Here is a 54,864-nt window from a genome sequence, read left to right on the forward strand (position 1 = left end):
TACTTTAAAAAAATAGCTTTTTCAGTCTTTATTTTCCCTTTCACTTCCATATTACTTTTTTTGGTAATTCCTATTTCTACTTTATATTCAACTTCTCTTTTACTACTTTTTATATATGTTTTACATACTTCAAGCCATCCTCATTTCTATTTTAAATCTGGTTGTGAGTTTTCAATTATAATATTCTTTCTTTCTTTACTGGGGAGTTATGTATTTTTGGTGCCTAGTAAAAAATTTTAAACAGCTCTCAGTCATTGTTTATATTTTTTAATTTAAATATGACTTTTGAAAGCATCATGCTTTTCAAAGAACTGCATCACCACTTTGTCCCTTCTTATGCTTTTATATAACAGGGGATCAGGAAACCTGCTACTGGCCTCTCACTTTTGCTATGACTTAACCCATCTGGGTTAACCATAGGTTTTTTTTATCTTGGATTTCAGATTTGCAAAATGAGGAGGCTATTTAGAACATTTAAATGTCATGAAGGCTGTTTTTGAGGCAGCAATATCAGCATGTGTTAAATTAAGCAATAAATTGTTTATTTTTTCTTTGGTGAGGGCTCAAATAACCAGTGTCCCCATATTCCAGTATTGCTCGGTTATCTGTCACAGATTTAAATCATCAATACTGAATATTGTTAACTGGAAAATTATGATTCAAAATCACAAAAAAGCAAGTAGGTAATACTTTTTATTTTTACCCCACATCTGCCCACTCAGTCATTCTTAGAGCTATAGACATTGATTTTAACATTCAATTATACAAACCATCCCAGCATCTTTTCCAATATCTTATAGCTGGGCAGGCAAAACCTTAATGAATATAAAATGGAAAGGCATGCCACAATTGGATACTGCTAAAGACGATGTATTAGAATGGACTTGACTTTTACATTGTGTTTCTGTAAAAAAGGGCATGCTTTTGAAAGGAAGAGTGAGGGCTGCAGCTGAATACACCCAGTGCTGGTCAGCAGAGCTGATACACAGCAGAGGGATTAGAAAACCACAAGACCTGCTGTACCCTGGGCCAAAACAGGGTACCCAACATTAACATTAGAGTTCATGTCCTTGCTTCAGGGAGGGACACAGGCAACTGAAATACTTGCCTGTATTTTGCTGAGGAACTACCTGCTGTTCATTATGATGGTTTATCAATTGGACAAGAATGGTGCCTCATAGTGCAGGATATGTAGAAAGGTAATCCACAGTTGCTATGCCAAGGCAGGTCTTGCCACAGAAGTAGCTGCTGTAAGTTTTGTTGTGTCTGACACAGGCCTGGGGGCCCCCAAAGAGTCTTAAGGGTTTTCTTAAAAGGATCCTAATAATGCTTTAACCTGTATTGGTGTTAAGAACATCATATTCTCTGAGCAGTGAAAAGACTTCAAGGAATTGAAATTCGCTGGAAATGAAGAAAAAAAACCCAAACCAAATCTCTACAAACTGGGAGCCCTTCAAACCTACCACCTGTGTTTTCTTGAAGGTCTGTACATGGATAATCCTTGCCTCCCTCCACCTGGCTGCTTATTAGTTTGAGGACATGTTGTTTCAGGGAATGCTGAAGACATCTGGATGGATGATTTATCTATGGACAGGTTATCTTTATGACCAGGAAAAGAGAACGACTGGCTTAACAGCTTCCAAGTTCAATAGCCTCCTTTTCTTCTTAATAAATTGCTGAGGCATGAGAGGCTTCCGTTCCTTGCTGGCATCTTTTACACCGTGCCCAAAGAAACAATCATATCAGGCTCAGGAAGGCAAATGACTGAAAGGGCAGGGAAACAGGAACCGTCCCCACGGATGTCCTCCCCAGAGAGGCTGGGAACATGTTCTGCTGTGGGAAATGGGAAGCTGAGGTCAGCCAAAGTGCACGGCAGGTACGAGCATCCCTTGGGACTGGCACAACAGATAGTGGCTGCTATGGCATCCCTGTCACTGCCCTCCCTGTCCTGCTTATGAGCTCTCCTGGGCCACCTCCACACCTCATACGAACAGTGCACCTCCACTGCATCATCCCACGGTGTGGAAATGAAGGCAGGGAGATAAAGGGGGAGAGTGAGTGGTGACAATGCTCCTGAGAGCCCTGAGCCTACCACTCAGCAAGGCAAGCCTTGGGGTGGTCAGAAGAGTCCAGAAGAAAGGAGTAAGGAATGAGCCCCCATCAGAAACTGGATGGCAACAGATCTCATGGACAGTGAGGGATATGGGAGGTTTACAACACACCCACTTGTTTAGATCTTTCAGAAGCTTTGTCCTTCCCAGCTCCATGTGCCTGAGGTTGATAAGAGATTGTACAAAAAGTCTTGATAAAACAAATATAAAGAGATGTCCTCAAGAGGCTGGGGGATATTATTAGCCCCTCTTTTACTGGCAGGTCTGGAGCAATTAATTTTTACCAGAAGTATTATCAGGAGCTTGTCATTGCTTTCCCTGGATCCATTTAACATAGTCCAGATTGGGTCTAAGTAACATGTTCCCTAACTGGTCTGATACCTCACAGCTCCCAACAGTAATCAATCAATTTTTCTGAGGATCATCTCAGTTGTGGTGGAAGGGCCATAATCTAGAATATGTAAAGAGACAAAATTGAGTCTATGGACCACCTAAGTATGCATCATGCCTGTATACTCAGATCTTCGAAGTGATGTCCTACAGCTGACATTTTCTACCTCCATATGGGACCAGGCAACAAGTTCTGGGCAGAGGATGGAGAAATGGACAGGTAAGAGAAGGGTATGTGGGGACCTGGGAAAAGCACTTTGCATATGATGGTTCCATAAAGCGTGTACTAGACCTTCCCTGCAAGGTTAGAGCCCTTTCTCAGTGCATCTCTTCAGAAATAGCATCTGCACTGGCATGAGAACTTAGAATTTCTAACCTGGACACTGTTGTAAAGGTTTGTGTTTCTAGAAATAGCCCAGTTGAGTTTTAAGTGAAATCATGCAGACCCATGCAATCATGTAGTGGAACAAAGCAATCAGACGCCTCTGATTACCGAGAAGTGGGTGTGAGCCAGTATCAAATCCACCTGTGCCCAGTTAGGGCAGGCCCCCTATTGAGCATGTGCAAGAGCAGGGGGCCAATAAAAGGTGAGGCTCACACCCACCGAGTAGCTCACTTCTAAGCTAGTCAAGAGAGTGTGCTGGTAGCTCACTGAGTGGCAGACCAATCTTGCTAGTTCCACTTTGTGGGCAATAGACTTAGAGCACAGCCCATGAGTCTATATCACAACACCGAGAAGGACTTGAGGCAACGATCCCTGAAGAAAGATTCGTCTTGCTACACAATCATATGTCTACAAGGGTATTCTTCTCTTCTTAGCCATGTTTATGCTTCTGCAGCAGTACCATATCACCTATTTGACATGTAATAATTCCCCTCCTTTGCTTTACAGATTCTTTGTAACTTCAGTTAAGTTTTTGTTATGAACCCAGCTGTTAATAATGTGAGAATCATGCAGGGTAGCTGCTGTACATGAGAAATTTTTTGCTGGAAAAGGGAAGCGTATTCAAGTGAAAATAGAGATTATACTATCAAAGAGAGTGACTCGGCAAAATTTACACTCTTTCTATAGATAAAATCAATAATGAGGTGCTGGAGCATATCCAAAGAAGTACAAGGAAGCTGGTGAAGGGTCTAGAGCACAAGTCTTACAAGGAGGCTGAAGGGAGACCTTATCACTTTCTACAACTACCTGAATGGAGGTTGCAGTGAGGAGGGTGCTGGTCTCTTCTTCCAAGTAACAAGCCATAGGACCAGGGGAAATGGTTTCAAGTTGTTCTAGGGGAAGTTTAGTTTGGATATTAGAAATATCATCACTGAAAGGGTTGTCAGGCACTGGAACAGGCTCCCCAGGGAAATGGTTGACTCACCATCTCTGGAGGTATTTAAATGATGTGCACATGGGGTGCTTAGGGATATGGTTTAAGTGGTGGACTTGGCACTGTTAGGTTACAGGTTGGGCTTGATGTTGTTAAAGGTCTATTCCAACCAAAATGACTCTTGAAGTGATCTTCACCTCAGTTTAGCTGCATTTATTTAACCATTGTAAAAGCACTATGAAAAATGGTGTTCACAATAGGTATAACTTATATATGTATAACTGCAACTTCCCTGTGTTTGCTTTGCCCTAGGTTTTTATCTGAAAAAAAGGGCTTGAGAAAGGAAGGGTGAGGCAAGGGAAAGGTAGGGCTTAGACACAGCGTGACCGACACGCTGTGCCTTCTCCTTTCTCATTCCTGGCAGCATCTCTCGGGCTCCCTTGCCGCTGTGTGGAGCATGAATGAGAAAACATCGCCCACTGGTGGCTTAGGCTGTAGGAGCCGGAGAGACCGCTCGGCAGAGGCTTGCTCCATGTTCCTGCTCCGCTGATGCTATCCCAGCAATTGAAGTGGGACGAAATAGGTGGCTCTTAGTCCTCCTCCTCTCAGATAAAATCAGCATCTCTGGCAGAGGTCAGCGCTGAGCTGAGCGAGAAAAGGAGTTCTTACTTGGAAGGGCCATGGGTTGTTTGCACCCTGTTTTTCATATTCTAGTATCAATGTCCAGATGAAACACTAATTAAGCCATGGCATTTAATCTTAGTTATTACAGTAACAGAACAAATTGGTTGAAAGGTGGTTATGGTGAGCAAAACCTCTAAATCCACAGCACATTCAGAGCCATCTCTGAAGTCATAGCACAAAGCAGAGACCCTCCTGGATCTCCCCTGAGGACAGGCCTCCTCACAGGGCAGTGGGGAGATGTTTCTGGTAGCCTGAGGTGAGTCAGCACCAGCACGGGAGGCAGCATAACACCACTGTGCTTCCTGCTGCCCCAACTAATTAGCCCCACTCCAGAGGAGATAATTAACTCAAGTGGAACGCTTTGCTGACACAGCCAACCTGCTCCCAGACCCCAGCTGGTATCTCCCCAGCTCAGCATTGCAACTGGGTGGTGTAGACAACCTGGCATGTCCAGACTGAGCTTTCAGGGTTGGTGGGAAGGTACCTTTTTTAGATACTTTTTTTTTTTTTTTAAAAAAAAAAAGCTGAAAGCATTTCTTTGAGATTGCTCTGGGTCTTTAGCTCCTCTGAGATTGCTCTAGGTGTTAAGCTCTACAGTTTTATGTAGGGCCAAAGGCCTCTGAATGCTTCCCTCTCCCCCTGATACTTTCCTGTTCACAAGGTAAGATCGTCCTTAACAGATGTTTGTTTACCTCTTCATAAAAACCTCCTGTGATTCTGCAGCCTCCCCAAGCAGTGTGCTGCAGTGCTTTGCTATTTTTTCCATTGCAAAATGTTTTCCTAATGTTTAGCTATATCATTTTTATTGCAAATTAAGCTGATTATTTCTTCTTCTACTTCTGGTGAATGTAGAGGACAACTGCTTAGTCTCTCCACCCATTATAACAAATGTTTATGTGCTGGAAGGCTGTTATCATGCCTCCCCTCCTGTTCTTTTTTCCTAGAGAAAACAAACTCAGTTATTTTATCCATTCCTTATAAGTCATGTTTTTTTCACATCTCTTATCATTTTGTCGTTCTTTTTTGGACTCTCTCCAATTTGTCTTCATCTCCTGTAAAATGTAGTGCCTGGAACTGGACACACTGCTCCTGCTGAGAGCTCAGCAGTACTGAGTAAATGCACAAAATAATTGCTTCCTCTGCCTTATACACAAAACTCCCCTGAAAGCATCTCAGAACAAGATTGGTCTTTTTCTGTGGGGATGCCACTTAACAGACTCCTATTCTGCCCCATTCCAGCTCTGAGTTTGCTGCACTGCTGCTGAAACTGTTCTGATTAAGTTTGGACCAGTGCATTTGGTGCCTGTGCAGTCACCTTCCCTGAATGCTATCGTGGGCAGCTCAGAGGGCAGAGGGCAGCTCAGCTCTCCAGTGTCTCACTTTCCTCTCAAATTTTGATTGCTCCAGCCCCCCTGCCTTCAGGAGGGACTGCCACCCCCGGCCCCCAGGCCAGCTGTCATCCTTTCGGTTTTGTCCTCTAGTCTGTTGTCCAAAACACACAAGGCAATACTGAGCGGCCCTGAAGGCAGAACTTCAGCAACATGATCTTCCCAGCTGGAAAAGTGAAGCCCTGACAATTACCCTTGATTATGGTACTTCAACTTGTGTAGCCTCTGCATGGTGACCTAACTTGCTGCTTCAGGAGCCTAGTATCTAGGTATTTTCTAGATGCTCGATGCTCACTAAAGTTAATGTTAAAGTTATCTCCACCATTTCCTCCTCATCTACCAGACCTGTTAGTCAAAGAAGAAAATTTTCCTAGTTTGACAGGATTTGTTCTTCAAAATTCCCTTCTGTTTTTTCCTTATCACCTTATTGTCCTTTAACTACTTATAAATTGATTGTTTCATAATTGGTTCCAGTATCTCTCTAGCTATCACTGTTAAGCTGACTCGCCTGTAATTCCCCAGGTCCTCCTATAACAGTTATTTTCAGAGAAGAACTGCATTAAATTTAAATAGATACCAAAAGACATTCCACTTTTGCCCTGCTTATCTTTATTCATTGTGTACTTTTGCTCCATCCTTTAAATTAAAAAAACCCAAACCCAAAACATTTTCCATACATATTTATTCTCCACTTGAGGCTTAGCACAGTCCAACCCTGCCTTCACCTCTTCTCCAATGTTCTTGCCCAAACCTTCCTATTACTTAAATACTTCCTCAGTTTCCATCCTTCTTGATGCTATCTTTCTCACTCTCTTTTCTTTATGGCTTCTTTGCAGTTCCCTGGAAAAATATATTCTCCAGCATTTTATATCTCCCAGTGCCTGGAAGGCTCTGACAGTCCTGGAAAAATCTCAGACCTCTTCCTTTCAAATGTGGATGGACAGTAACATTTACCAGTCATGTGGGGACATACTAATTTCTACCTAAACACTTGCCCAGGGTTAGCTACATCTAAATGGTTTTTGAATCTGGGGGTTGGCAGAGAGAAGATGAAATCTGGGAGATGGATCCTAGCAACCAGACTGGTAGATTGATTTGGCTCTAGGATGGCCAAAGATGTGTTACAAGACAGCAGGTGTCTGCTAAGTCAGGTAGCATCTAGCAGACAAGAGGGTAGAGTAAAGCTTCTAGCTTCTTGGAGGGAGGCTGAATATCTCCAGTATTCAGCTTCAGCCATGAGCAAAGGTTTGTGTGTTCAGCAGAAGAACAGGAAGCATGTGCCACTTTCTAGCTAAGCAGATCAGGAGAAGATAACTTTGTTTGAGGGAGAGGTATCGTTATCCAGGGTTGTGCACTATATAATTGCACAATTTGCTATCATGCATGAACAGAGCCGTTCAATAGCATGCCCCTGCCTTGTCCTGACATCATGTCTGTGTTGGAAATCCGTGTGGAATGAAAAATCCCACATTCCACAAGTGACCTTGTAGTCTCCGAGCAAAAGGCTGGGTTGCAGTGGAGACTTCACAGTCTCAGTGGTGCCAGACACTGGAGCTCAGTCACCAGCCTCAAAGCACTTAAGGGTTGAGAAGTCAGAAATGAAGCAAACTTATTTCCAAAGAAAGTAACATTTTAAAACTGTGGGAGATGGTCGTGGTTCTTTGAAGGCAAGAAAAATTTCAAGGCTAAGAAAAAGTCACTGGTGAGGAACAATGTTATTCTCATTAGCTGTTACTATTTCTAGCTGTGTTTTTTGGAGGTGGAAGTACTCAGCATTTCTGCAGGCTACCTAATGACAGGATAAATACTGGGCCAGGTACACAGGTTGGAAGTTTTGGCCATTATCAATCTGTCACCCTCAGCGCTGCTGTTCTTTTGCTGACTTGGTGGATGTCACACACTGCACGTGAACTCCAGACTCCTAGACCTTTGGTTTTATGGTCTTTTTTTCTTTCACAGCCATTGCTTTCATATTATACAGGCAGCCTTAACTTCCAGCATTACCCTGATGCCTGAGAGAATCTAGTGCCCTTCCTGCTCTTCTGCTGTGCTCTCTCCACTTCATTCCCATCTCAAACAGCTCCAGTAGCCCCAGTCCAAGAGGAATTACCCATTGGCCATCTTCATTTTCTTTTAGGCCATTTTCTGTGGCCATTTTCTGCAGGACGAGGAACTAGAGAGCTGGAGAATCTGGCCCAGAGTTCATTGTCACCTTTCTAGAAGGCATCCAGGACTGTGTGGTTTTCCCCAAACCAGGAATGTCCAGCAAACTCATTGTGCCCCATATTAAAGGCTCTGCACAATAGCGATAGCAAAGAAAATTACCCTGATCATTTAGATGAAGGTAACATATACCAAATGATCAGTGACTTCAATATGATTTCTGCATCAGCTGCATCTTGCAGGCTGTTCTGCAACTTGCCAATGTTTGATATTTGGATAGCGTTCACAAATAGCAGATACAAGGTTAATGGGATATGTCTCTGACAGTAGCTGGATGTAATTTAGAGATGGACCCCAGCCATGTCGTTACATACCAGATTTGTTTTTTTGCTCATTATATTACAGAGATAAGGCTTAGAAAGAGATATGGACATTCTGGCAGAGCTGAGTTTTCCAAAAAGACAATTTCATTCTGTAAAGGGATGGGCAGTTCACCATCTGAACCATCTGGCCTCTGTGATTCACCAGCTTGTAGGCTCTCCTTGCAGGTGTTAGCTGCTGGTGGTATCAGTCCTCCCTCTCTTACTGCTTTCCAGAGAGCAGATAAGGGTGTCAGTGATGACCAGTCACATGTGTATTAATTCTAGTTTATCTCAGTAGCACATAGCAAAATGAAGAAACAAAGATATTCCTTGCCCTTCCTCACTGACTTTATTCCTCTTGTTGATCACAGAATCATAGAAAGTTAGAGGTTGGAAGGGACCTTGAAAGATCATCCAACCCAGCCCCCCCTGGCAGAGCAGGGTGACCTACAGGAGGTCACACAGGAACGTGTTCAGGTGGGATTTGAAAATCTCCAGAGAAGGTGACTCCACAACCTCCCTGGGCACCCTGTGCCAGTGCCCTGTCACCCTCACAGGGAAAAAATTTCTCGTCGTGTTTATATGGAATGGGCTGCCCAGGGAAGTAGTGGATTCTCCGTCCCTGGAGATATTTAAAAAGAGACTGGATGTGGCACTCAGTGCCATGGTCTGGTAACTGCAGCAGTAGTGGATCAAGGGTTGGACTTGATGATCTCTGAGGTCCCTTCCAACCCAGCCAATTCTATGATTCTGTATGGAACCTTCTATGCTCAAGCTTATAACCATTGCCTCTTGTCCCATCATTGGGCATAACTGAGAAGAGCCTGGCACCCTCCTCTTGGCTCTCTCCCTTTATGTATTTATAAACATTGATGAGGTCACCCCTCATTCTCCTCTTCTCCAAGCTGAAGAGACCCAGCTCCCTCAGCCCTTCCTCATAATGGAGATGTTCCACTCCATCATCTTGGTTGCTCTGCGCTGGACTCTTTTAAGCAGTTCCCTGTCCTTCTGGAACTGAGGAGCCCAGAACTGGACACAAAATTCCATATGGAGCCTCACCAGGACAGAGTAGAGGGGGAGGAGAACCTCTTTTGACCTACCAGCCACCCCACTTCTAATGCACCCCAGGATGCCATTGGCCTTCTTGGCCACAAGGGCACATTGCTGGCTCATGGTCATCCTTCCATCCACCAGCACCCCCAGGTCTCTTTCCCCTTCACTGCTCTCCAACAGTCCCCAACCTATACTGGTACCTGGGGTTGTTCCTACACAGATTCAAGACTCTACACTTGGCCTTGTTGTAATACATTAAATTTCTTCCTGCCCAACTCTTCAGCCTGTCCAGGTCCCTCTGAATGGCAGCACAGCCTTCTGGGGTGTCAGCCACTCCTCCCAGCTTTGTGCCATCAGCAAACTTGCTGAGAAGACACTCTGTCCCATCAGCAAGGTCATTGATAAAGATTTTGAACAGGACTGGACCCAGCACTGCTCTTTGGGGGACTCCAGTCACAGGTCTCCAGCTGGACTCCATGCCATTGATCACCACTCTTTGGGCTCTCTTGTGTGGTCAGTTCTTAATCCATCTCACTGCAGATTCTTCTGTTCCACATTTCCTGAGCTTGCTCACGAGGACGTTATGGGAGACTGTGTCAAAAGCCTTGCTAAGGTCAAGGTGAACTGCATCCACTGGTCTCCTTGCATCTACCCATTCAGTCACAAAATCATAGAAGGCTATCAGATTAGTCAAGCATTATTTCCCCTTAGTAAATCCATGCTGACTACTCCTGACAACCTTCTTCTCTTCCATGTGCTTAGAGATGAGATCCAGAACAAGCTGCTTCATCATTTTTCTAGGGATGGAGGTGAGGCTGACTGGTCTGTAATTGCCTGAATCTTCCTTCTTGCCCTTTTTGAAGATTGGAGTGACACTGGTTTTCATGCAGTCCTCGGATACCTCTCCTGTTTGCCATGATCTTTCAAAAATGGAGTGTTAGGGCAATAACATCAGCCAGTTCTCTAAGGACTCTTGGGTGCATCCCATCACGGCCATGGACTTGGGTACATTCAATTTGCATAACTGATCTCTAACCCAGTCCTCACTGACCAGGGGTGAGTCTTCCCTCCTCCACGCTTTCTCTCTTGTATCCAGGGTCTGGAGTTCACAAGGATTGGTCTTTGGAGTAAAGACTGAAGCAAAGAAGGCATTCAGGAACTCTGCCTTCTCTGCATCCTCTGTTATCACAGTTCCTGCCCCATTCAGCAATGGGCCCACATTTTCCCTATTCTTTCTTTTACTACTGATATATTTGGAGAAACTCTTCTTCCCTTCCTCTGCTAGTCTGAGTTCTAAGAGGGCTTTGGACTTTCTTGTTGCCTTCCTACATTCTCTGTTAATATCCCTATAGTTCCCAAGTGACCGGTCCCATCTTCCATGAGCTGTGATTTTCTTTCTTCCACAGCATTTTCTTCAAAAGTTCCTTGTTGATCCACAACAGTCTCTTACCACTTCTACCCAACTTTTTAATCAAGGGAATGCACCTATCTTGGGCTTGAAGGAAGTGGCACTTAAAAACTGACCTACTACCTTCCATTCCAGAGTCTTTGCTCATGGGAATCCTGCAAGTAGATCCTTAAAGGGTACAAAGTTAGCCCCGCAGAAGTTCAGGGTTGTAGTCCTACTTATAGCCCTTCTTCTTCTTTGTAAAATGCTAACCTCCACCATGTCATGGTCATTATCACCAAGGCTATTTAAAACCTTAATCTCCCCAACCAGACCTTCTCTACTCATTATATACAAGGTCCTGCAGTGCACTTCTCCTTGATGGTTCTTCTACTAGCTGCATCAGGAAGTTATCATTTGATGCACTACAAGAGCCTTTTCGACTGAATATGCCTGGCTGTGTGAGCTTTCCAACAAATATCAGGGTGACTGAAGTCACCTGTAAGTACTAAAGAGTGTGATCTAGTGGCTGCAATCAATCTCGTGGCTATCAGTCTGTGCCTTTTCTTATTCAGTTCATGTTCTTGGGACTTGTGTCTTCCCTTTGTGTGTCCACTGTCCAAGAAGACTCTTTCTATGCTTTATGTACCGCAGACTGAAAAATGTCATGTATAGGCCTCTACGACTTCTTTATTAAGAGTGTGATTTATTAAGGCGCTCAGAGTATGACCTCCATTCCAACTTCATGTATAGGGATTGATTTTTTGTTTTGTGTCTCCAAACTAGTTCCCTTGCAAAATAGGATTCTTTTCCATCTCTCACTTATCCTTTAGTTCTTTTGAAATCCAGTTTGAAAAACATAATCTCTGCCCCCAGTTGTGCTTTTCATCTTAAGAGCTGTTTTGGAAGACCACTGATGAAATGATGCTCTGATCTTAAAAGGGCACAAATGCCCTGAAATACTGGTGAGAGGCCTGAAACCATTGGTTAGATGACACAAAATTTTGTAGGCCCTGTATTATAATATCTCATTCTAATGACAGCTTTTCTAGATAGAGCATCTCCCAGTGCCATTCTGGGGAATTAAAGTCCATGTCAAGTCTGCATAAAGAGATTGGAGATCTTCTTGCTGCTTCATCACTTTATGACCCTGATATCTGTATCACTGCTTAGCAGATCTTGCTCCAGGTAATCCTCTTTTTCTTCAGAGCTGAGGACCAAGAGCACATTCTGAGCAATTCATAGAGTAAGGCTACAAAAATAGCACTTAAAAATAAAGTTATATCCTTTGGCTTTTAATTAAAACTCACAAGGAAATCGGTTGTACTTGTGAATGTGTTACCGAGCCTGTGACATTCCTCTCTTCTGCAGGCTCTCTAGCATTTCTGCAGATGGCTGAGGATGGGTGATTGTGCCTGGGGTAACATTCCTATTTGCTGGGCTGCAGGAATTCAGCTACACTCCTTAACAAAACAGTTTGGTTTAGACATTTTTGATGCATGTGTAGAGGCAAAATGTATTTGGAGGAAAAATTAAGCAGAACTAAGGCACTGAAAGGTGAGGTTGTAAAACTGGTGTTTCTCAGTTTTGATTAATATTGACTGATTATCTGGTTTTCCCATATGGCTTCTTTTTTGTGGTAAAAGATCTTAAAGAGCAGTTCAAAGTATATGACTATGCTAAATACAGGTTTAGTACCTCAGAGACTGCCTGTGCTGGAAATAAGCGATGTGACTTGGCTGTCAAAGCTGAGTGTAGGGTAACAAATTAATTCAATTAGTTCTACTACCATCAGAGATGTTGGCACTCCCTTTTCACTTGTCACACCACGACACCTAAAGACTAGCGAGCGGTGACACACACAGAGCTGTGCTGAACCACAGCAGAATTGCAGAGATGCTTTGGTCCTTGCTTAACTGTGCAAACTCCCATTTCTGCATGTATTAGGTTTTCACTGCCTGTTGCCGGTTCCTCTCCCCCCTCTGCTTTTTCATGTTCAGTGGATTCTCCTCTCTGTGTCTCTGCCTCTCTTTCTCTATTTTTTTTCTCCCTATTGTTACTCACGTCATTAACTGTCACTCACTTCATAAAGCCGTCTGGCTCGGAGCTTAAATATTGCAGGGCAACTAAAACCCACCATCAGAGCCAATTCAGTCATATCTGCTCAGTCGTGCGACAAGATTGGGACTTTTAGGGTAGGGAAGAAGAGAGACAAAAGTTCACTCTTCCCTGCAGAGTGCCAAGAGAGGAGGGGGAAACACTTCTTCGGTGGAACCTTTCACAGCGGCAAGTTGCTTGCTCAACATCCTTACCCTCTGGAGTCTTCCTCACTGGTAGCGTGCTCAGGTTGCAGTGTCTGCAAGTGAAGGGTGGGGGTCTGAAATAAGCCCATCTGAGTTAAGGACAGGAGTCCGTAGGCTTAGGTGGTCTCCTGCTCTTTTACCTGGTGACAAGCGATATAAAGGGACAGCCTAAATTAATCGCTTGCACCTTTTTTGAGGTTTGAAGGGCTGACTGCTTGCAGGTGGACTCCTGGATATTTTAGCTGGCTCTGCCAATCATCTTCAGTCCACCAAAATTTGTTCCTTGCAATTGAACTGACTGAGCAACCTTGAATTACCTCACTTGGAGAAAATGGAGAGGGTAGTGATGGCAGGTTTCTGAAAACCTTGAGTAGTTTGGAAGTGACCTCAGGAGGAGCTTAGTCAAATGTAGCAAGCTGCAAGCGAGACATTTGATGGAGTTATGCAGAAAACATTTTGTTTTCTCTTGTACAGTGAGTTTTCTGTATGATAAGGTTTATCACACCTAGAATGTTGCTTTTGTGTGCTGCAGAGCAAACATTCAAATGGTAGCTGTGGACATCAGAATGACCCACAAAGAAAGAAAGGGATGGAGTTAACTGTGGTGCCTGGGGACAATGTAGTTTATGTTGTGTGTAGTCATGTTTTTTACTTAGTTGCACATGATTGGTAACTGTCGGTTGTACTTTGCTCTGAATTTGCAGAAAGAGAATGTTTAAATCAGTTTAGATAATGTATGTAAACAGCATAATCTTCTGCTAGACTTGTTAATTTAAGTGCTGACATTAACACACTCTTTTACCCAACTTTAATGACTGGGAAAGTAGCAATTTTCCTTGGTGATTAAATTAGATGTTTGCCACTTATGTATGCAAGGTGCTTGTGCAAACTGAAGGACTGTGTTCTGTTCTTTGTTTTCTAACTGGGTATCTGGGGTTAAAATTTTACAAGGTTTGAAGGCAAGGAAAATGAGTCCATTTTGTTTTAGAAAAATGGCATCAGAAGAATTTTCTTGGCTGAGAATTTGTGAAATTCCCCAGAGCCATAGAACTCTCAATATTTTATGTGTTTGTCTATGTGTGAATACGTACACACAGTAGCTGAAATAGACTGGTATGTCTTGGTGTGTCATAACATATGGCATTACAAATATATCCCAGTGGTATCTGAAGGAGGAAGGAACTTTAGATACTCAGATTCCCATGCTGTTGACAGTATCTTTTTCCCAACACTTGTGTCTGTGTGTCTGCATTTAGGAAACTATAGATGGAGGTAGTATCTTAGAGATGAACTTCTAGATCCCTGTAAACAGCTATTTTATGAATTATGTTTCATGTTTCACTTGTCATAGTCCATAAGTTGGTCTTTCTTCATTACTATAATATTCTGCATTCCTTGGAGACTTGAGACTGCTGTGATGGGCTAAGCCAGCCCATCCCAAATAAGTTTCATATTTATTTCCCTCATTCATAGATTTTTCCTTGCCTAAAATAATATAGTGGAAAGGTTAGGGATGTTCAGAATGAAGCCCTGGCCTAGGAACAATTTATATCACAAAAATAATGACAAATGTAATGTTTGGCTTGCATTACTTGAAAATGGAATACTTTATTAGCTTTCCAATAGGATATCTGCAGGTGGCTTCCCGCTCTGTGTTAGCCCGAGATAGCAACACTGACATTTTAGAGAGAAAATAGTACTTCAGGTCCCAGTTACAGACCTTTGCATTTCTCTCCAAGTTGGTCAATGTGGCAACTGACTTCAAAAGCTGATGCAAATAATAGCCCAAGTAACTCTGAATAATTATATTGTATATATACTACACAGAAAACTAGTATATAGGGTAGTTATAAAACTTGAGTATTGCTAACATAGTAATGCTGTTGTTATTGCTATTCTTACCTAACAGAGTTGTTTCTAATGCAGAATTAATATATGCAACCTATAGAGAATTCAGGTTTGGTTAGGTGCAAGGTGGGAACCAACTTGAGATCTGTTTGACCTATGTGTGGTTTTGCTGCAGAAAAGCTTCACTTTATTTTCTAACCTCTGTAGCTGCATGCTGATAAATCTCTTCTGTACAGAGGGCAACTGTTTGTACACGTACAACATGAATGCTTTTAAACTTAGCATAATTTGTGGTCATTCTTTCTTTTTTTTCTCTCCTTAGACGGTAAGAAATGGGTGACTGGAGTTTCTTGGGGAACATTTTAGAGCAGGTCAATGAGCAGTCCACTGTCATCGGGAGAGTTTGGCTCACAGTGCTATTCATTTTCCGCATCCTGATCCTGGGAACGGCTGCCGAGCTAGTGTGGGGAGATGAACAGTCAGACTTTGTGTGCAACACCCAGCAACCTGGTTGTGAGAACGTCTGCTACGACGAGGCCTTCCCCATCTCCCACATCCGACTCTGGGTCCTGCAGATCATTTTTGTATCCACACCTTCACTAATGTACTTTGGGCATGCAGTGCACCATGTCCGCATGGAGGAGAAGAGGAGGGAGAGGGAGGAAGCTGAGAGGCGTCAGCAAGCTGAGGTGGATGAAGAGAAGCTGCCCCTGGCTCCAAATCAAAACAAAGGCAACAACCCTGATGGGACGAAGAAGTTTCGCCTGGAAGGTACTCTCCTTAGAACCTACATCTTCCACATAATTTTCAAGACTCTCTTTGAGGTGGGATTCATAGTCGGCCAGTACTTCCTGTATGGCTTCCGAATTCTCCCCCTTTACCGCTGCGGGCGGTGGCCCTGTCCCAATCTTGTGGACTGCTTTGTCTCCAGGCCCACTGAGAAGACCATCTTTATTATGTTTATGCTGGTGGTGGCTTGTGTGTCCCTCTTCCTCAACCTGGTGGAGATCAGTCACTTGATCCTGAAAAGGATCCGGAGGGCTCTGAAAAGACCAACAGAAGAACAGCTGGGGGAGGTCCCGGAGAAGCCCCTGCATGCCATCACAGTCCCCTCCATCCCAAAGGCCAAAGGCTACAAGCTGCTGGAAGAAGAGAAGCCGGTGTCCCACTATTTCCCTCTGACGGAAGTGGGAGTAGAGCCCAGTCCCCTTCCATCCGCCTTCAACGAATTTGAGGAGAAGATTGGGATGGGACCGCTGGAAGATCTCTCCAGGGCATTCGATGAGAGATTACCTTCGTATGCACAAGCAAAGGAACCAGAAGAGGAGAAGGTAAGAGCAGAGGAGGAGGAGGAACAAGAAGAGGAGCAGCTGGGACGTCAGGAAGAGCCAGGGGTGAAGAAAGTAGAGGAGGTGGTGAGCGATGAAGCGGAAGGGCCTTCGACACCTGCTGACCTCACCACTGATATGAGACCCCTCAGCAGGCTAAGTAAAGCCAGCAGCCGGGCCAGGTCAGATGATTTGACTGTATGAAGGTGCAGGATATGGGGAGCACATGAGAAAAAGAAAAGGTTGAAGAGAAAATGAGATAGGGAAAGAATCTAAAAGATATTTTTAAGCAAAGTGCTAAAATGGCCATTTGAATATTATTTCCTCTTGAGATTCTCAACTGGAAAGGTACTATCGTGGTAACTGTGCCTTATTTGCCCTGTATGTCCACTTGAAAAGGAACATTTTCCGTGTTTCCACATGCCAGCTCACTACTTATGGTAATATCTACAGTGTTCACATAACCGATGTCTTTGAAACCATGTGGCAGTGAAACCCTAATGTGAACGTATTTACTGAAAGCTTTGTGTTCCACATTTCTCTAGGAATGTGGGGAGGATCTGACTGTGCCTTCAGGCAGCAAGGGTGAAGATTTATCAACAGCTGTATTCTTTTTTTTCTGTTTCCAGGGAAAAATATTCTTTTTTTTCCTGTTACCACCTTTGGCAAGCTGAGCAGATCTCCCCTGTGCTGCTGGCATGGAATTGCAGTTATTTAATTCACAAAGTGAATTCTGTGCTAGCATCACCCTGCTAAACTACCAAGCACTATTTCCCCTCTCTATTCAGAACATAAAGGCCAAAGTGTTCCCAGTTTCCTGTGAAGGTGAATCTGAATTAGGTAAAAAATATTTTCCCTTTGTCAAAAATATTTCTGCTCTCCAAGTGCCATTGACAGAGGGCATGGCTAACAGTAGCCCTCTACTAGGATTTAGCAGATGCCCACAGATGGATTGTTTGTTCCAAGAGAGACACCCCGACCTGTGCCTGAAAGCACTGAAAAGAATAAATTCAAGTGCTGTTTTTTACTTTTAATCTTTTGACTTAAAGATCTGAAACTCAGTTCAGTGATGATAGCATGGGATGTCCTCTGTGAAAGGAGGAAACAGCTTCAGCCTCTAGAGCATAAAACCAAATATTAAGCCTTCATGGCATGATCCTGACATGTGCTCAGTTCCTGGAGCTCCCAGACTTACAGGCACTCAGCAAATCTCGGGTACATAGTCCTGAAGGCACCAGTGAATGTTAACTGGGGGCCTGAGTAACTGTGTGAGTATTTAAATTTTGAAATACAAAACTTGTCATTCAGGTTTGAAAAGTCTAATATGAGGATAGTCTTTTGACATCCTTTGTTTTTAATTTGACAGATGGGAGCCATCCAGGGGTCTACTTCTCTATTAAATGCCAAAGTCTCAAGTAAAACAAGGCCTTTCCAAAGATGATTTAGACCTTTTGTGCCAAGAGGTCTCAGAGCTTAAGCAAAACCTTTTTTATTCCAAAGGGCAGAAAAGCATGTGCTTGCAAATGTTTAAATGTCTATGGATTTCTAATTTTAGGACTACAACAGCACCTTTTGGCTGGCATAGTGCAGCAATGTGTTCGAAAGCTTCAGGTTAACATCTGTGTCCCCCCCAAAACCGAGCCTCATGCCAGAAAAGTGCAGGTATGCACTCTCATCTGCTCTGCTCTGCAAACCTCAGACCCTGCCAGCTCAACAAATTCTTTCTGCTGGGCTGCAGCCCATCTCATTGTTCCCAGGGCAGGCTCTAATCCAGGTCAGGAAAAAAAGGTCTTTGGCATAATGCATCAAACTCATCCTGCCATTAGCTAGAAAAGACCTTCTGTGTTCCCCTATTGTAGCAGAGCTGACTCCAAGCCCATTGAAGTCCAAATGGGTGTCCAAAAGAGCTCCGGGTAGGCTTAGGCTCACTCCTCCAGTCCTGCTGTCCTGTGTCCCAGCACAGGCAGCCAGCAGTACAGTCAGTGCTGTCACTTGCTGCTCTAACCTGTCCGGTCGAGTTCCTGTGCCTTGTTAGGCAGCTGCTGCCCTATCCGAGCACAAAGGTGGCTGGGCTTCACCGCTGAGTGAAGTAAGCTGTACATATGTAGAAAGTTTGTAGGTTGTATTTGGATTCTTCAGCATGATAGCAGTGCTGCATGTTTTGTTTTTGTTCTTCCCTTTTTTTCTGTTTTTTTGTTTGTTTGTTTTTTTTTTTTTTAACATGATTAATCCTCTTGCTCCTCTCGGGCCTCTGTATTTTCCCAAGCTTTGCAGCCTGAGGTTAAAATCTTTGCTCCCTGGTCAAAGAAGGCTGTTTGTTAGGTTGCCTTTCCTTGTAAGGCGTATTGGAGTATTGGAAGGCACCTCCTCAGTTCTGGGAAGGAATATGACAAAAAAACACATATGAAGGAACATGCAGAGAGAGAATCTGGACCCTACCATTTATCCACTCTCTTAATATAGAAGCAGAAGAACAGTTAACACCACTGAAAGGCAACTAAGGAAGGAGAATATTTTTCAGCAGAAAAAGAGGCTACTGTGCCCAATTCAAAATACTAGGATTCAAGCAAGGGCAAAGATTTAGAGGAACAGCAAAATCACATCAGTTATACTAGATGAAATCTATTACTTTTTACTTTCTTCACAGAAAGATAAGAGTGTTTTAATGGGTCTAAGTATAAACCAGCCCACTTGTTGAAGAGGGGTGGAAATTTCCTGTAGGTAAAAACCAAACCCCTTTAATGGTTCAGTATGAAGTATCTTCTGCCTCCTCCAGAGCATCTGACTCTTTCAGATACCAATATACTGGACTAGATGAACCAGTTCCACACTTGTTTATTTCTAATTACTTGACAAGTCCTTTTACATGCTGGGTATTTTAGTAACCACCCCTGTCCCTGACCTCTGATGTGCACATCTGCATTAGATCACTGGACTACTTAAAGATGAGTGCTTATTCGTCAGAGGTATGTGGTTCCCTATATGGCTGTCAGGTAGTCCAGTCTTCACTCATCGGATGTTGAGTATGTCATTCTTTTTCACTGGATTGCCTCAGAAAAATGCACTGCATACGACGTACTCAATGGACATTCTGTAGTTCTTCCACAGCTACCACAGGAAAGCTCCTTTCTTCCTTCAGGTCACGACAGCACAATGAAACCAGCTAGCCTTTTCCTCCAGCATCCAGCCAACTGCTTGTTCATTTTTTATTTTTCAAGCCAGTTTTCAAGGACCCTGCCAGGCTGCTGGTGAATCTGCAGCCGCCCAGTATGAGCCATGGCATCAAGACAGTGCTTCTCAGCAAACTGGGCAGGGAGATAACAGTCCAGTCCTCTGGCATTCAGCCTCATCTCTGCAATGAAATCACTGTGGGACTGTCAGCAAATCATTCTTCCTTCTTGTACAACTGGCAATCATTTTCTACCTCACAAAGACGATGTGAGGCTTGATACACTGTGTTAGTAATAAACAGGAGGTCCTTGGATGGAAGGCCCTACAGATGAGCAAAGGGTTACTGCTATTTCTGGATGTGATAGCATGTAAATGTGTTTTATTCCCTCTCAGTGAGACACATTGAATCATTTATTCAAGAAACTGCTACTGAAGTTGCAGAACAGCCTCAGAGCTGTGGCTTAGGATATGATTCTATTTGAAAAATAATTAAGCAAAACATAGATATATATGTAGAGAACAGGAAAAATTATCTACTTGGGAAGGGGGAAGTCACTGGACAATTAGAACCATGCCTGGATCATTTAAAGGTGTGTGAACCCCTTAGCTCCCTATGCAAATAAATTTCTAATGGATCACATGGCTCCCTACAAGGAGCATAAGACACAAGTGCCAAAATCACCAAAGGAGATGAAAGTAGAAGAGAAAGGTAGTGTGTTAGCTTACAATAGCATGTGGGAGTTGGTGTTCTCTAGTGTCTAGAGCAGTGGACCTAGGATAATAATCTTAGATTTATTTCCAGCTCTGCTTCTGACTTGCTGTGATAATCGCTTTACCTCTCAATGCCTGTTTTCTCCACCTGTAAAACAGGTGTAAGAATTTCCACCTACCTCACAGGGATGTTGTGAGGCTTCCTTAATTCTGTTTGTAAAGTAAGTAGGAATGATCTGATGAAAAGCACTGCTGAAATGCATGGCATCCTTGTTATTTCCTGACAGAACTGCTAACTTGGTTAATACATAACTCCTTGAACAGAAAAGCAGTAGTTTGAAAATGTGAACACTGCATTGCACTGGTGTCAACACAAATGTGGATTTGCCATGAGTGAAAAAGACTCCATTCATGCCCCACCCCTTTCTCTCACCTTAGCCTTGGCCTGGCTATATGAAGCAGCAGTGACAGTGAAGTTATATGGACCCCTGTTGTCCATCCTGGCATCCATTCTGGGGCAGCATTTATGCTTCAGTATGACAGTTCCTGCAGGGGGGTGCAGATTGATGTTGTTGGGCTTCTGTTTTGAACCACTCAGTGCTAATTGCAAGTAAATTTTCCAGAATCTCCATGGAAGAGTTTACAGTTGCTTATGGCACATATAAAAAAAGGTGCCCTTTAGCCTCTTATAAACACAAACCCACAGATTACCATGTTACACTGATTCTTTCCTCTAAGTGAGATAGGTACCAACCATCTCTCAGCACTGGAACACAATGAGGTACAGATGCCTCTCTCTGTAGGAGGGGAGAGATTTAAGGGGCTCTCTGCTCTCTAGGTCTGTGTGGGCATGGTATCTACTTACTGAGGGGGAAAGTCCAGTCTTTCCTCCCATTCAGCAACTCCCTGACTGTGCAATTTTATATTTAAAGAGCAGCTGTGTCACACAATGCTGAAAAAAGTGGCAGTTTGCTGTTTTGTACAGAACGTGGCTTTTCAGGCTGACAATGGAAAATAATCCTAGCCTAGGCATAGTTTTGTTTAGTAAAGACAGGAACATCCATGAGAACTAGACTAAAGCCTTCCTATAAGCCCAAGGCAGTTGCAATAAAATAGTACATGGTGCCGGATTTCCTGAGGGCCTGGGTCAGATAAATGTACCAAAATCAGGGGACTTGTCTAAGTATAGGAACAATTTTGTTTTTTCCCCAACAGAATGACACTACCATTTCTTAGGCTCTATGTGTCATACACCTTTTAAAATGTCTCAGGAAAGGCTTTTTGCCAACACCAAATGTGCTTAGACAGTTGCAGTAGTAACCATGGCAAATAAATGTGTGTTGACTTGCCAAGACGTAGCCTGGCACACAATCCTTTCCTTGCAACTCGCTTGGCACGCACCTATTTCAGTAGAACACACAAGACCTGCATTTGTGTCAGCAATCCAAGTGTTTCTCTCAGCAGCTTGATGTACAAAGAGACACTGAAGGTTTGTTCAGCCTAAAGAGAAGGAGGCCTTGGAGGATATGGGGAGCCCTAATTGCTGTCCTCAGACACCTAATGGAGAGTCAGAGGGAAGATGGAGACAGAGTCTCAACAGAGATGCACAGCAAAAGATCAGAGGCAATGATCACAAGAAGCAGGAAGGAAAAATTTGACTAAAAAAATTCTGAGAAAGGAAAATAATTGTTCAAATGGGGAGCGGTTCAGCACTAAAGAAGGTGCCCAGAGACATGGTGGTATCTCCATTCTTGGGGAATGAAGCTTGACTGTGAAAAACATTGAGCACCCTCATCTGATGCTACACTGAGCTGAAGGTTTGACCAGCTGGTCCCTTCTAGCCTAAAATATCCATGTCATGGGAGGCTGAAAGTGCAGTGCAGCCAATGTGTGGTGCACCAATGGGTGTCAGGTGCTTTCTGCCTCTCTGGGGTAGAGATTGCTTAGACTGTCCCAGCAGGCAATGCAAAATAATGGGCACTACAGCAGAGGCTGATGCACAAATACAGTCAGCTGATGTTTGGTAGCTGGAAAAGCTGCTTGAGGCCTGAGCCATGTGTTGTGTAACTGGTTTGGAAAGAGCATTACAAATAAAATGAAAAAAAGAATACGCTTGTCAACTGAGAAAATCATGGAAATACAGGGGGCTTAGGTCTTTCCATCTCCCTTTAATTTCAGTGTCAAGTGCACCTTTAAATCCATCTGAAAGTGCAGAGGACTGCATTTTAATGTTCTGTCAACAAAAAAATGTGTATTTTAAAGCTTGCTGATCTGGGATGAAGCAGAACTGAATAAAAATGGTGATTACATAGCTACTGACAAAACATTTTGAAAAAAACCACAAAGACTATTGGCCTTTGCCTTGCTAGATCTAACCTGGCACATTCAAAGCAAAACAAGCCATTTATTGGTTTCTTAGGAGGAAAGGCTATGCTTGGAAAAGTCATGGAGTAGCATTCCAAAAATCTTTGCAGCCAACATAGCAAGGAATTTATGGCACAACATTAAACCGAAAAGCTGGTTCCTGTGGTGCTTCCCTGAAGCCCAGGGGAGAGTTGGATTGAAGGATGATTGGGATAAAGAAGCCCAGTGACAAATGAGCATACCAAAAGATCCTTGTTTACAGGCAGCTGCGGGTCATAGAGGATGCAGGAGGGCATAGGGAATCCCGGGTACCAGTGCAGCATGGCTGCTGATGGGCAGGCTGCAAGCACAGGATGAAGTGAAGGAACCCTTGAGCTCAGTGTTCAAGTACCTCCTTGTAAGGATGAAGCAAGACAGCTTGAGACAGGCAGAACTGAGAACCAGAACTGTCATTGGCAAAATTTCCCCTCTCCCCCCCCCCCCCCCCCCCCCCCATTTCTTCTACCTTTGTATGTGAAGAATTACTGGGACAAAAAATATTCAGGTAAGTTTCTCAATACATCTATGTTAGTTTAAAGAAAAGTCCCACAACACCAGAAAGGAATTCATCTGTTGCTAGTGAACATCATCCTCCAGCACTCACCACAAATTCAAAAGAAATTCAGAATCAGAATGATGCTGAATTACTCCCAGCTTCAGAGCTCCTGTTTATGAAAACCTCTGGAGAGAAAAGAAAATGGATGGCCTGCTGCCAGCTAAGCCTATTTGTCATGAATATGCCCCGCAGCACCTTCTGGAAACCTGCGCTACCCCTAAGCAGACTCTTGGCCAACAAACTATATTAATTTAATATGCTTCAGCTTTCTGCTTTACTTGAAAGGCTTTAGTTCTCTCTACAAAACTGAACATAAAAGAGCTACATTCATACTTCAATATGCAGAAGGATAAAATATGGAACTGCGAGGAAACCTACTAATATACTGACTATCCCTTCTTCCCTCTGCACTGCCTCTCCTCTCTGGCCATCTATATTCTGTTTAATGAAATGATCAGCCTCTCATCACTGAGAAGTTGCCATGGTACCTGTGGAGTGCCACGTACCTTTCTCCCCACACATGCACATTAGTGGCTATCTGAGGAACAACATAGAATAAATTTCCCGTTTTCTTTTTTACACTATTTATCTCCCCCCCAGGGAGAAGTCCTGGGGCTAGATCAGAGGTTTGGTGTTCTTTTTTTTTTTTTTTTTTTTTTTTTTTTTTTTGTTTTGTTTTGTTTTGTTTTGTTTTGTTTTGTTTTGTTTTGTTTTTTTCTCAGCAGGAATTACCTTCTTCCCTGTGTGTTTCCCTCAAGACTCAGGGATCAGTAATTTACAGCTAAGTAGAAGAATGTTTCAAACCTATTTATAAACACAGTCAAAGCCGAGAGTTTAAAGACCTGTAACCAAATTCTGCCTTGTTTTTTAACCTTGTGTGGAAGTGATCAGAGTTGCAAAGGTGCAAATAAGACCAGAATTTGCCTTCGTATAATTTAAAGGATTTCCTGTTAACTTCTGTCTTTAAAAAACAACCAACAAGTAACCTTGCCCCACAACCTACCAGTACAGAATAAAACACCCACAAATCCCTCCAAACTCAGGAATCTCATCACTTTGGGAAAGGTCAGTTCCTCAGTAGGAGATAACAGAAAGGAAGAGCAGGAAAACCATGGTCTCAGCTCTGCATTCATTAGCAGCGATACCAGAAGCTGTTAAAAAAAAGATGAGATGCAATAATCTGCTCCTTCAGTACACTTCCCAGTGAAAGCTGCATGTTTTTTCTCTGCAATGCTGTAGAGAAGGACTCAAGTATCAAGATGACTGACAGCAAGACAGAAAGCCAGAGACTGTGGGACTAAGCTGGTGACTCAGCACAACAAAACATAGATCTGTTTTCCTAGTGAGTGAGTTGCAATGAATAAAGGTTCCTGATTTTCAGTCAGCAGGGGCTCCATGTTTTGTTAAAACTCCCAGTTAACCCCCTTACTTTTTTTTTCTGTGTATGGTATGTTATTCTATGTAGAGAGTTTGGAGTAGCAAAGGTTAGATGTGTTTTCAAGAGACAGACATCATGTAGTTCAAGTAGGGACATGACTCTGACATGAAGGGTTGGATGTCACAGTGAAAGGCATCAGGAAATTCCCCGTCTGAATCTTCACTTCCTTCCTGACCCCACTGTACTATTGCTACACTCCAATCGCAAGGCCTGAGAGGCACCCACATACCTCCCTCTTGGCTGCAGGGAGTATGGAAAGGGCTCCTTGTGGGAGGAGACAGACCTCCTCTTGGGTGGGGAGATGGATGGGCCTGGAGCAGTCATGTCTGTCGCCTTCCACCGCCGCACAACCCTTGCACAGGGCTCACGGCACCGGTGACACGGCAGGATGCCGATGACACCTTGTTTCTTCCCCGGCCGCCGGTCGGGGCTCCCCCTTCCCTCTTCGCTCAGAGCGGCGCAGCTTCCCTCCAGTTTTGACAGCAGCCGGGAAGGGCTCCCAGGTTTTCCCCAGAGCTCCCACTCCACAGCCTGCTCCAATTCCAGATCCCAAGGGGGGGGGGGGGCTATCCCGGCGGGACAGGGCGGGTGTGGAGGCGAGGCTGTGCGGGGGACACGGAGAACACGGGACCACCAAGGACGCAGCCCCCAGGCTTGGCCCCGCCCACCGAAGGGCGGAGCCCATCCCGGCCCCGCCCACAAAAGGGGCGGAGTTCCTACAACCAAGCACAAAGCGCTTCTCACGGTCCCGCCCACGAAAGGGCGGAGCCTCCCCTCCCCTTAATCTTTTGACTCCGCCCCCCGGCGGGGCTTCTCCTGGCCCCATCCCTCTGCGGGGAGAGCGAGGTGCCTGGGCCACGGAAGGCGCCCGGGCGCATGCGCAGTGTAGCCGCCGTCGCCGCCAGAGGCGGTGCTGTAAGCGGAGAGATCGGCGCCGGTGTCCGCCATGAGCTTCCTCATCGACTCCAGCATCATGGTCACCTCCCAGGTAACCCCAGCCACCACCACCACCACCACCACCCCCTCCTCCGCTGCTGCGCGGCACGGTGTTCCCACCCGCCCTGGAGCAGTGAAGGTGCGGGCTAGGCTGGGACTCGCCCGGGCCAGGCCCGCTCGCCACCCCTCCGGAAGCGGCCGTTGGGAGCGCGTAGGGGCGGTGCCTGCGTCTGCGCAGTTGCCTGCGCGGGGCCGTTCTGTCGGCGCCCGGTCCTGCGCGCTGACCGCTGCTCGGCGGCACCGGGGGTCTCAAAGCTTCCTCGCCGCATGTTTGGCCCCAACCCCTCCCTCAGGCCCCCCCTTTCCGTCGCCTAAGCGTCCGTTGCAGGAGTAGGCAGCTCTGGGCTGGTTCCTTACGGTATCACAGTGACCGTTACCCCCATCAAGTAACTGTCAAGCGGGAGTGTGATGCGGGAAGAGGTTCGCTGGAGAAGGTTCTGGGGAGTGGAGTTTTTTCTTGTAATACTGCATCGCTTCTATCTGTGAATGGAAATTTTCTTGGTTGGAACAGACAGGGAAGCTCGCCCTGCTGTTCTCTGTGTAGTAGTTGCTTTGTCTCTGATGCTCAAGGCTTATCGTTTGCGTCTTCTGCCCCGGGTTTGCTACTGAGCAGCTTGCTTGTTTATAGCGTTAATAAAAGGCACCGCTAACAAGCCTCCTGCTCCATTGATCTGTCTGTAACTCAGCACTCCCTTAGTTCTTTTTTTTTTCTGCTGCTGTTATTGGCATCTTTCAACTAGTTTTGTTTTACACCAGTGGAGTTTTATCTAGGAGCCCCTTAAAGTGTTTCGTGTCATACTCTATCATTATTAAGTGGGTTGGTGGGAGGAAGCATCTCCTCGTTCTTCATTAATTCCCTTTACTGGTAATTTGATTTGTAAGTGGCTCCTCTTTGACCTTCCTCTCCTTGCTACCACGCTCCTTCCTCAGTAAGCAATTAAATACCCTTTGTCCCTCTCTGTTTGCATCTACCCAAAGGGGAAGGTTCTGCTCACTCTTCACCTCAGTTTTCCTGCAAAGTCAAACTTTCCTATTGATGCTTTCTTAGGTATTTACTTTAAATAATTTTAATTGGATCACAGATGCATTTTCAGAGCTGATACAGGATTTTTGTTCTGTAATGAGGAAAGATGACATTTTCTTTCAACGTTTCCCTCTCAGCAGCAGTTGATTGCCTTGTGTAGACTTCATGCACAACCCTAGTTTTCTTGGAAGTTTTCAGGGCAGTTTTTGGCCTATTCATAGAGGTACAACGTTACTCTCCTTGATAATGCTTTGATTATTGTGCCTATTGCTTGCTTTACATTCTGAGCTAATTGTTTTTTTTTTTCACTTTTGATGGCACTTTTGCATCTTGCCATCATCTTCAGAATCATGAAGTTAGAGATTTGAATTGCTGCATGTAATTGTCAAATGCTCAAGAATATTCTGATATAATGTGTCACAATCATGTGCCTTGTCTTAGTGTGTAAACTCTTAAGATGTCTTTCTGTGTTTTTGTACTATGCCTAACACAATAGAAACCTAATCTTCATGTACAACTTCCTCTGTTATTATTATACTTCATTATCTCCTCATCCCTTTTTTTTTTTTGCTTATTTCTTTTTGAAGCATATCAAAATGCATTAAAAAGCTTCAAAAAAAGTCTCTACCATTTTCCTCCTTTCATTGTTGAGTGTAGAATTACTTTATGTAAATATCACTTGCTTATCATACTTCTTTGACTTACAGCCTGTAGGCAGGAGGCTTGTGGAATATCTTACCTTTTTACTTTTGTTATCAATTACTTTAAAGCCTGAAGTCCTCCTCAGATGAGTGTTGCCAGCTGTTAACAATCAACAGACCTCATCCTTATTTTAGTTCTTATTTCAAGGCAAAAATGTTCGATCTTCCTTGCTCAGCTTTCCAGGTATTCTTCATCTGTAAGTCATGTTCTTCTGTTACTCTTGCCACTGCTAAGATCCAGGTGCTCCTGATGCACAGTGGGATCATCCACAATGATTCCTGCTCTTTTGTCTTTGAAAGTTTCTTGTCTTTACAGGGAGTCAGAATGTGCTTGACTTTTCCTTTGCTCTTGAGAAGAAATACTATCTTGGTCTCATGCTTTATTACATACACTGAGTTTTCTCTTGCTTTTGTCAAAGCTACTGTTATAAAAAACTTTTAGTATCTTCTGAATTCTCTTTTTGCTGGGGTTCTTTTAAGTCATTACTCTAATTTTCAGAGTTCTGAGGAACAGATGAAGCTACTTATGGGGGGCCTGACAATCTAGTCTATTTTTTCTGGCTGAAGAAGGGTAATTAGAGTTTTGACCACATTGCTTTGTTTGTATTAATTTCATTTAACTTACCTGCAAAATAGCTGTGATACTAAGTCCATCACCTCTGGTGTGTTCGAACATTACCGAATTTTGTGAAGTGCTCTGAGAGCCACTGAAATGCAAAGCATTACTGGCTTGTCCTGCTTTACCTACCTTTTCTCTCTGACTTTCTGCAACTCTGTATTGTTATTTGAAACATTTGGCACTGCCTTTTTAGTGCCTTAGGTGCTTTGAACACCTGTCTGCCATGTTGCTATGGTGTATAATCACATCTACTGCTAGGACCTCTCCAAAAAAACCACAGTTCTAGTCTTAAAGAAACAAAAGATGATAAAATTTTCTGTTCTCTAAAATATGTATCTGTTGTGGGCGTTCAGGTGTTTACTTTGCCTCTGTTACTGTGTTTTCTGTAAAAGCTATAAGCTTTAATTCTGTGTATTAGAAGAGTGAAGCAAGAAGCAACAGTGCCAAGAATTGTAGCATGCCAGGAACTGAAGAATTTGGAAATACAGAAATAAACTCTCTTGACTGGAACTTCTGTAAGGTCCTGGCCTTCTGTGTCTGTTACTCTTCAATATTTTAAATAGTCTCTGTGCAAGTTTTAATCTTTTGTGGATCTTGGGTACTTTGACCCACGTCTTTTCCTTTCCTTTCTTTCATCTGTAGTTAGAAATGAAGTAAATTTGTATTTTGCAAGTTGTTAGATACAAACATTAAGTAGTTCATCTCTTCTGCAGGTGCTGTTCTTTGGATTTGGGTGGCTGTTCTTCATGCGTAAACTCTTCAAGGATTATGAGGTGAGAAGAAACCTTGCCTTACAGTTCTATTTTTTAAAAATTGTTTCCAGGTACAGAAATATTTTTGAAGCTGTGCTTGGCCTTTTTCTTTCTTCAAGCCCTCTTATCTTATTTTTAATTGTTTCCACAGTTATTTTCTGTTTAATTTCCTCTTGTGGTTCTACTTGAAAGACTTCTAGTTATCTGATGCAACGGGTTCTTCTGGGGCCAGTGAAAGTTTCCATACTGAGATAAAGGGCAAGGTGTCTTGAAGCAAGAAACCCAGCTCAGTGCCACTGTACCTTGTGATTTGTTTTTTTGTTACCTGGGGGTTATCAGGATGCCATTCTAACACAGGAAATGCCTGATGTCTCAGGTTTGTTTTCTCCATTGCAGGTGCGACAGTATGTGGTTCAGGTGATCTTTTCTGTGACTTTTGCCTTTTCTTGTACGATGTTTGAACTCATCATCTTTGAGATTTTGGGAGTGCTGAACAGCAGGTGAGTTTGGGAACTCTCTCAAGTAGTAGCCTGTGTTGTGTTCAACAGCTTCAGTCCATTTTTAAAGCAATGGAATAGTCCTGAGTTGGGGGAAACTGTCAGAAAATTGTCAACAGGTCAACAAAGATGCTTGGGCAGCAGGTTTTGTTTATTTGACACAACATGCAACTAGAACCCATAAGCTCCTGATTTTCCTTGCAGTTGTTGTTGGTGTGGTCCAGGTCCTTAAGGCAAGGCTTTAGTCTTTGACACTTTTAATTTGAGAATTTACAGAAAATGGTTTCTTCAGTGAGAGTGTTGTGAAGCTTCAGATCATGGTGAAGTGCACTTCTCAGGTGTTAAAGACTATAGAAACTATAAGCACTAGTTTTTCTGTGGTGGTCAGAGCAGTGAATAAGATGTGAAGCTAATTATGGAGTGAAATCTACTGTAACAATACAGTATTAGTGAATAAAAGAGACATCCTCCCTAGACATAGGGTGAGAACTTCTACATAAAGGGAATGTTAAAAACTATCTGCTTCAGAAGTCACTAGGCAAGAAAATATAGAACAGTAACATGTAGAGTCTAGCTGGGTTTCCTATTTATTCTGTCTCATCATCCTGGTATGAGGGAGCAGTCAGAGGAGTTGAAAGGCAGGAAGTTCAAAACTGTTAAAAGGTAACATTAGTTCTGACTGTGTTAATAATCTGTAGAGCTTGCAGCGAGAGATCACTGAGTATAATGCTTTTACAAGCTTCAGTAAAGGACTGGACATCAATATAGATGAAAATGCTTGCCTCTGGATTAGCTAAGAAAAAGTGACAAGGGTCCTCATAATTTGTTTCCCTCGGGCACAAAAGGGGTATGAGTTAATATTAAAAAAAGGACATGTATTTTTCTGCTAAGTGAAGTGAAAGCTAAGTGAAAAGTCAGTTCAGCCAAGATGAATCTCATCTGCATTTGACTAATCGTTTGTCAGAAGAGTATTGATCATTTTGGTATACATGTATATTTTTGAATTCTTGCTTTGCAACTTCTTGGATTTGAGACAATTGGCTTTGAAGTGAAACATGTTTATGAACATTGAATATTTTTCATATTTTTAATTTGAGTTAATCCTTTTGTGGCTGGGCCACTCATGACAAAATTAATAATCACTTACACTTGGTCTTGATTTACTGTTCAACTTTTTGATTTTGATTTTTGATTTGATTTGCAGTAAATCAAATGAATCATGCTGCAACTGGCATTAATCACCATTGAAAATACTGGGGTATTTTATCAAATACTTTTGTGTTTTTCTGGGTAGTTGTTGATTTTGTAATACACATTCTTGAGCTCTGTATTAAAACCAAACCAAAACCCCAAAACAAACACTACCACCCCAAGTCTAAGCAACAATTAGAATCCAGAATATTCTATATGCTAGGCCATTATCATGCAATGTTTCATGTAGTGGGAAGGATTGCAATGCTTTGTGATAATCTTTGAAAAATTTGTTGTATTATGATAATGTGCTAATCAGTATTCTGGCTTTATTTTAGCTCTCGATATTTTCACTGGAAACTGAACCTGTGTGTCATTTTGCTCATCCTGGTCTTCATGGTACCTTTCTACATTGGTTACTTTGTTGTGAGCAATATCAGATTATGTGAGTACTTTGTTTATGATATTGGGGCTTCTAACTTGGCACTACACATGCAAATTGGAAATAATTTCCAGGAGAAAGGGAGATGTGTGGATCATTGTCCCTTTAGTACCCTCCTTCCTAGGTAAATCTAGTTTGGAACTTAATTGTTTAGAGTGAACTGTTTATCAGGCAGCTAGGAGATACTTTACTTGACCCTCAACAAATGTGGCTTTTCTTTACAGGTCTCAGCAAAGTTGATTCCTTAAGAGTAATATTACTGGAATTTATTCCTTTACAATAGGAATATGACAATACAAGCAATTTTCAGCTTGCAGCCAAACCCTGGCATCCTTGGCAAGGCTGTGTGGTTCTGCTAGGAGGTAAAAGAAATGAGGCAGAAAAGCTCAATTAATTACTTTTGCTTTTTTGTTTATTATTGTCTGGATGAGGCCTCTTCCATGCACTATGGACACTTACTGTTGAGCTGTTGGTACTCATCACTCTTTTCTATTAAGCTTAGGCATGTAGGTTGGGAATATTAAATGTGTAGTGCTGGCATGAAGTTTCCCAGGGGGGGTGTACTGCTAGCTGTAGCTCTGTCAGTTGACACCTCTTTTGCCTGCCGGTGCTAAAAGTAGGCATTGGACTGATGTAGCAATTTTGCAAGCTTGAAAAGGGCTAAGGGAAGAACTTGGTTAGAGTACTGTTGGGTTTTTTGTTTTGTTTAATTTTTTTTTCTCTCCATTAGTGCACAGGCAGAAACTGCTTTTTGCGTGCGGTCTGTGGTTGACGTTCATGTATTTCTTCTGGAAGTTGGGGGATCCGTTTCCTATCCTGAGCCCAAAACATGGTGAGTTTCATATCCTTACTCATTCCTTCTGTCCTGAAAACAATCTTTGTTATCTCACTTTTATCTTGGAGCTATTATTATGTTATTTCAGCTGTATAGTTGGGACTTTAGAAAGTAGTTCATAGAATATGCTGAGTTGGAAGGGACCCATCAGTGTCATCAAGTACAACTCCTGTCCCTGTGTAGGGCACTGCAGGAATCACACCATGTGCCTGAGAGTGTCATCCAAACACTTCTTGAACTCAGGCAGGCTTGGTGCTGTGACAGCTTCCTTGCAGCTGTCTGTTGTGCTTTGAAATCTGCCATCTGAATGTTGTCAGCCTGACAGAAATGGGTGGTTATATCTTGAATTATTTGCATTAATTTTCTCCCCATACCAGAAGAAAACTTTAGGGAGAATGAGTCCTAAGTGAATGTAGGGGATGTGAGAACACAATATACCTTTTGAGGACTTCCCTTCTTGTGCACAACATGTTGATCACAATTTTTATTCACTTGTTTCTTTTTGTGTGGAGAGTTAAACTAATTTATGTAGGAAGAGAATTGACAACCAATCCTTGATCTGACTTTTTTCAGTTTCTTGTGAGTGAAATCAGATCAGTTTAACACAGATAGCTGTCCAGTTGACAAAATGTAGCAAGGAGCCTAAACACCGGAGCTATGTAGACTGTAGCCAGCAAGACATCTGTCAGTGTGTGCTTGCTTCAGTACAGCTTCATACACTGCCTGAGCCTAGAGGCAGTGCAGTTGCATGGTACTAGAATGTGAGTTGGTAAGTTCTGCTGGATGCCAGAGCTATTTATGTGCCTAATTAGCTTGGGTATCTCTGTTTCAGTCTTGGAGCCAAGAGTATTTATAGTGTCAAGATACTATGTGCGCTTCAGTTAGTTTGGGTCCAGTGGAGTTTTAAGATGTGTGTAACTGTATTGAATGCTTTGGGCACCTAATTGTGTCTGATAGCACTGTAAGAACACAACTGTTTGTCACCTTGGTTTCCTGTGTAACTTACCTTGCCATTGTCTACTGTACTGGAAGATTGTATATTGTTCTCAATAGGTGAAATTCAGGCATTTTTGCTCTAACTGGTGAATATGTCTGTCTGCATGGGTAACTAGTCAGCTTAATCTTCCTGTTCTGTAGGAGGCTACTTAACTGCACTAATCCATAAGATAAAATTTGAACAACAGCTGTAGGGTCTGCTAACCTTTTCATCTGTGATCTTAAAAGTTTGCTAAGAGAAAGTGCGAATCAGTGTTTGTAATTGTGTCGTTTACCACTGAAATACAAAAGCTAGTATATAGTGCAGATCATTCTTCCCAGTGTTTCACTGCCAAGAAAAATGTGTATTTACTTTGAGTTGCAGAAGGTGCTTGAGTTGGCAGAATGTAGCCTTAGGGTTCAGTTAATCCTCTTCAGATCACTGGAATGGTTCTGTGAAGCTGTGTAACAACTGCAGACTTTCAGAACCAGTAGTGGGATGTTTCCTACATTTAACTTAATGTTTTTCAGGACAACACCTTTACTGACCAGTTGCACAGTGCTTTGTCCTAGCAGTGTAGATATAAGGTTAGAGCAAAGGATTCTGTATTTTGGGTTGTTTTTTCCTGTTGTCCTGCATGTATGGGCAAGGCTGCTGCAGGGTTTTATCATGTGGTGGTGGCCCAATTCAGACAGCTGGGATGCTTTTATAGAGGGAGATGTGACAGGAGGCTGTGTTTAATGGGCCTCTCATACTGCAGTGTGTGACCTGAGGTATCTTTCTCAGTATGTCCCACCCTGCTCACCTGTGTGTATGCAGCTGTGCTGGCTACTGGGGCTCTTTCATGTGCCTGCACTGGCATCTGATGCTGAGGGGTACCTTCCCTGTGGATGGTGATAGCAGTGTGCTGCAGCTGGGAAATGCATGATCTATCAGGGGCTCCAAGTCAGGAGCCCTGGCTAGTCTGCAGCTTGTTTAATAGTGCTGAGTTTGGGATATGAGCTTGTAATAGAAGGCAGGTTATGCTTTACTCAGTTACATACTAGTTTTCTAATAAAGCTGTTGTCTTTGTCAGACTTGATAAAGCATTCATTTTATGTGACCTGATCACAAGAATAGGGTTGCTGTGAGTGTTATGGGGAAGCATTGCTTTAACCAGTGGCATGTCCTGTCATTTTGAAGGCATCCCTGTTTTAACTGCTCCTGTCTGACAGTGTGTGGGGCAAAAGGCCAGTGTATTGTAGCACATTCTGTAGCTCATGTAAATCTCTGAGCAGCTGCACATGACTGAGTGTCTCGGTCTCCCTTTGTAAAGTCTTTTTGCCTTGTTTTCATCATTTATTCCCCTTCTCTGAAGCATGAAATGTGGCTTGGCGCTTGGCCATCTCAGCTTTGCAATCATGTAAGCTCCAAATGTGCTGTGTGTGGCAGCTGCTCATTAACTAGCTTCCTAAAAAAGTGAGTGATGTTTGGTAGCACATGGCATTGTATCCTAAGGACACAGGTTGAGATCTGTGTTTAATGACTGAGAACAATAAATACAACTTCAGTGTCAGTGTTTTTTACAGTACAGGCTTGGCATTCACGCTGTATTGTGTGAAGATGTATTTTAGAGTCTGCTTGCTGCTCAGGTGGAATGCCTTGATGGTAGTGACCTCAACAGCATGTGTGTGTATGCAAGATAAATACTGAAAAGTCGGGAGCAGCATAAGTTTCCCATGCTTGTCCTACAAGCACAATTTACATCTGACCTGGAGGGGGCATTTCTAATGACAGTTGATAGGATAGAGCTTCCTCTCTGGGGTTTAGAGATTCTGAGGCCAGCTTGCCAGGACTAACTGGTTTGGTAACTAAATCCTGGTTATTACAAAAAGTGGCTTTGTGGGAGATGTCTGATGTTGTCTGTGTTGACAACCTTTATGATGTCTGGTTGATCTGTGTTTCCACCTCATCAGGGTGAAATTACTAAGGTTTTACTAATTTAGAATCAAAATACTGACTGTTGGTTCTTTACAGATGTGCCTTAATCTTCATCATAGCTAGAGGGTTTAAGGGATGCTTTCTCCCTGTCTGTACTTGGTATTACCTCTGGTCATTGGAGTGGGGAAGGTTGTTGGATTCATTAAGCATCTCTATGTGTGTTATGTTGTGAAGACACTAGGTGTGGAACAGAGTGAAGAGAGCAAGGTTACTAAAGCCATGTTTTTTCTCTTCCAGGAATCCTGTCTATAGAACAGCTCATCAGCCGTGTGGGTGTGATTGGGGTGACACTCATGGCTTTGCTCTCAGGATTTGGGGCCGTCAACTGTCCATACACGTACATGTCCTACTTTCTTAGGTAAATTCAGCCTTGTGAAATATTTTGTCCACTTCTTTGAGATCATTCTTCTGCTTTTCTTGTGTCACTGATTCAATATTTTTCATGCTTTTTGTTAATTTAGCTATTGCTGTGTCTACATTCTAGAACCATTTCCATTGCTGAAGCATATTCTCCTTCCACAGGCTCCTTTATTCTTTTTTCTATTCCTCTGAAATGGGGTAGCAGGCCTAATTGGGTGTCTGTCTTGCAGGAATGTTACAGATGCAGATATTCTGGCTTTGGAGCGACGACTCCTTCAGACTATGGACATGATTGTTAGCAAGAAAAAAAGGTGAGAAGGCAGCTGTAGCATGGAATGATTTATTTTAAGGGTTTCCAGGCAATATGGTATAAGATGGTTCTTCAAATTACCAAAACTGTTTCTGTCAGGGCTACGTGTTCCAGTGAAACAAGTGGCTGAAATGGGTTGTGCTGTGTGGTGTTTCATTCTGGCCTTGTGCACTAAGTAGTACCCTTTCTTCCTGCAGTGGCACAGATTAGGCTTCCAAGACAAATTATAACTCTGATGGCAGCTTGACTAATCTGTAAGATGGGCACCTTTCTTTCTTGATGAGTAAGTGACCTTTAAGCCCCTGTAGCTGGCTCTCTTACTGGCGATTTCAGTACAGAAATAAGTTCCTAGGTACCAAGCGAACTCCTGCTCAGTGGATCTGATGTTTCCTGGTCAAAGCTGAAGCAGGGTAGTGAGGTGGTGTGGACATGGCTGTATTCTTGCAAGGTTAATGTTAGTTAAGTTTTGTAGAATTGCAAAACATTGCTAATGTAAATATAGTGTAGTGCACAAGTGTGCAGTCAGAACTCTGCTTTTGTTTGTTTAGCGTGTTCCATGTACAGCAAGTGAAAAAGCTACTTTTGGAAACAATCTAATTTAATTTACACTGAAAAGGTTTTTTTTCTGCTGGTGCAAATTGTATATTGCATGCCTTACTACTTGTGCAGAAGAAACACAATTACCACAGTCACTGCAAAGGTTTGACTGTCAGAATTCTCACAGTAGTTCACCAAACTACTTTTGGTGCACTGATATTTTTATGGAACATTTTAATATTTTACAAGTGAGATTTTTTTAGGTAGTTTAACAATGTTGAGTTAGTCACCAGCATGTATATCTGCTGATCAGTATTAGTATATGAATGTATAGTTAAACCATAATTTTTTCTTCCCCTTTGAAAATGTTAAGTGGCCAGAATACATTAATTCAGTATTTGTGATCATATGTGAGATGGTATGTAGTGAGAGAATTTAATTGCTCATTTTAATTGAGTTAATGGATTACAAGCATACTAAAATACTGGCTTTGGAGTTAAAAGATATTGTGTAGTGCTGCTTCTCTGTGCTATTTTGTTTTGTTCAGTGGTTTTGGACTTCTGGGAAGTTGATGTTGGGGTAACTGACTAGCACTTTCTTGCCTTTCTATGACCAAGACATCTGAATATAGCAACTTTCTAACCATTATGAAGTGCCTACATGAAGTGTGTAACTGCTTGGGAATTATACTGAAGTTCATATATTTGTATTTAAAGGAAAACAAACCCCCAAAATTCTATAGTCTCAGAAATGTGCAAGAAATAGCAGAAGCTCCAGTTCTGTGGATTTTGTTTTCTTTTTGCTTTGAAAGGGGGAAGTGACTTTCATAACTGGACTATTTGCTCATATAAAGTAGAGCTTAAAAAGTTAGATTTGTATTAGTCCAAATGCAATCCAAATCATTTGGCAGAATGAGTGGGAATAGCAGTAGTTTACAGCATAGAGTAAATGTTACAGTTCTGCAAATGGTCAGTAACTTGCTGGGCACCTTTTCACTAGAACTTCTTAATGCACATAATGATTATAAGGCAGTGGAACATAAAGGTTTTTCTTCTTTGCTGATCTTGACGTATCTTCTCCTATCAATCCCTTATTCATACTGTCTTACTTGTCAGTAGTAGATAGTTTTGAATGTACTTTTCCCTGGTGCTTTTTGTGCAGGAATTACTGTTCTCCCTGACTAATCAAGTAAAGCCTTACGGAAACTTCTCCAAGGTTGGCAGGTTCTTTATATTCATCTTTGTAGGTATGACTTAACTAAGCCTTAGGTTTGAAATGCCCAGGTTCTGTGAAAACGTTTAATTTTAGAGTTAAATCAGGCTATCTGAAGTAGATACATCACATATCTACACTGACAAAGTGTGTGGGTTTTGCTTATGTATCCTTTTTGTGAGGTATTTCAGAATTCTTAAGTACTGCGTGGGTACAGCGATCCTTGTCTCTCAAAATAAAAGATTTGTCTTTGTGTGCTTACAGCCTTGCACTTCATCTTGACATAGCTGCATTTTTGCTGCAATGCTGTGGATCATTTAGGATGGAATGCGTGAAACTGGTACTAGGAAGAAAGCAGGGACTGAAAATGCAATTCTTATATTTGGCAGCTATTAGGATGAGTTGAATCAGAGTTTCTGAGATCTCTGCTATTTGTAGTGTGACCATATGCACTTTTATGTGTGTTAACATATGTGTGCCCCAAGGGTGTTTCTTTTCCTGGATATGAAGGAGTAGTGGTCCCCCCCCCCCTTCTTTTCTTACACTGTGTATCAACAACCTTGCTGAGGGCTCAGTGCCAATGTAGCAGTTCTGGCTGTAGCTACAAGAAAGGACCTAAACACTGTTTAATCATGGATCACCTTCACAATCGTATGAATACTTTTCAATTTAGGAGTGTATAACTGGCTTGCAAATTTCAATGGAGAGAAATGTGAGGGAATGAGGCCAGAAGCCGGCACTGCTTGTGGGGATTATACTGCAGTGTGAGGGACAATATGCAGCTGCTGCTGTAGTGTTGGAATAAGCTTCAGGAGTCACGTTCACATCCCCTGAAGCGTACGGTGGTTTAGTCCAATAATGGATTTATGTGTTTCTGCTTCATAACAGCTTGTCATGCAACTCAGCAGTGAGAGACAAGCATATCAGAGAGTGCTGCTGCATTCCATTCAGCACTCACAGTTATGCAGAGAAAGCAGATGTGCAGTGATAAAGAAGAGGTGTTCAAGGGGAGAGAGGAGCATGAGAAGCTTCCAGTTCCTGAACTTGAGATAGTACAGTCATGTGTTTGAGAAAAGAAGTGACCAATCATGTGACTGAGAAACTTCTTTGAATGTATATTTTTAATTGGGTTAAACCCCTTTAAGAATTGAAGCAGGATCCAGAATGGAAGTTGTAGGAAGTGTCTGATTGAATCTCGCTTGATTATCCCTGGGCTCTACTCCAGAGCCAATCAAGATAATGTTATGAAGCAAGACCAGTGTTTAGGGGGGATTAAAAAAAAGGAGGCATCTGCTTGTTGTGAATTTACTTCAACAGTGTCTGCTAAGGAAATGCTTTTTGGAAGTTTTTGTTTGTTTGTTTTATTTTTATTTTTAATAAAATACTTTATTCCCTTAGGACTTGTATTTTCTGTTTTTTCAGGATAGCAGTGGCTCATCGGACAATGTTCCAGAGAGGAGAAGTGCATAACAAATCCACTGGCTTCTGGGGAATGATAAAAAGTGTTACAACATCTGTTCAGGGCAGTGAAAGTATCCTTCATCTGCATGCTGGCACCTGCCTTGGGGGGTGGCCTTAGCTTTCTTCTGTTTTGAAAGAAGGAATATTTGTTGGCCCAATTAAAAAAACATTTGAATTTCAGCACATTCAGCAGCCTGAGCAAAGGGCTTAATGTCACCTGGGAAGTTACTCTCTAGCATTGTACTGTCTGACCCTTTTGCCCAGGGGTTGGATGTCTTACTGTGACGCATTTGGGAGCCGTGTGCTGCTGCCTGCCCTGTAAATGTCCTTGCTGCATCACCATCATTGAGGTGCACGGCAGATCCAGGACAGATCTGCACACTTAGGTTGTCACATTGCAGATGTCTACTCTAATCCCATCATAAATGTGGAGGTGACTTTTCAATTCTGATGTTATCCTCTGCTGATACGACTGACCTACATGCATATTTTTGTCATAATTTGAAAATACACTCTTCCAGGATGGAGAACCTGAGATATAACTGAGCAAAACTACAGGGCTTACCTAACCTGTCTTTGGCTTTCTGGCCACATTTGCAAAGCTATGAGAAAAAGAAGGGGCATGAAGCAACTTGTTGACCAGTTAAATTGTTCTCCTGATACAGGCTGACAACTGGGGGCTACAGTCAATGTGGCAAAAAGGTGGATAGGAACTGGTGAAGCAGAACTTGTTCTGCCCATGTGAAAGGGGTAGAAGGAATCTATTGGGAATACAGTAGTCTGTATTCCCTCTGACTTAGAGCTGCCTACCAATGAATTTCTGCCAGACTACCTAAAGGTGGCGCAGTTTGTGTATCTAAGGACAAAGACAATCTTCCTCTCCTTTCCCAGTACCTGAATAAAATCAGAAATTTGGTAATTTTACTAGATTTTACGTAATAATCACTAATCTTTTTGAGAAGTTACTCAGCAGTTTGCTTATGTAGATGATGTGAGAGTGACATCCTGATGCACTTCAGTGAGAAGGGACACTAAGTGAAGTGAAGGAACAGTCTTTGAGAGCTCTGTTTCTGTTCTGCAATGTGTTGGCCAGGCCAAAGGATTAAAGAGCTTGTGGCATGACTGCTTAAGTACTGTTTACTGCCCACCTTCTAAAATGGAAGCAGTGTGCAATAAATGTACCCTTGAGATTTATTTGGGTACAGTATTAACAAGCAGCATTATGACTGAATCAGAGAACTGGTCTGGATAAAAAAAAGTGGTCAAGCTATTAGATGCAGTCCTTGGGCTGAAGGTGGGGAATGCTTTGTTAATTAAGAATTCGTGAACATTCTAGCCTTGACTGTGCTGGTTTGCCAGATCTGTCCCTATCCAACAAGAAGTGGATGCCCTAGAGGAACTGAGTCGTCAGCTTTTCTGGAAACTGCTGACTTGCAATGCAACAAAGGTATGTAAGGCAAAGTAACTGCCCAGATTGGGTGTTGGGTTGCTGATTAGTTTGAAAGAGAATGTATGTTGCAAGACATTGAAAAGCTATTCAACAGATAAATGTTGAAGTGTTGTGATGAGGGGAGTGAGATCTGTTTCTTAAATTGGGATCTAAATTTGCTTCTAGAATAGTGCATGTCCCTACAGCTATTCAGAGACTTGGATGAAAACTTTCTGAGCACAGAAACATTTGAATTAAAAGACTTGTAAGAAGGATAAAGCTACAATTGCTGCTCCATTAAAAATTTTGTGCTTTGGGTCATTGTGGAAATGATTAACTGATATATTGTGTTTTTTTAAAAATCTGTTTTTCTCTCTTTTTTTTTTTTTTTTCTTTTCTAGGAGAGGATAGAGTACTCAAAAACTTTTCAGGGCAAATACTTTAATTTTCTGGGTTATTTTTCTCCATCTATTGTGTCTGGAAAATCTTCATGGTATGTAAGTGTTTTATTGAGTTTTATATGAACATAAGCAAATCTTACACCCTGCATAGATGAAGCATTTCATCAATTTCATCATTTTATTAACCTAACCCCTTCAAGAAATTCTGAAAGAAACTGGCTGTTGTTGGAATAAAGCTGTGCATCTGTGTTTTTGTGGAGGCCTTAGGCAAGTAATTCCTTAGTTGTGTGCATTTTGTACCTTTTTCAACAATCTCATTGGCCCCTGCTCCTCTCCTTGGTTATACAAAGTAAGAGTCATGCATCTGTCTCACCTGCAGTGTGTGAGGTGCACAGTGAGGTGTGCTTTTTGTTTTCTTGTTCAGTGTAAATCCATTTCCTTTCTTGCAGGCAACCATCAATATTGTATTTGACCGTGTGGGGGAAGACTGATCCAGTCACAAGAGGAAATTGAGATCACTGTAAATTATCTAGGAATTCAGTTTGATGTGAGGCTTTATTAATTCTTATAGTCTGGTTCAGTAATTCCCTATCTTACCTAAATACAATCACACTGCTTCTAGCGACCTGAGTGGTAGAGCTCTGAGAAAGGGAAGGGAAAATGCACCAATGAAACTTTGCCTTTCACTCTGATTTTATGCTGGGATGGTAGTATGATCTTGCCAGAAAGACAATGATTTGCTTGTTAGTTTTGGGTAAATAGAAACATGTTAATCACCTTGCTTAGGATTAATACATTTATCTACAGAGTAATTTTGTCTGCTGTACACACACAAGATGTTTGTCATTTAACACCTTTTGTATATATCATTGTGAATTAGGGTTCTTTGTGACTGTTGTAAACTAGATCTGTTTTCCTCTTGTATTTGAAGTAGTCAGTTGCTACTGTATTTGTGAAAATGTCTGTTATAAAAATCTGTCCACTATGGATATCTGTAGAATTAGGAAATGCAAAGGCCCTGATTAATACGACAGCTGTACAGTGTGGTGTAAATTCATGAGATATTTAACTGTATTCTTCTTGTTTGGTACAGGTGAAATTCTGGTCCCAGCACATATCCTTTATTCTGTTGGAATAATCATTGTTACATCTATCAGAGGATTGTTAATCACACTTACAAAGGTAAGAGCCAGGACTCTTTGGTGTTTTGGACCTGGAAAGCTGTTACCAAATCTTTAATTGTACATGGGACAAATACTGTATGAATTTTCAACACACATTTGTGTTTTAAAGATCTGAATATAAATACTTGAAGAGAAGGGAAGGGAGGAAATATATTTCTTCCTCTCAGTCCCTGTTATTGCTTTGGGAAAGTGTAGATGTTAAATGAGATGCTAACTGTAAGCAATGGTTTTAAAAGGATTCTGTAGCTTGGGCTTATTAATAAGCAAGGTTGGTGAGATGGTGATTAAAAGAAGTTACATTGTTTAATTTAAGCTGCTGGTCGGACTGGAAAGGGCATTAACTCAAAAAGACATGAACTGATCATATTGACCTGGCTTTTGGTTCCTGAGCTTAAACTTCAATATATAGTAATATATGACTTAGCAGGTGGCACCACTCTATAGGGAAATTAATGTTTAAAGACTGGAGGTTTCTGAAAGTAGGGTTACAGGCATCCCTGTAATAATAATGTAGCTTCTCAATAAAACATTAAAATAATGCTTTTTTTTTTTTTTTTAATGAAAAAAATTAAAGACTATGTCGCTTTCATGCTGTCCTAAGGCATGTCAGACTTACCTGGCTGCCTAATTTCCAGTCCTTTTTTTTTTTTCCCCCCTAGTTCTTCTATGCCATTTCCAGCAGCAAGTCTTCCAATGTTATTGTTCTGCTCTTAGCACAGATAATGGTGAGTATGCAGCACCATGGGCACCTACATACATCTCTGCATGCATACATCCTTTGTGTGTGTGTGCGTATATACACATAAATAAAACCTTTGTACGCTGATCCATGTTAGCCACATAAACTGATTGTGAAACAGTTAACTACTTTATAATTTACAGGGTATGTACTTTGTGTCATCAAGTTGCTCCCTGATCCGGATGAGCATGCCTCCCAGAGTTCGCACTATTATTACCGAAGTCCCTGGGAGAGCTCCAGTTCAACTTCTATCATCGTTGGTTTGATGTGATATTCCTAGTCAGTGCCCTCTCCAGTATCCCTCTTTCTCTATTTAGCACACAAACAAGCTCCAGAAAAGCATATGGCCCTGTAAGTAAGGACTGCAGTCACACTCTGCTCTCTGTCTTTTCAAACTGCTGCTCTTGTGGACTGCAAATCTTGAAGAGAGCCAGGACTATCTTATGTGTTCCATCAGTGTACTGGCTCTTTGGACTCCCACACGTGTCACCAATCAAGCTCTGTGGCTCATTTTGTGAAGATGCCTCAGGCTGGAGGAAAGAGAATGTGCATATTGAATGTGAGAGTTCATTGCCAAGGAATAAGGACATTCCTTGATACACCAGTATCTAGAGGCATCAGAATTTTCATAGTGGACTGTCTGAAGTAAGACCTTGTACTGTTAGAACATCCTCAGAGGAAACAGCAAGAAACTGCTGAAAATCAACTCATAATTGGGATTCAGAGGACAGTAATTTTGGAGTTGAATGTTTGAGTCTGTTGAATTAAATAAGCTGTTGTAATATCTCATGCAAGCATCACAGTTGTTTTTTGTAAGTTCCAAAGATCTGGCTGGATGTGAGCTAGACAATTGCTAGGATTTTCTCCCTGGCAGAAGTGAAATGGTGAGAATTTCACTCCATGTCTGTGTGGAGTGTTTGCTAGCGTGTATCATGAGTGGACCTAGTCCTTAGGAGCTGGAGATGAGCTTTCTAATGCGTAGTCTCAACTCCATTTTCTTTTTTTGCATAAATGGAACTAAGGTTCTGGATTCCTCTTTGTTAGAACTTAATGTGAAGTCAGAGACCACAGTTATGTGTTGTTTACATTATGTAGTACAAATCTGTTTACCTTATATGCTGTGAATTTGGTGTTCCCCACAACCTATGTATTTTTCTACAGAAGCCCATTTCCCCTTCTAGATTTAATTCAAGGCATAAAAGTATACTTTATTCATGTGACTTAAACTTGTAGCTTCTCATAGCCACTGCTAGGCTTTGTTTTAAATTGTTCTGGAATGTAAATCATAGGTGGCAGACTGGAGTGGGGGTGAAACAGCCATTCTGAAAAGTTTATTTCTGTGTTGTCTTCAGTGTACATCAAGAAGGCAAAATACACTGCAGCAGTGTTACAGAGCCATTTATGCCACATTCAGGACAATGTGTTGACTTAGAATTAGATAAACCTGCATTACATACACTGTTCTAACTACCATGATCCATAACTGTATACAAAGGAGAGAGAATAGTGCTTAAACCTCTTTAAGTTATGAATTATGAAGTTAGCTTAATGCTTGAAAGAAATTTCTGCAAAGTTAGCAGGAGAAAGGAGTGTGATGCGCAGAGTAAATTGGTTTATGCCATTTCACAGCAGTTGCACTGATCTAAGTGTAGTATAGAAGAGTGGCCACAGAGATAGAGTTAACAAATGTGAACTAGGGAGAGAGCTGCCTCTCCTGGGAGATGGGGGGAAATCAGTTGCTCTTTATTAAGAGCTGATCCTTAAAAGGCTAAGATGCTTACGGATCTGTAAAAAGTTTCTGCCTTCTGCTGCAGGATACTTAATTATATACCTCTAGTTATTTAAGCCTCTATAGAAATGAGTAACTGCCCTTTTACAAGGCAGAAAGCCAATGAAGTGCAATGGCAGTGTGTTCAATGACTGCAGGTTACACTGAAGTGTTTGTTTCAGGCATCTGCCTTTCAGCAAGAGATAGCAGTCCTTTGCAAGTATGGCACTCCTAGGAATAGTCAGGTACTGGGAGATGCACTAGCAAAGAATGATTGGAGAAAAGTTTGTAGGTTTCTTGTTTTCTTCTTGTCATAGTTTTTCTCACAGCTTTGTGTCGTCATTGTTGTCTCTCTCTGCTCTTGTGGAGGCGGCTGATTGTGAAGAGGAAGATGAGCTTGCCTGCAGAGGAGTAATTAAATATATTCTTCCTATTTTAAATTTCTAAACGAACTTGATAGTCTACAGTGTTATGAAGGACTCTTGTTTTCATCTGCACTAGAGTACTTGTTTGGGTCAGAATGAACCAACAAATGTGATTTTTGTTGTTTAAGTGCTATTTGATTTAGTACATTTAGAGTCAAATTTGTTCAATACAAGTTTCCTATTATTTATACAGGCCTATTGTTTAATTCCCATACCCACTGAACCTGCATACGTAAGCGGTGCTAATTTCAGGTCTGCAAAATGCAGCTTGGTGACTAAGAAACTTCTGAAAACGTTTATAGCTAGACATTTATAGACAAGGCTAATCAAAAATAAATAGGAGGCAGTTTGGTATTATTCTTCCTTGTCTGTCTCTTCTGCGTGATGAGAAAAGAAGCACAGTGAGCGTTCAAAATGACTGTTTCAAGAAGAAATACCTGCCTGCTTTTCAGACTTTTGTCATGCTTGAGATTCTTTCTTATGGCATGAAGTTAGTAAAATAATTTTGAATCAGGACGTTTCCTAGAAAATTTTGTTACCTATCAGTTTTTCCTCTGTCTACACAGTGATCTGTTTTGAAATATTTCATCTGATTTCCTCAAAATATGTTTATGCTTTTTGGTGTATGGAAGCACTTTTCCCCTGTATTTTCAGGATTGTATTACCTGTTTCCCATCTTCAGTTAAGGATTTACTGTGTTTGTATTATCTTGTTCCATAAAAGCTCTTCTATGTGCACCCTTTCTGTGATTTAATCTTGTATTAAAGGTACTCACCTGTATGTATTATGTGTGGGGAAAGGAAAAGGTGCTTATGATAATCAGACCACGGCTTTCCTCTTAGTGACATAGGCTGACTTGTAAAAATCCAGACTCAAGTGAAAAATCCTAGCTCAGGAATACATCCTATGCTGAAAAAAAGTTATTTTCCTGTCCTCTAGATGATCCCCAAACACACACGTAGTGCAGTGTTACTCACCCTTTCTCTTGGTACAGGAGAGTTTCTGTCTTGCTCTGATGAAATGGTTTTCTGTATAAGTAGGAGGTTCAGAAGTGTCCTGGACTGGATCTGCATGGAAGCTTGTGATAGGAAATGTTCTGGCTCTGGAAGTATTTGTAAGCTTCTTTGCTGCACACAAGTAGTGTTACTTGGTCACCACTCTCTTGGATTCGTGTCACCACTTTGTCATAGGATTTCATTGGTCACATTCACCCGTTCACTTCCACCAAAAAGTCATTATTTTCTACACCTGCTTTGTCAGCTGGCCCATGGTTTTGTACCTGCAAAGGTGAGTTCAAACTGTGATATTAGCACAATATTTGCAAAGGTGCATTAACAGGTGATGGATGGCTAGACTGCTCAGTTACTGCTCTCCTTACAAGGCAGCAAAATGACCATGGGGAAGAGGAGATCTGTGGGGCAAAAATGCATCAGGAGAGGCAGTAGACCTAGGCATAATAAACATGGAACCCATAATTTTGAGATTTAAGATGTATCTTGATTTTTGTTAAGAGTTTCATTATAGAAAAGTGGCACAGTATAACCAATTTTCTTATTCTTTGCAGGTTCCTGTCCAGTAACTTTACAGCATTTCACAGGTTCCTTCATAATGAGTGGAAGCTCTCCTCTCAAGAAAGTGAAAGGTACGGACATAATTTGAGACAGTAGAGGCTTGACTTTTGACAGCTATGGGCAGAGAAAGTGGGTAGAGTAAGGTGAAGATGTCTGTCTTACATTTAGAATGCTTTACAGTTAAGGTACTAATTTTAGCATGCCAGCCTCATGAATAAAAGAAAAAGTTATGCAAAAACCAGATTTCCCCTTCTCTCTAGATTTATAACAGTGAGGAATATTTTCTGTTGCTTTTTTTTTTTTTTTTTTTTTTTTTTGTCTTGGCCCTACAATATCCAACTTACTAAAAATTACAGCTCATAGAGCACTAGAGAAGACACTTCTAAATTTCTGGCTTTTCTTGAGTGTACTTGCAAGACAGAAGGGAGGAATGTCTGACAGACTACTTCATTTTTCTATTCCTCAATCTAGATTAGTACCTCATTGATGAAGAATCCAGGCTTGCTCTTGATCATGTTTAAACTGAAGCCAAATGTACTAGGCCCTTTCACCATCTTGCAGATTCTTGGCTTGTGGTTCACTTTCTGCTCACCGTGCAACTCTACTCTTTCCTCCCTCTTAGCTGGATCTGGATCTTCTGCTTTGTAGGAGTATGAGAAGGGGGAAATTTGAGCCTGAAAAAAAGTAACAAATAAAACTTGGTTAACATAAAAAACTTCTGTTGTGAAATCTGTATTAGGTATTCATACTCAACATGTTTATTTTGAAGCCTTTTTATTAATGACTCAGACTTGGTTTGCAATGAAGAACTCTGCTAGTGGAAAGAACTATCAGAGAATGTGTGTTGATCTGTGTGAGACAGGAATTTTGTTACTTGTTTTGTTTGTAAGTGGTTACTCAGCAGCACAGCTCTGAATTTGCTGTCTTAAACTTGTAACTTTTTTTGTGGTGTGTTTCAGTTTAGAATTGTTCCAATAGTGCCTATAAAATCTGGAAGAGAACAAAAATTTGGGTGTTTAGTGACTTGCTGTACACGTGCAAGGAGAGCTGAGCTGCTGAAGTATGGGTGTGTTTTAGACATTTCCTGCAAGTTGAAGAAGTACAGAGCAGACCAGTTGTTTCACTGTTGTGTATATCTCTTCATAATGATAAATCACCAATTCTTAGCAGTCGTTTGCATTTTCTTACCAGTTTATACATGGCATCAGTCTCTTTATCCACTACCAACAGTGTGGCTTTTGCCTCAGACTGCTTAATTTTTTCCACTACGCTTTCATGATCCAGACCATCCACTTGCTCACCGTTGACAGCTACCAAGATGTCGTTGTCTTTGAGACCTGCCTTGGCTGCTGAGCCCTCAGGATCAACATCCTTGATTATATGACCTAAGATCAGAAGGGAAAAAGGATTGATGTGAGGGGATATGCTTGGTAAGTTTAAAGACATTAAAACGCATGGTGAAAGCTCAGTTAGAATTGCAATTCGGGTTGAGATAATTTCTTTGATGTAGCTCTGTTTGAAGCATATCTATAGGGGAATTTGAGATGACCAGTAATAAGCCCAAGCAAATGATGTCTGTACACCTTGTACAGGAAGAAATGATTGCTAATGGCATGGTCTCTGTGTTAACTTGGTTCTTACCATGAGTATTTTGTTCCATCCGTAGATAAAAGCCATAGCCTTTTGTTCCTTTCTGGATCTCAATAAGTCGTGGTTTGAGGGGAAGCAATCTTAGGCTGGCATTCTCTTTGCTCAATACCATGTTGTGGCTTTTATAATAGCAGTCTGTTTCTTCATTTGAAAGTAGAAACATAACATGATTTTCAGACTTCTTTACCTGTGATAGTACATGTACAGTCTCAGATGTCACCCCTTCAAGAACATGTGGAAATTGTCAGTACTTTGCTAACTGGTGTACTGACACGTGAGTTGATTTTTGTTTTTCCCCTCCAGTCAGAACTTTGAACCATGACAAGATTTTGGGCATGTAGGATTCAGCATATATTTGAGGAAATTTTCTGTATTTTATACTGTGTCTGTGACCTTTAGGGAGTTAGCTATAGAGTGCCATGAGGATGGCATATAGTGCCAGCAGAATCTAGTGAGCCTTAGCAAGTAGTGCTTGGATTATCTACATTTGGAACTCTACAATATAGACATGCCATCTATACCACTATTATAGATTGCTGTGACCAGAGTAAAGTTTCTGTCACTCTTGGTCCTCTTCCACCTCCCTGTATTACTGATAGTGAGATATTGTTGGTTGTTTTTTGTTTGGTTGGGTTTTTTTGTTTGGTTGTTTGTTTTTTGTTTGTTTGTTTTCTTTTTGTCTGACCATCCTCTCTGAGATCCGACGTCTTATTCCTTTCTAGTCTGATGGGTGGCCTATTTACTCATGTTAACCAATGTCACTCTGCTGCTGATGTTATAAAAGCTCAGCAAAACAGAGGTGTTGCACTGTTCCATAGTTAGTAGTGTGCACTGAATTGTGATGGTAGAATGCCTGAGCCTGTACTGCCTCTCTCATGGCTCTCTGAAATCTCTTCAGCTCCAGCTGCATTTTAGCAGTGCCAATAGGGGAAAGCTGAAGTCTTATTAGCAACATTCTTTGCAGCTGAGGCCAGGTAGTGAGATTACTTGTACAGTAATTTTCATTAGTTTTGGACTGCTTAACAAGAGAAAGGAATTAATGTCTAAATTAATTAATTTTCCCTGTTCATCCTGACTGTATCATCATACCCTCTTCCTGCTCTGAAAACTGCATTTGATGAGTTGCCCTCTTACCATTAGGAGTTATTTCCAGGACTTCTATGAGCAGAGCATGATTTATTTAATAGGGTTCCTGGCAGCAGTATAATTCTGTTATTTAAAATTCCCTGGCCTGTCTTGATGACAGTATTCATTCAGAGTCAGTTCAAGAGGCTGCTTGACAGCAGAGCCAAAGCAGAGGAGTACTCTGCTGTGTTGATGATACATGAAGAGCAGCTACCAAGATTTACTGTGAAGCATTCAGATTAGCCAGACCTACCACCTCAGTAACCCTGAAAGGTTGCTGTGACAGTGGGCCAGAAGAGAAGATGAATCAGTATACAAATAAATACCTTTTCCACAACTTCCCCGTGTGTGTCATTTTCCACATTTTTTCCATTTATTTCAATCAGGCGATCATTATTTTGGACACCAGCCTTTGCAGCTGCTCCTTGTGGTGAAAGCTCCACTAAGAACAACCCCTTCTGTCCTAAAATAAATGAAAATTCATTACAGAGGGTAGGCCATTGAAGTATGCCTGAATTTAATGGTTAAGGAAACTCAGCATTGATGTCCTTGGAGACACTTTGTCTCTGCTTATGTGCAGATTACAGTGGCACCACAAACCTTCCATACAGAGACACATCTGTATCTTATTCGACCCTGGAAAAATTATTTTGGTTCATTATCTTCAGCTCAAACAATCTTTTATTTCTCTACCAAGAGTGCCAAAGAGGCTGATTAAAATAGCTGAAAGGGGGTTGATTCCTGTCTCCCAGTTTGAAGTGATAAGCTGCTTTTGTTGTCTTACACATTTCATAATTTCTTGATTCTGGAAGGCTTACTGTCTTTCAGTTATATTGCTTTTGAAAATACCCTCTGTAGAGGTGATGCTTTCCAGAAGACTTCCTTGTTCTGTAGACTGGCCTTGGAAGAAAGGCAAATCCCTTGCTTTTTAAGTGAAATAACTTAAAAATTGGAGCAAAGTGTTTATTACAGCTGCCTAGAACCTTGTATGCTGATTTCTGAGGTGGTTTTGAAGGAATGGAGCAGGACTTAATGTAGCATCTTGAGTGTACATCTGGTATTTGAGCAGTGACCACAAATTTGATTTTGGTAAGTGGGCTTACAGAAGCAGAAAATAGCTTATTCTTTTTATCTTTATTTCTCTGCCATATAAGAAATGTGGTCCTCAGAAAACTGTGCACTGACTAGGCTGTACAGAAAGAGAACAGAAATGGACCTGAGCTCATATTGCTGCCTCTCACTTTCTTTCTGCTAGCAAGAGCAGTTTGTGTGCTGCCACTGACCCCATGTGTTAACTGTGGTTGCCTCTATCCCTGCTGCCATACATACATGTGTATATATTTACATATATGTACACACACACTATCTCTTCTCCCTAGGTGCTTGCCTTTGGTGGTTTTCAGAGAGAAGCCATAACCTTTCTCCTCCTTCTCCAGGTAGCAGAGCCGGGGTTGTGGAACTGGAGTGATTGCTCCATTGGCCATGGGTGGTGGGGACTGTTGCTCCTGCTGCTGTCCTGCTGACAGATTTTGACCCAGCTCTTCCAAGTTCACTCCCTCCTTCTCTGCCTTTTCATAGGATGCATCATCCAGAACAAGAAGTACAACAGAATTCCCGCTGTTTTTTATGATCTCCACTACCTATAGTGGAAAAGATGAAATGACAAGCAGGTACTAGAGTGATTGACCTAAAAGTTTTCCCCAGTAAGGGTTGCATTGTCTACTGTTGTTGTTGTCTCATGCCCCTGCTTATGCACTATGGAGGCACTTGAAGCCTCCATTTCATGCTTGTGGTGGGTAATGAGCAATGCAGGGAGATGCTCTGAGCAGTTGACTCTGCTCTCTTTCCTAGCTGAAGGTGCCCTAGCAAGTGGGAGAGAATGCTTCACATAATGGCAGTGGGTCTGGGTAAAGGGGGAGTGATGTGGATTCTAGACTAAATGGAGATGTACCTGTGTGTGTTCTTCCTTGTCTACAAACACACCATTGACCCTGAGGACTCTGTCTCCATCCTTCAAGCCTGCTTTTTCAGCTGGGCTGTTCTGTTCCACATTCCGGATGAGATGTCCTGCTATGTCCTTCTCTATACGTAGATAGAATCCATAGCTCTTCTGGGGCTTTTTGGTCACTTTACATTCTCGGGGCTGGAGAACAAAAGTCATCTTATGCTGCAGAATGGAAAAGATACGTGAGTAAAAGTGGCAAGCTTACCTAGATGTGTTCCCTCTAAATACATATTGATACAGTTTGCTTCAGAATTTGTGTTTTTCTTTCCAAGAAATCCGTCTGTGCAAAGTCCAAGCTAGTTAAGAAGGCTAGGGAGAAGAAACCAACAAATCAACCCCTTTTCCCTCTCCCTTCTCACTTTACTTGTCTCCCTATCTCAAATGAAATTAAGCGAGATGCAGAACCAGGAGAAAGAAGTTGGCTGTTTATGATAACATAGTGAGACTAGTGGTGAGGATTGAATATCTGAATTAAGTCCTCCAGAGAAAAAATAATAGCAGCACAAAAATACTGGAGCACTATAGAAAGAATATGTGACAAAATGGGATTTCACAGAATTGCAGAATAGTTAAGGTTGGAAGGGACCCCTGAATGTCCCAGCTCAAGTAGGGCCACCTAGAACCAGTTCCCAAGGACCATGTCCACATGGCTTTTAAATAGCTGTAAGGAAGAAGGCTCCATTACCTCTCTGGGCAACCTGTGCCTGTGCTGAGTCACTCTCATGGCAAAAAAAAGTCCTTACATTCAGATGAAGCTCCATGTCTTTCAGTTTGTGCCCAATGCTTCTTCTGTCACTGAGCACCACTGAAAAGAGCCTGGCTCCATCTTCTTTGCTCCTTCTCTTCAGATACTTTTATACAGTGATAAGTTTCCCCTGCACCTTTGCTTCGCCAGGCTGAGCAGTCCCAGCTCTCTCAGCCTTCTGAATATCTCCAAGGATGCAGAGTCTACAACTTCTCTGGGCAGCCTATGCAGATGAATGATCAGATGGGATCAGGGGAGGACCTCATTGTCCTAACCTGACTTTCCTGTTCTTTGTTATTTTAGCTAAACAAAATTAAGTTTCAGGAAAAGGCATTGTAATGAATGTTATTGTTAATGAGGGCAAGGTTTGCAATGGAAGGTGGGAAGGACTATAAAACTAGGAAGACTCTTGTCTCCACTTACAAATTTTTTTTTCTAGGTGGGTTCTATAGCCTTTTCATACAAAATGGTGACCTTGTTTATTTCTGTATCATTTAGAAGTAACCGGTAGAGTCAAAATTCTTGGAACTGTCCATGTTTTCTTCTGCTTTTGAATCCTAATTAAGCACTGATTCTGTTAGGAAGAGCAGCTAACTGAGCTATTCCACTTTGGTGTATCATTGTATGTGAGCCTCACCAGGAGAGGTGATTTAATACTGCCTGGTGTGTGTGGTAGCAAACAGAGCAGTTGAGACAGTGTGCTTATCTTGCAGTTGTCACATGGACCTTGAAATAACCACAAAGCCTCCATTTGCTACCTGACTAAACTTTGTCTCCAATCCTGATGACTTTAACATGAGGTGTAGTCAATATAACAATGTGATGTTGTGTGAGAAAGGGATTAAATTTGCTTCTGAAATGGCAGGCTGCTGAAGAAACTGCAGTAGTTTGATTCAAATGATTTCTCAATGAGCTTGTGACAACTGGAGCACGATTTCCAGTCAGTGTCACCGGGGTGCTGTGTTACTTCCCCAGAGAATATGAGGCCAGCTGGTTAAAGAGTGTACTTGATGCTGAAGATTGTTACCAGATTGGTATTAGGCAGTGCCCTTTGTTCTCTGGGGAGCCAATCCTCCTAGAAGCTGTGTCAAGGCATATAATGGAAAGGACAGGAAAGTGTTTGGGATTAGACAGTATGGATTTACTGTTTTTTTGAAACAGTGAATCTAGTAACGGTGAAGCTAGTAATGTTACATGATAATTGGACTGGATCTGCGTGGGGACAGAGAGCAATGGATGCTCTTTACCTTTTGCAATGACTGATTCAATCTCTAATGCTTTCAGTGTAGCTGATTTGGTGACACATGTACTGGATATGCAGACTACCAGATGATGCAGAAGATCAGCTGGTCCACTAAGGTTTTGATCAGCAGTATTATAATTCAGGTGTTGGCTGGTTATTAATGACATTCTTTAGAGCTGGTACTGGGCATGGTGCTATTTAACACGTATTGATTTATGATATGCACAGTGAGACAAGGGTACCTCCTCAACAAGCTGATATATGAGACCAAATTGAGAGGGAGTAGTCAGTTTCTGGAGGTTAGGGTTGCTGTTTATAGAGACCTCAGCAGGTTGGAAAAATGGGTTGACAGGAACCACATGAAATTCAACAAACAAAAGTGAAAAAAAATCTCTATCTAGAGCATGCACAACAATAAAAGCCAAGTGCTGGCTGGCCAGAAGGTAGCATTGCTGGACAGCAGTCAGGTGTTCAAGTTGAACATGAGCCAGTGGGGTCTGCCTTTGTGATGAAGAATCATAGAATAATACCAGGTTGGAAGGGACCTCAATGGTCATCTAGTCCAACATTCCTTGGCAAAAACTCTATCTAGACAAGATATCCCTGCACCCTGTCCAGCTGAATCTTAAAAGCATCTAATGTTGGGACCTGGGAAAACAATCAAGGAGTGCAGCACAGACTGGAATCCACTTGGCTGGAGAGACACCAGGGAACGTGCCCAAAGATAGTTGTCTGAGGAACTCCTGCCAAAGATCCATGTTTATGATGACTAACAGGAATTAAGACAACTTCACTGGAGAAAGTCCAGGTAATTAACAGACCTGATTTTTATTTTACTGGAAAGATTTTTTTCTTTCTCTACTGTAGGAAGTTTGTTAAAAGCCAAAGTTGTGTTGCAGAGTTACCCATTTATTACAGCCTAATAAATACTAAGAAAATTATTCAGTTTGCAGGTAAAGATTTTTTTTTGTACCTTGATGGTTTTTTATTTTCTCTTTACATCATCACTATGACTAATATATATTGGAACTGGCCTTCTTTTCCTTTCCTTTTTTTTTTTTTTTTTTTTTTTTGAAAAGTAGCAGGCAGTGAAATCCTTCCATCATATCAACATGCTGCAGAATCACCTCTGTGACTACCTGTGCTACAGATTGCTACTTTCGATGAAAGATAAGGTATTGTTAAGGTAAGTTTGGTTGCATATAGAGCAATATGAATGTGGTGGGAGTTTGGCATAGGTGTCACTGAAGCTGGAGGATATGGGGAATTTCAGCACACAGGGATAGGAAGCCTAAGGATCATGATTCACTTGTTCCTCTTGGTCAGGCACCTTTGCTTTTTTGACTTTCTGTGTGGCTGCACTGGGACTAACTCCCCATAAGGATGGACTGACCTGTTATGTGGACATCATTTGAAACACATCAGAACGTATCGATCGTAACTGTTATTCAAAGCAGTTTTTCTTGAAAACAGTGGAAAACTGTGCTAATTCCAAAAGTTAACATGCAAAACCAGTAGTACACAAAACTGAATAAACAGTAGGCTTTTTATGGGAAAGTTTATTTTTTCATATTTAGAAACAGAGGGAAGGTTACAGTGCACTACATACTACTTATAATCCATGAAAGCTTTACATAACAAAATTACTGGGATCATAAAAATGAGTTTTTGAAGGGAAGAAGGATTAGCAAAAAAGGAATTTCTTACCTATGTGTCTGTGTGGAGCTGCCTTCACAGGAATTCTTCTTTGCTGTCTCTCTTGTGGCAGTACCTATAAGTAAGGATGGACTTTGATTGGGCAAAGGTTGATTTAAAAGATGATTCATTTAACCAGGTTTCACTGAACAGATTCAACACCTTGATAAGCAACCTTGTCTGTGCCTACAGAAGTGCTAATCCCATGCATTTCTCAGCAGTTTTGGATGTTGTTCTACTGATAAGAATACTCAAAAACTTAGTCAAGGAGGTCATCTGAGGCAAGCCTGATCTTTGCTCTCGGCAGAAGCCTTCTCCAGCTATAAAAAATGTCTTAAAGGGAACAGGTTTGGATTGTGGTAGATTGAGCTGGGCC

General features: G+C 41.9%; 3 protein-coding genes across 3 annotated transcripts; 2 read left to right on the plus strand and 1 right to left on the minus strand.

The window, feature by feature from the left end:
• The first annotated feature begins 15,340 nt into the window (after positions 1-15,340).
• Positions 15,341-16,540, plus strand: GJA8 (gap junction protein alpha 8). Its single transcript, XM_030461032.1, has one exon. It carries the CDS (start codon positions 15,341-15,343, stop codon positions 16,538-16,540), a length of 1,200 nt encoding a protein of 399 aa, XP_030316892.1.
• Positions 16,541-25,418: 8,878 nt separating this feature from the next.
• On the plus strand, positions 25,419-43,563 carry GPR89B (G protein-coupled receptor 89B). The gene is given in 21 exon segments (XM_030461047.1): positions 25,419-25,603; positions 28,669-28,728; positions 29,104-29,207; positions 30,734-30,840; positions 31,568-31,669; positions 34,866-34,986; positions 35,219-35,299; positions 38,470-38,579; positions 38,881-38,884; positions 39,868-39,955; positions 40,339-40,393; positions 40,396-40,430; positions 40,788-40,817; positions 40,819-40,845; positions 40,847-40,885; positions 41,432-41,462; positions 41,465-41,520; positions 42,182-42,247; positions 42,405-42,485; positions 42,487-42,561; positions 42,563-43,563. Coding segments are annotated over 21 exon segments (1,368 nt in total). The 5' UTR covers positions 25,419-25,561; the 3' UTR covers positions 42,617-43,563.
• A 712-nt stretch (positions 43,564-44,275) lies between these two features.
• LOC103537090 (Na(+)/H(+) exchange regulatory cofactor NHE-RF3) lies at positions 44,276-54,530 on the minus strand. The gene is given in 11 exon segments (XM_030461018.1): positions 44,276-44,430; positions 45,432-45,473; positions 45,475-45,543; positions 45,545-45,733; positions 46,505-46,699; positions 47,214-47,410; positions 47,667-47,862; positions 49,127-49,263; positions 50,188-50,440; positions 50,752-50,967; positions 54,501-54,530. Coding segments are annotated over 10 exon segments (1,566 nt in total). The 5' UTR covers positions 50,962-50,967; positions 54,501-54,530; the 3' UTR covers positions 44,276-44,352.
• Positions 54,531-54,864: the final 334 nt, after the last annotated feature.

Source organism: Calypte anna, chromosome 1 (assembly GCF_003957555.1).
Source record: "Calypte anna isolate BGI_N300 chromosome 1, bCalAnn1_v1.p, whole genome shotgun sequence".
Taxonomy (NCBI): Eukaryota; Metazoa; Chordata; class Aves; order Apodiformes; family Trochilidae; genus Calypte; species Calypte anna.

Coding starts and splice junctions, on each gene's coding strand:
- GJA8 (XM_030461032.1), top strand. CDS start 15,341: ATGGGTGACTGGAGTTTCTTGGGGAACATTTTAGAGCAGGTCAATGAG.